At 42.9% G+C, this 72,089-nt stretch overlaps 1 protein-coding gene across 1 annotated transcript; it reads left to right on the forward strand.

Annotated features, from left to right (window-relative positions):
• Window positions 1–27,004: 27,004 nt before the first annotated feature.
• Window positions 27,005–57,379, forward strand: LOC124593928. Its single transcript, XM_047132278.1, has 4 exons — window positions 27,005–27,009; window positions 27,282–27,546; window positions 29,690–29,889; window positions 57,175–57,379. Exons 1-4 carry the CDS (start codon window positions 27,005–27,007, stop codon window positions 57,377–57,379), a joined length of 675 nt encoding a protein of 224 aa, XP_046988234.1.
• The last annotated feature ends 14,710 nt before the right edge of the window (window positions 57,380–72,089 follow it).

Consider the following 72,089-nt stretch of genomic DNA (forward strand, 5'->3'; position numbering starts at 1 on the left):
TTTACTTGCAGCCTGTCAGATAAGCAGTCACTGTGAGAAAATATTTTCAGCTCGTGAGCAAACGAGCTCTACGGTCCTCCCCAGTCGTTAACGTCACTTTTTATAAAAGATGGGGAATTCATCCTTCGTGCTAAGAGTTGGTTACTTGTCACATTACGAAAGGCGTGATAAATTAAATAAGCAGTTTATGAAAATTATTCTGAGCTCTGTAATGATTTCTCTGCGACAGATTTATGACGTCCCTGAAATTATGTACACGTTTACAGGCAACTCTGCCGTACAGCCAGTTGCGTGGTGGCAACTCAAGCGTATTAGTGTATTAATACACGAACGATTTGTACCCGCTTTGACTTCAAAGCTGGTTGCAAATCACCCCGAATACTGCAGAAATATCCAGTTACCAATCCCTGTGATTGAACCTCGAGTAATTGTGATTCTGTCGATACCATACGGCGGCAAATCGGTTTTGATCCTGGCGACACAGTGGAACCGAAATTCATTGTGCTGCAGCACGGCCTTCATTACAGATTACTACATTCCATATAAACACAGCAACACCGCCGGCGAAACAGTTTACATTTTGATTGAACTGACACAGTATCTGATACAGAGCTTAATATCTAGAAAACCAACACGATAATATTAATAAACAAACTGAATACTAAAATTAGTGAAAAAAATAACAGTCAAGATAGCGATGGTCATTTTATTTGAAATGGTCGGCTTCAGCGTAGTCTTAGGCCATCTTCGGAATGTCACTGTGAAAGATGTAAAAACTAATAGTTACAACAGTGACTTAAAATAAAGTAATTCATGCATATTAAAATGGAATTGTCATTAACCATCAACATTCGATGTCCAGAACACTCTGGCTCAGCCGCTGAAACAACTGCTGTTGACTAGCCAGCATTGCATTATATACATCTCGTGAGGGCGTGTTTGTGCTGTATGACTCAAAGTAAGCCAATGAGGAACGAATTACAAAAATTACGTATCACCTGAAAGAACGATTTCTCTAAAAGTGAATAATTATAAAAAAGAACAGAACAGATCATTAAAAATAGTGAATAACTGCAATGAGATTAGTTTAAAATTATTTCTCTTCTTTCTTGTAGTATCATCTGTCGGAAATACACTGAGGCGCCAAAGGAACTGGTATAGGAATGCGTATTGAAATACAGGGGTATGTAAACAAGCAGAATACGGCGCTGCTATTGGCAACGCCTATAGAAGACAGCAAATGTTTGGCACAGTTGTTAGAATGATTACTGCTGCTACAATGACAGATTATCAAGATTTAAGTGAGTTTGAACGTAGTGTTATAGCCGGCGCACGAAAGATGGGACACAGCATCTCCGAGGTAGCTATGAAGCGGGGTTTTCCCAATCGACCATTTCACGAGTGTACCGTGAATATCAGGAATCCGATAAAACATCAAATCTCCGACATCACTGCTACCGGTAAAAGATCCTGCAAGAACTGGACCAACGACGACTGAAGAGAATCGTTCAACATGATAGAATTGCAGCCCTTCCGCAGATTGCCACAGATTTCAATGCTGGGCCATCAACAAGTGTCAGCGTTGGAACCATTCAGCGAGACTTTATAGATATGGGCTGGGCTTTCGGAGCCGAAGGCCCACTCGTATATCCTTTGCACGACACAAAGCTTTACGTCTGTCCTGGGCCCGTCAACACCGACATTGGGGCCGGCCGCGGTGGCCGAGCGTTTCTAGACGCTTCAGTCTGGAACCGCGCGACTGCTACGGCCGCAGGTTCGAATCCTGCCTCGAGCATGGATGTGTGTGATGTCCTTAGGTTTGTTAGGTTTAAGTAGTTCTAAGTACTAGGGGACAGATGACCTCAGATGTTAAGTCCCATAGCGCTCAGAGCCATTTGAACCATTTTTGAGCCGACATTGGACTGTTGATGACTGGAAACATGTTGCCTGGTCGGAAGAGTCTCGTTTCGAATTGTATCGACCGGACGGACGTGTACGAGTATAGAGACAACTTCATGACTCCATGGACATTGCATGTTACCAGGGGACTGTTGAAGCTGGTGTAGGTTCTGTAATGGTGTGAGGCGTGAGTACTTGGAGTGAGACGTGACCCCTGAGGCGTCTAGATACGACTCTGACACGTGACATGTTCATAAGCATCCTATCTGATCATACATCCGTTCGTGTCCATTGTGCATTCCAACGGACTTGGGAAATTCCAGAACGACAATTCGGCACCCGACACGTCCAGAATCGCTACAGAGTGGCTACACAACACTCTTCTGAGTTTAAACACTTCCTCTGGTCACTAAACTCCCCAGATGTGAACATTATTGAGCATATCGGGTATGCCGTGCAACGTGCTGTTCAGAAGAGATCCCCACCCCCTCGTACTCTTACGGATTTATGGACAGCTCTTTATGATTCATGGTGTCAGTTCCTTCCAGCACTACTTCAGACATTAGTCGTGTCCATGCCACGTCGTGCTGCAGCACATCTGCGTGCTCTCGCAGGGGCCCTACTCCATATTACGCAGGGTTGCCAGTTTCTCTGGCTCTTAGCAGGAGTTTATTTAACTAGCATAAAATATCTATAGCATCGGCTATTTAATCAATAGAATGTGTGTATAGAATAAACAAATTGATTTATGTAAAGTTATTATCATCTATGATAATTATGCAGTAATTACAACCAGATCTGTACAACGCAATGTTGCCTAGCCAACAACAGCAGATTCAGCGACTTAGTTCTACTACCTGTTCTGGACATTGTCAACTTTAGCTGATGGGTAACGACCTTTTAATTTTAATTTGTATAAATTATTTTAAGTCACTGACTTCTTTATGTAACTAGCTCGTTTTCTTACACAGTGCTATTCTGAAGATGGCCTAAGACTAGGCCGAAACGTGTCATTTTAAATAAAATAACCATCGCGATATAGACTGTTTTTTCAGTAATTTTATATAGTTTACAAGATCGCCGTTTCCAGAAATGCTGAAACTGAATATTTCCGAAATGTAATCAAACTGTAGCGAAGCAACCAACCAATAATGTGCAATTTCAATGCACCACATGGTGTTTTTCTTTTACGTCTGTGATAAATATAGTAGTACTCAACGAAATCTCGACGAAATGTCGTATAAAACTTCCTCATATACAAAGGAAACATCTTCCGAAGTCTGATGTCACTACTAATACTACCCATTATATCGGCAATATACACAGTGTTAATGCTAGGGAAGGAACATCGGAGTTTTACGTCTCGTCGAAATCCAGGTCATCCGAGACGGAAACAACTCCGAATGATTCAGTGATGGGGTAAGAAATCGGCCGTCCCCTTTTAAAGGATACTGGCATTTTCCTGGAGTGATTTGGGGAAATGATGGTAAACCTAGATCTGGGTGGTCGGGCGCAGATTTGAACCGTCGCCCAGGCATACCAGTCCACTGCGCTGGGTTAACCAATAATTGTGCTAATTATACTTCCTTGGGCCATACTCAATAGAATTACTTATCTCTCTCTCTCTCTCTCTCTCTCTTTCTCTCTCTCTCTCTGTGTGTGTGTGTGTGTGTGTGTGTGTGTGGGTGTGTGTTTTAGAAACACTTAACGTTAACAGTAATTTCTATTCGTAACTCTTAGGATAACCTGTGCGAAGAGTGCTTGCTGGATTTCGCTAGGTCTGTCGTTGATTCATAGCACGTTCTGTCATAGGACAATGTAAAAACGATACAACAGGGCCACATTATGAACAAGTAAGGTAACCAAAACCCCTATCATGATTCCCAGTAATCAGCCTAGTCCTTCTCATTTCGTTCCCGGAAATAAAGTATGTAGACATAAATAAACAGCACAGAACTTGTGCGCATGTTAGTTGTAAATAAGCTGGAAAACAGTAATGCTAGACATAGCGGTAGACAAGGTTACTTGGATATCTCCTTAAGCTGGCTTCTCCGACTCAAGGTTCCCTACCTCAAATTGTTCAGTGGAGCCTTTTGTATGGCCGGTTACATTTTTGCACATTCTTACAGAAACATCCTGTATTTCTAGCTCGCAATATAACTATTAAGTTCAGACGTCCTATATTTAAATACATACTATGCATGCCACAGGGTAGCGCACGGCGGGCAGTACCATCTAGCAGCGCTAGTCATTTCTTTTCCTCTTCCACTCACAGAGAAAAACGACAGTCTATATGTCACTGTAAGAGCACTAATTTCTCTTAACTTAGTGGTCCTTACGTGAAATGTTTGTTGGTGGCAGCAGAATCGTTCTGCAGTCGGCCGGTTCTCTAAGTCTTTTCAACAGTGGTTCATGAAAAGAACGCCATCCTCCCTCCACGGATTCCCATTTGAGTTGCGAAGCACCTCCGTAATACTTGCGTGTTGATCGGAGATACTGTTAACAAATGTAGCAGCACACATGTGAATTGCTTCTACGTCTTTCTTTAATCCGACCTGGTGGGGATTCCGACCATTCGAGCCGCACTCAAAAAAGGACCGCACTAGTGTATTATAAGCGGTCTCTTTCATAGATGGACTATACTTTCCCAAAATTCTTCCAGTAAACCGAAGTCGACCATTTGTCTTCCTCATTACCGTCCTTACGAGCTAGTTCCATTTCTTATCGCTTTGCAACGGTACGCCCATATCTTTAATCGACATGGTTGTGGCCAGCAGCATATTACTTAAGCTGGATTTGAACATTAGGAAATTGTCATTCCTACCCACCTACATTAACTGATGTTTCTCTCAATTTAGAGCAACCTGCCATTCGTCACACCAACTAGAAATTGTATCCTCACTCAAAGATGGTACCTCCCCATACACCTCAGTGTCATCAGCAAACAGCAGCAAACTGCTGCCCTCTACGTCACAGCATTTTTGTACATAGAGAATAACAGTTTCTTGTCACACTTCCCCGGGGCTCTCCTGACGATACCCTTTTCGCAGATTGCGTAATTACCCGTAATGAAATAGTATGCAATTAAAGTTGCCATATAGCCGGCCGTGGTGGCCGTGCGGTTCTAGGCGCTTTAGTCTGGAACCACGTGACCGCTACGGTCCCAGGTTCGAATCCTGCCTTGGGCATGGTTGTGTGTGATGTCCTTAGGTTAGTTGGGTTTAACTAGTTCGAGGTTCTAGGGGACTGATGACCACAGATGTTAAGTCCCATAGTGCTCAGAGCCAATTGGACCAAAGTTGCCATAATATTCTGTCAGATATTGGCAAGATTTGCAAGGGGTTCAAAGATTTCCCAACATTTTTAAGGGGGGTAGGAAGTCAAACGGGCCGACTTGGAGCAGGAGAGGCACCACAGGACATTTTAATTTCCACTATCTATACTTTTTGTCAGCAATCCTATACTTTGTCAGCATGACCAGGAAAGATTCAGGATTTACACTGATGGCAATGGAAGTTCGAAAACATAGCATTTTTTTCTTTTACATGTGAAATTTCAGGTACACGTTTCTTCATAAGTAAGAGAGATACTTCTATGAATTTTGCACAGCATACAAACCATGCTTGCAGGTATATGAAACTCTAGAATTTATTTAATTTGTGGAGAAATGAATGAACTGTTACATTTTAAACTTCATGTTTAGAAAAAACTCAAATTTTATAGTTAATTATCTCAATTTTTACCATAGTTTTGAATAGATTTGGAAAATTCTAGAGTTTTGCGTTAAGGAGTTTGCGTTTAATAAGCATTCCAAGTTTGAAAGTAATAGGATATTTATTTTCGATATTACATGTACCTAAGTACAGAAACTTATGTTTTGCGAAAATGGTCGTTGAAGTTTCTACTTGTATTTGGCATTCTTTTAGAACTGTCCAACACCATCAGCAAGTTCTTTTCCATTTTATACATCATTTTTTTCCATTACACTTTCATATGATGCACTCTTCTTGATTTTATCACTTCCAAAAATGATTTATCTGCGTGCACTACTACTGCCTATCGCATCGAAAGCTTTGATGCAGTTCACTCCGGGCTTAATTCTCATTTTCTCTAAACATATTTCCTGCTTTGCACCCATCATTGAAACACGAAACTTCATTATAAAAACCAATGGCAAGTGCATTTCTTCCCACAAAAATGGTTTTTGGGAATCTTTCCCACACACATTGGTTAAAACTTGGGCACCGTCATGAAGACATTTCTACAATATGTTTTCATTTGCGAGGTCCCTGGATAGGTTTGATGACTTCCATTATAGCAGTTGGTACAGAATTCCTGTGATGACATTCTTCACTTACGTATGACAGAAGAATGCTGTATAAAGAGGTGTGGCGCTGCATATTAGTACACTTAAGGCCAAATAATGTAATAATAATCTCTCAAATATATACGTCTTATACATCAAACTATTCAGGAAAATGTGAGCTACAAAACAGGCATATTTTACAAAGATTGAATTTTTTTTATATTTTTTACGTTCTACCCCCCTTGAAAGTTCAGAAATGTAAAATCGTGCTCTTTACAAAATGCAATTAAGTCATAACTTGATATCGCAGTTGATCGGATTATGAAATGGAACGATCACATTGGCTCAATCGTAAGTCGAAGCAGATGTGAGACTTCATAGGAGACTGAATCAATGCAGTCAGTGAACAAAACGTGCTACCTTCCTAGAATGCCACAACACCGCACAAGTGTGTCCAACCCAAACTAAACAAGATATTAAATGTAAGCAAAAAGGCAACAGAGAGATCACAGGATTATTTCACCCACGAAACAGCATCTGGAAATTGATGAAAGTCAATTATCAGATACCGGCACAATCTGCATAGCAAAATTAAAAGGATCATTTTCCCGAAACAGCGTAACTATCTCTCCCTGCGACGCCGAAGATTGAAAGTTTGTTCACAGGTACCTGCAACCATCCTCTGAAGTAGTGCACAAGTGTGGTGCTCTGTGACTTCACCCTCCGGCTCGGCGACGTTTTAAACAGCAAGGTGTCGACACATGCGAAAAAATGTGGATTAATGATCTCATGTTGGCATCAAATTTCCCCAGAATTCTGGTCTACGCCACCAGGGTGTTGTCTGATTGGGTGGTCTTAGAGGGGCTGCCATTTCATTCACGCCTGTGTCTATGTCGAACTCTCCCGTGACCACCGCACAGGAGGTTGCGAAAAAAAGGGGATGAAAGAGCACAATAACACGTTACTACTTTTGATCATGTTCATATTTCATCGAATAGTTTTGAACGGTCCCTAGTGGTTTCACCCTGTATGGCACACTAAAAATTGCTGTCACCCTGCACTCCAAAAGAGTCAGATCACGTCCAGTGATGTTGCAGTCCTGCCATGTCTTTAGAGTAGGGTTTAAACGCCCAGGGGGTAGCAGCAGCGGCCAAATTCGTCAAGAACGTCGAACTGTTGCTCATGGCACTGTCAACCATCGTTTTAGACAGCGAAATATTCGGGAATCACCTTTATGCTATCTCCTAAGCGTCGTAATGGGAGACAGCTAGTACGGAGTTTCGAAAATGTGATCCACCAGTTACGTTGCACAGTGTTGTCCAATGGTGAATAGCCGGATGTCAGTGTCCAAAATGCCTGGTGGTTCATCCGTGCGTCGTCAAGAAGTTCGCCGAAAGAAGCTGAAAAATCACAGTTGGCAGACACCTCAAGATCGACCTCAACTATTTCATCTAAATCAATTTACAAGGTTTCAGAAAATACTATGAAGTGAAGAATTTAGAAATACATTAAAACCACCTTATTATCTATTCGGTAGATATTGTGTACACAAGATCATCCATACCGACCGCACCAAGGTTTTAAGCACATTTCCATCACTACATAAGTGAACGGGACAGGAAGAGACGCTAATACGTGGTGCATTGAGAAGTACCCTCTGTTATGCACCTGTCAACTGTGTCTAGTACCTACACCGAGGAGCCAAAGAAACAGGTACACCTGCCTAATATCGTGTAGGGCTACCACGAGCACGCGGAAGTGCCGCAAGACGACGTGGCATCGACTCGACTAATGTCTGAAGTAGTGCTGGAGGGAACTGACCTCATGTATCCTGCAGAGCTGTCCATAAATCCACAAGAGTACTAGGGGGTGGAGAGCTCTTCTGAACAGGACGTTGCAAGGCATCCCAGATATGCTCATAATGTTCATGTCTGGGGAGTCTGGTGGCCAACAGAAGTGTTTAAACTCAGAACAGTATTCCTGGAGCCACTATGTATCAATTATGACGTGTGGGGTGTCGCATTGTCCTGCTGGAATTGCCCTGGTCCGTCGGAATGCACAATGGACATGAATTGGTGCAGATGATCAGACGGGATGCTTACGTACGTGTCACCTGTCAGAGTCGTATCTAGACGTATCATGGGTCCCGTATCAATCCAACTACACACGCCCCACACCATTACAGAGCCTCCACCAGCTTGAACAGTCCGTTGCTGACATGCAGGGTTCATGGATTCATGAAGTTCTCTACATACCAGTATACATCGACGCAATTTGAAACGAAACTCATCCGACCAGGAAGGCTCTCAAAGGCCATATCTATGACGTTTAGTTGAATGGCTCGCACGCCGACACTTACTGATGGCCCAGCATTGAAATCTGCAGTAATTTGCGGAAGGGTTGCACTTCAGTCACGTTGAACGATTCTCTTCAGTTATGGTCGGTCCCGTTCTTGCAGTTTTTTTTTAATTGCTGCCGCAGCGATTTCATAGATTTGTTATTTTATCTGATTCCTGACATTTATGGCACACTAGTGAAATGGTCGTACGCGAAAATCCCCTTTCCATCGCTACCTCGAAATGCTGTGTCCCATCGCTCGTGTGCCGGCTATAACCCCACGTTCAAACTCACTTAAATCTTGATAACCTGCCATTGTAGCAGGAGTAACCCATCTAACAACTTTGTGATTTTTTTTCTTTATTTTTATTTTAACGCCTTATACAAAAGGTGGGCCGGCAGCTGCAATATTACGCCGCGCTTCCGCCACAGATAGCACAAACAAAAACAAGGAAGACATAGAAAAACAAAACATAATGGTGGACAAAAAACAGTAGACACATGAGTAAAAAACATGGAGCCGTTCACAGGTGCAGTAAAATAAAAACGTTCAGCACTTTTACACGAACACTTGTAATCCCTGACACAGTACTCGTTAAAGCCTGTGCTATGGTAAGTGAGCGGGATTCACCTTATGAGAAAGGATTTTCGTGTAGTTATCGACCGCGTGTACCTGAATGGTGGCAAATCAGACTTACATCCACTCTGTAATAACAATGATCCGTCAAGTAAGTTCGAAATGTAATTACACGTCAGGATGGATCAAAAGCAACCCAGAAGATGCTACCAATTTGATAATAATACGGTCGCCAGCCTCATTAGGCATTAACTGAGTTTCTTCCCTACACAAGTTGGTATATATTCATGCAAAACAACAAGTTGTAACACTGCAAAATATCGTCGAATTTTAGAACCAGAAAATCTATTGAACTGATAGTTTCACGATCTGTACTGATATGGATGAAGCATAACACTACACTATAATGTATACTACAACACTTTATACTGTCTATTAATCTAATTTAAATCGGGCATAGGCTACCCTAGAAATTGCACTTTCGTGCTACACACAAAATGTCAATTTTGATAAAGATAAAACACTGATAAATTTTGACTTTTATATTGACTAACTTTTGTTGGTCAAAGCAACACTTCAGAATTCAAATGAATGAAGGGGGACCCTGAAACTGTTATGATCGCTGTATTTAAAAAATTGATTACTGAATTTATTATGCATTCAAGATTTCCAGTATATAAGTTACTACTCTTTTCATCTTATTTACTGCTCATTTAAATGTCTTTAAATCTGTCTCGAAATAATAAACTTCATTACTATATCAATACTAAAGTTATCTTTCAACTTCGTTAGACCTTCGTTATTCACTTAGTGGTTCATTAACAAAACACTTCTTTAAACACCATTATAACATAGCTAGATTTGCAAATAATTATTATTAACACAAATTTTAATTTTCATTTCGGGACACTCGGATTGCACAACATTTGGAAAGGACCCTGTCTAGGTTAATTGTGAGGATAATTAAATGATGGGATAGTTCTGGTAAAATTTAGGTTATTATTGCACCAAACAAACATAGTTCACTCTCTGATCCACACGAATACAGTACTAAAAGTTTCAACCCGCTAGTATCGATGCGGCGGTTGGCGGGCGGCGACATGACGAGGCACGGAGCACACACACAACCACAGCTATGGCTCTTGATGCATCGGCACTTTAATTCATCATAGCGTCTCAATACTTTTCCATTTAGTGCCTATGGAATTTTGCCATGCTATGTGGGCGTTGGAACAGCATACCCGAGGCTCAGTGAAGCTATGTCTTCCAGGAGAGCCTCCTCGCTCCAGAAGGTGTTGCTCAAACCAGTGCTAAACTCCAACTACTACTGAGCCCGTTGTGCCGTGCAGTGCCCGCGTGCATTTTCCCGCGCTCGTCTGCTATCCACCTTTCACCGCTCCCTTACAGACAGGGTATTGACCCGATGTTTTGCATTCTACATATCCCAACACATTGTCTACGTATGGACCAGACGAACAGTTATAATTTTAAACATCTTACAACAGTTTCAACATTTGTTACATTTCAATTCTATTACAATATTACTTGACATTTGACATAAACATTAACATTCACATTGAAACTTGTTTACAGTTTTCTTAACACAATGTCATGAAACAAAAAAAAAATTGAAATCAGAACATCAATTACACAAGTTTATCGAAAAATCAGATGGGAAAAATTACTCATATGTATAATACTACAGAGTCGTTGTTGTTACACACTGATGACTGAAATGACACACGTGAACGATGAAGGATGGGCGGTGAAACACTGAAGCACTAACACGATTGCACACACAAAGAACCGATGGCGATGATCTCCGGCGCGCAAATGTTCACTTGACGTGTATGAGTCCGGGGATCTGCCAAAAAGGGAAAAGGTGGGGGAGGAGGGAGAGGGGAGGGTGTAGATGGCAGTGGCAGAGGAGAAGGTACAGAATGTATGGGGAGTAGGGGAAGCCCAGGGGAGGAGGGGGGGGGGAAGGGAAGAGGGAGAAAAGGGAGAGAGGGTGCCCTATGGAAAAAACAGAGGGTGTGGAAGGGGAGGATCAAAGTTAGTGAGAGGGGTAGATAGAGGGGATGAGGGCATCATCAGGGAGGGGAAGTTGGTGGAAGCCACCTTGGGTGAGGGTATGGATAATGGAGAGATGGAGAGAAGGTGGGATGTGGGAATACAGGTGCAGATGCGGACAAGGGTGGGAGAGGATAGGAGTGACAAGTGGGTGAGGAGGATCAAGTATACAGGAGGTCTAGAGGATCCGCCACGTGAGGGTATGGATAGTGGAGAGATGGAGAGAAGGTGGGACGTGGGAATACAGGCGCGGATGTGGACAAGGGTAGGAGTGACAAGCAGGTGAGGGGGATCAAGTTTATAGGAGGTGTAGAGGATCCGTATCTGTTTGAGGAAATGGAGGAGGTGTGGGAACGGAATAAGGTCATATAGGATCCGCATGGGGGAGGGGAGACACATGCGATAGGCGAGGCACAGCGCATGGCGATCTGGGGTTTGAAGGGATTTCTAAAAGGTAGGAGGGGTGTAGCAGAGGATAGGATGGATGAGGGATTTATAGGTGTGGAGGATGGTGGAGGGGTCCTGACCCTGTGTACGGCCATAAAGGAGCTTGATAAGACGGAGGCGGGAGTGTGCCTTGGCTTGGATTGTCCGGAGATGGGGGTCCAGGAGACGCGACGGTCAAGGGTGACCCCAAGGTACTTGAGGGTGAGGGTGAGGGTGATAGGACGGCCATAAATGGTGATATAGAAGTCGAGGAGACGGAAGGAAGGGGAGGTTTTGCCTACAATGATCGCCTGGGTCTTGGAAGGATTGACCTTGAGCAACCACTGGTTGCACCAAGTGGTGAAACGGTCAAGATGGGTTTGGAGAAGGTGTTGGGAGCGTTGCAGAGGGCAAGGAAGGCGATGTCATCGGCATACTGGAGAAGGTGGACGGGGGTTGGAGGTGGCGGCATATCCGCCGTATACAGAAGTTAGAGAAGAGGGAAGAGGACGGAACCTTGGGGCACACCGGCGGAGGGGTAGAAGGTGTAGGAATGCGTGTTATGGATGGTGACATAGGAAGGACGTTGGGAAACTGTGCGATACACCCGTTGTCTTACATAGACGTTGCCGACCGCAACGCGGGGTTCTGCCTGTTTACGTATCTCTATATTTGAATACGCATGTCTGTACCAGTTTCTTTGGCACTTCAGTGTAAAAGTGCGGTATTATGAACTAGCGACTCAATAAAATTAGGTGTAAATCACGTGGTGTTAACTTCAGAACGAATAATAACCAGAAGTGCCGTTTGTGTCTATCCACAGGACGTGTGCGGTGAGTTGCCCAGTGTGTGTACGCGAGATGACATGTATTTCTGTCCTACGCTGTTGCTGATAAGTTGCTGATATCACGAAATCGATGCGTGAGTCATGTAGTATCAGATTGGCATAGGTATCAGAGTAACTCTATCTTGGAATTATTGGCTTCTACGAACGATACAGCCAAAGGATGGCTCATGAACAATCTTACACATCGAAATATTATTTTGACAGATGCGGTGCACCTGTATCGGTCGTAAAAATGGTATCTGATGAGACGCTCAACCAAAACTGGACTTTTTTTTATGAAAAGTGTACAACAGAATCCTAGCTTATAGAAAAGAATTATACAGCCATAAAGTGCCTAGAGTGAAATTTTCCGCATAGAATACTGGTAAAACGATAGGCAAGCCTGGCGATTTTCCAAGATTTCCCAGAATCATATAAGAAGAACGAACATTCCACTGAAAAGTGGAATTCAAGTTCCATTTTTGTCCCGTCCTGCATCTCTTCTGAACTGGTCGTCAACATGCCATCAATTCCTATTCTTTCGTAACAGATATCTAACTTGTAGACGCCAAAAACGTTGAAAACTTGATTGCCATTTTCAGGTGATGCCCACTGTCGTATGATTAGCTAAAAGGTATCTGTCGTACATTAATGATCATAGTCCGCACTTAACACCCAGCCTTTTCTTGGAAATGAACAGTCCTAAGTTATTCAACAAGGACAACGTAAAAAGAAGAAAACTTAGGGACTCACGACCCCTCCAAGAACAAGGATTTAATGACGGGATGTCCTCTTCATCGGTCCAATGCCAGAATTTGCGTAAGCCATTTAGAGAGAACACGGTAAATTTGAATCTTGATGGTTCGGTGGCGATTTGAACTACCATTGGACCGACTCGTTCAGTAGTAGTAATGGCGCAACCCGTAGGAAAAGTGAACAGGGCGTTCCAGATTCTCTGTCCTACACTTCTAGAGTCTGTACAGAGCAGTTAGTAGATAAACATTTATGCAGAAAAATATATACAGAAACGTGTTACAAGGGGAACAAAACCAGATATTTCTAGCAGATCTGATTGGATTTTTGGAAGGTGGACCACTGAACAATCGATGCGGTTGTGTGGATTTAGCGCGATATCACGGCAACGTATTTGCCTCTATCGTCTATCTGAGAATGGCTTTCAGAGCGAAGGTGAACAGAAAGTATCAAGTTTACAAATAGCTGAATGAAAGCCTAGTAACAGGTGTTATGGAAGCTCCAAAAGTGATTCACAGCACACTCACATATTTTTTGCTAAGTATAGCGTAACATACTGTGCAAATACAGGTTGTGAAACCAATTTAGTTGTTGCCATATACAGCAAAAAATGGCTCTGAGTACTATGGGACTTAACTACTGTGGTCATCAGTCCCCTAGAACTTAGAACTACTTAAACCTAACTAACCTAAGGACATCACACACATCCATGCCCGAGGCAGGATTCGAACCTGCGACCGTAGCGGTCACGCGGTTCCAGACTGTGGCGCCTATAACCGCATGGCCACTTCGGCCGGCCCATATACAGCAGTTTCTGTAGTTAACTACGGAAGAATCATCAATATTAACGCTTGAGTTAAAGACGAGAATAGATTTTCAAACAGTGGGCTTCTCACATGGTTCGATCTTTGGCACAGAACTGCTCTTGCTATATACTGATGATCAACCACTCTATTTTAGCCAGGAGACACAATGTGTCCTGTTGGTAAATGTTACAAGTATTGCTGTGAAGCCGAGGAAAGAAGTATCAACAGAAAAAATAGTAAATTTTTTTTTTGTGAAATTTGTTGACTGGTTTTCCACAAATAAACTAGCTTTAAACAGTGAAAAAAACACAGGTTATCCATTTTTGTACTGTCAAAATTAACCTAGTATTCCAACAAGAAATAATAAGTAGGGTAATTCTAATTTATTAGTTGTGCATATTGATGAAAACGGGAGAAACCAATCACAAGACCGGCTACAATGATTAATTTCGACTATTTCTAGAAGAATAATTGCATTTTATTGATATATTAGTCAACAAGTCATAGTACGCCGCACATTTTTATTCACTGGTGTCTTACGGGATGATATTGTGGAGCAATTTCTCACTTAGGTAAAAAGTAATAGTTGCAAAAAAAAAAAAAAAAAAAAAAAAACTGATTAGAATTTTTCGTGGGGTTCACACACACATATTTCGCAGGCGTCTCTTTAAGCAGCTAGGAATATTAACCACAGCCTCTAAATATATTTATTCGCTTATGAACTTTGTTAGTAATACTCCATCTGCTAGAGAGAAACACATTTATCCATAAGTACAAGACTAGAAAAAAAAGTGATTCGCATTACCCTAAATGAAATATGCAAGAATAAGACATGCCAAGCTACCCACTTAAATAAAATGTCTGACAAACAGAAGAAGTGTTTTTAAAATGTAGATTAAAGATATTTTTCCTCAACAACTTCTATAAGGTAGAGGAATTCTTGAATAAAGGCAATTAGTCATCTACACAGAAAATAAGTAAAGGCCAGCGTGTTGCCACATAAAAATTTCTTTTATTTTTTTTAACGTGTTTTCTATACTTGTTTAATAGACACATTCCACTTCATAACGTTTATCGTTAATATAATCTACAGAACACGTAATTAACTAACGAAGCAATTTGCAACACGGAAGCAGATAATTGTTGGATCTTTGTTCCTATCTGTTCAACTAATTATCTCTAGAAATGTGTCACAGGAAGTGTGTAGTATGCACATTCCAGTCGACTGTGAACGTAGAGTAAAGAAATCTGCAAATTTAAACTGCTTTGACAAAAAGGAAGTTTCTGATGGGCTCGTGGGATTTTGATGTAGTTCCATTACGATTATACGACAATAGTGAACGAATTATGGTGAAAGATCTAAAAGAAGCCAAGGCGGTGTACGTCTGTTCATTAAGCAGATGAGATGGACCTCGAAATGCCGCAGAATCTGGGAAACATACTTTACGACGATAAGCGGCATAGTTCACAGAATAATGCAGTTCTGCAGATTTCACTCTAAACCAGGTGGTCATAATTAAGAGTACCTATTCACGGCTGTCCAGTGCGGGCGGTAATTATCGTATAGCTGCGAAACTTGATAGATAAGCTGAGCGCTAATGCGGATCCGATTTACGCTGGAAAAGCAACTTGCTCCAACTGTTGCCATCAGGTGCAAATCTGGCTCTGTTCACCGTTTGTGTGACGGTATGAGACCCACGCTGTCATTTGACAAGTCATAACGTGAGTGAACAGTATGGCTACCGAGAAGAGAGACCGTGCACTGTTGGCGAAACTGTTTTATGTGAACTGTAGCAATTATAGTGCTCCATTGAGAGAATATCACTGACTGCAAAGCCTGAGAAGACGTCTGATGACATTAAATGGTTTAAAGAAGATGATAATCAAATTCGAAAACACTGATGAGCTTGATGTGGCTCCCGGAAGAAGAAGGCGTCCCATCCCTGTGGAAGTTATTGACAAACTTGCTGCTGCTATAACGAACCACGCAGCACGTTCCCCGGGTGCAGTGTCACGAGAATTTTCCATCCCACGGTCACCAGTACAAAAGGTTTTGCGGTCCTTTTTTACACCGGTACCCTTAATAGATCCAGATGGTGCAGCAACTGAAACCTCATGACTGTTCAGAATTTGCTCATCGGTTTCAGGGACATGTGGCCGGGCAATATTCTATGGAGTGGCGGGGCACATTTTACAGTACAGAGTGCATTGAACACACAGAATGGCCGAATTTCGGATAACGTTAAGCCACGTGCTGTTCACCAAAAGGCATTTTGCTCGCCATATGTGACTGTGTTGTGGATTCACAAACACCTTTTTTCTCAGTCCGTTCTCCTTTGAAGTGAATACCTTTAAGGACTTGTCAGGAGTACGGTGAGTCTGAACGTTATTGAGATCTCCTTGAGCAGCATGTGATTGGTGCTACGGAAAAGCGCGACTATTGTATGTTGAAATCATTGTTTTCGTGCAAGATGGGGCAACAGCTCACGTCGCTCGTCCAGTGAAAGATCTGCTTGTACATCTACATCTACATCTACGTGATTACTCTGCTATTCACAATAAAGTGCCTGGCAGAGGGGTCAATGAAGCACCTTCAAGCCGTCTCTTTACTGTTCCTCTCTCGAACGGCGCGCCGGAAAAACGAGCACTTAATTTTTTCTGTCCGAGCCCTGGTTTCTCTTATTTTATCGTGATGATCATTTCTCTCTTTGTAGGTGGTTGACAACAGAAAACTGGCGATTGAAATTTCATGAGAAGATCCCGTTGCAACGAAGAACGCCTTTGTTTTGATGATTGCCACCTCAATTCACGTATCATGTCTGTGGCACTATCTCCCCTATATCGCTATAATACAAAACGAGCTGCCCTTCTTTGTACTTTTTCGATGTCATCTGTCAACCCCACCTCATGCGTATCCCCCACCGCCAAGCAGTACTCTAGAATAGGGCCGACAAGTGTGTTGTAAGCAGTCTCTTTAGTAGACCTGTTGCACCTTTTAAGTGTTCTGCCAATGAATCGCAGTCTACCCACAACACTATCTATGTAATCGTTCCACTTTAGGTTATTTGTAACGGTAATCCCTAAATATTTAGTTGAATTTACAGCCTTCGGGTTTGTGTGACTTATCGCGTAATCGAAATTAAACGGATTTCTTTTAGTACTCATGTGAATAATTTCACACCTTCAATTGCCACTTTTCGCACCATACAGATATCTTATGTAAATCATTTTGAAATACATTTTGGTCATCTGATGACTTTACAAGACGGTAAATGACAGCATCATCTGCAAACGATCTAAGAGTTACTCAGATTGCCTCCTATGTCGTTAATATAGATCAGAAATAATAGAGCGCCTATAACCCTTCCTCGGGGAACGCAGGATATTACTTCCGTTTTACTCTATGACTTTCCGTCTGTTACTACGAACTGTGACCTTACTGACAGGAAATCAAGAATCCAGTCGCACAGCTGAGGCGGTATTCCATAGGCACTCAGTTTGGTTAGACGACGTTTGTGAGGAATGGTGTCGAAATCCTTCAGGAAATCTAAAAAAACGGATTCAATTTGACATCCCCTGTCGATAGCACTCATTTCTTCATGTGTATCAAGAGCTAGTTCTGTTTCGCAAGAACGGTTTTTTTCTGAATCCGTGCTGACTATGTGTCAATAAATCGTTTTCTTCGCGATAGCTCATAACTTTCGAACACAGTTTCCAATTTTTTCATCGGTCTTCTGATTGTTTTGATGCAGCCCGCCACCAATTCCTCTCCTGTGCTAACCTCTTCATCTCAGAGTGGCACTTGCAATCTACGTCCTCTATTATTTGCTGGATGTATTCCAACCTGTCTTCCTCTACAGTTTTTGCCCTCTACAGCTCCCCCTACTACCAAGGAAGTCATTCTCTCATGTCTTAACAGTTGTCCTATCATCCTGTCCCTTCTCCTTATCAGTGTTTCCCACATACTCCTTTCCTCTTCGATTCTGTTCAGAACCTCCTCATTCCTTATCTTATCAGTCCACCTAATTTACAGCATTCTTCTGTAGTATCACATCTCAAATGTTAAGATTCTCTACTGTTCCGGTTTTCCCATCCATGTTTCACTACCATACAATGCTGTTCTCTAGACGCACATTCTCAGAAATTTCTTCCTCTAACTATGGCCGATATTTAATATTAGTAGACTTCTCTTGGCCAGGAATGCCCTTTTTGCCATTGCTAGTCTGCATTTAATGTCCTCCTTTCTCCGTCCGTCATCGGTTATTTTACTGTCTAGGTAGCAGAATTCCTTAACTTCATCTACTTCGTGACCATCAATCCTGATGTTAAGTTTCTCGCTGTTCTCATTTCTACGACTTCTCATTACCTTCGTCTTTTTTCAATTTTCTGTAAATCACCATACTCTGTACTCATTAGACTGTACATTCGGTTCAGCAGATCATATAATTCTTCCTCACTTTCACTCAGGACAGCAATGTCATCAGCGAATCGTGTCACTGATATACTTTCACTTGAATTTTAATTCCGCTCCTCAACCTTTCTTTTATTTCCATCATTGCTTCCTCAATGTACAGATTGAACAGTAAGGGCGGGACACTACATCCTTGTCTTACACCCTTTTTAATACGAGCATTTCGTTCTTGGTCGTCCACTCCTTTTATTCCATCTTGGCTGTTGCACATACTATAGATTACTCCTACTTTTCTCAGAATTTCGAACATTTTGCACCATTTTACGTTGTCTAACGCTTTTTCCAGGTCGACAAATGCTATGACCGTGTCTTGATTTTTCTTTAGTCTTGCTTTCATTATTAACCGCAACGTCAGAGTTGCCTACCTTTCCTAAAGCCGAACTGATCGTCATCTAGCGCATTCTCATTCTTCTGTATATTATTCTTGTAAGCAACTTTGAAGCATGAGCTGTTAAGCTGATTGTGCGGCGGTAATCCTCGCACTTAGCAGCTCTTGCCGTCTTCGGAATTGTGTGAATGATGCTTTTCCGAAAGTTAGATGGTATGTCGCCAGACTCTTACATTCAGCACACCAACGTGAATAGTCGTTTTGTTGCCACTTCCCCCAATGATTTTAAAAATTCTGATGGAATGTTATCTATCCCTTCTGTCTTTGATCTTAATTTCTCCAAAGCTCTTTTAAATTCTGATTCTAATACTGGATCCCTATCTCTTCTAAATCGACTCCTGTTTCTTCTGTTACATCAGACAAATCTTCCCCCTCATAGAGGCATTCAATGTATTCTTTCTACCAATCCGATCTCTTCTCTGCATTTATCACTGGAATTCCCGTTGCACTCTTAATGTTATCATCCTTGCTTTTAATGTCACCGAAGGTTGTTTTCACTTTGCTGTACGCTGAGTCTGTCCTTCCGACAGTCATTTCTTTTTCCATGTCTTCACATCTTTCCTGCAGCCACTTCGTCTTAGCTGCCCTACACTTCCTATTTATATCATTCCTCAGTGACCTGTATTTCTTGATTCCTTAGTTTCCCCGAGCATTTTTGTACTTCCTTCTTTCATCGATCAATTGAAGTATTGTACATACTTTTTCTTCGCAGTTACCTTCTTTGTACCTCTGTTTTCCTTCCCAACCTCTCTGATGGCCCTTTTTAGAGATGTCCATTCCTCTTTAACTGTACTGCCTACTGAGCGTATTCCGTATAGCTGAAACGATAAACTTAGAGAACTTCCATCGTATCTCGCCGTTCCTTAGTATCCCGCTTCTTTGCGTGTTGATTCTTCCTGACTAATGTCTTGAACTTCAGCCTACTCTTCATCACTAGTATATTGTGATCTATGTCTGTTCCTGGGTACGCCTTAAAATCCAGTATCTGATTTCGGAATCTCTGTCTGACCATGATCTAATCTAACTGAAATCTTCCCGTATTACCCGGCATTTTCCAAGTAGATCTCCTTCTCTTGTGATTCTTGAACAGAGTATTAGCTAATAGTAGCTGAAGTTTATTACAGAACTAAATTAATCTTTCTCCTCTCTCATTCCTTATCTCAATCCCATATTCTCCTGTAACATTTCTTCTACTCCTTCCCCTACAGCTGCATTCCAGTCTCCCATGACAATTAGATTTTCATATCCCTTTACATACTGTATTACAATTTCAATATCCTCATACACTATCTCTGTCTCTTCATCTTCAGCTTGTGACTTCCCCATGTATACCTCAACTATCGTTTTCGGTTTTGGTTTGCTGTCGATTCTGATAAGAATAACCCTATCACTGAACTGTTCACAGTAACACACTCTCTGCCCTACCTTCCTATTCATAACGAATCCTACTCCCGTTGCTGCTGCTGCTATTACCCTATACTCATCTGACCAGAAATCCTTGTCTCCTTTCTACTTCACTTCACTGACCCCTACTATATCTAGATTGAGCCTCTGCATTTTCCTTTTTACGTTTTCTGGTTTCCCTATCACGTTCAACTTTCTGACATTCCACGCCCCGACTCGCAAAACGTTATCCTTTCGTTGATTGTTCAGTCTTTTTCTCATGGTAACCTCCCCCTTAGCGGTCCCCTCCCGGAGATCCGTATGGGGGACTATTCCGGAACCTTTTGCCAATGGTGAGATCATCATGACACTTGTTCAATTACAGGCCACATTTCCTGTGGATCCACGTACGTGTCTTTAATGCAATGGTTTCCATTGTCTTCTGCATCCTCATGCCTTTGATCATTGCTGATTCTTCCGCCTTCAGGGCTAGTTTCCTACCCCTGGGACAAGAGAGTGCCCTGAACCTCTATCCGCTCCTGCGCCCTCTTTGACAAGGCCGTTGGCAGAGTGAGGGGTGACTTCTTATGCCGGGAGTCTTCGGTCGCCAATGCTGATTATTAATCAAAATAAAGCAGCGGCAGGATTCGAACCCGGGACCGAAGATGTTTTGATTACGAATTTTTTTTTTTTCTTTTTTCGTCGAATTTGTCTACGGCGGACGTCCGATGATACCCGTTCTGGTTGTTTGTTGATCCGTTCACTCAGTTTTTTATTACAGAGGGTAGACCACGGGTCCACAGCGCTACTGCAAAGCGACTTTAATTGCCTAATGCAACCTTCCACGTATATTTCCAAGTTTTCCAGACTACTGGCTTGCCTTGTCATGTCATCTGAATCCGTGTAACTTTCGGTTCTGGGGACATCTGAAAGAACAGGTTTACCAAGGACACGTTTAAACTCTACCTGATCTCATGGCCAGAATACTAGAACACGTTGCTCGGAATCCACTAGGACTGCTGCGAACAGCTGTTGATCACGTCGTTTTACGGATGCAGCATCTGATCGACGTCTTCGGAGCTCATACTGAACAAATTTTGTAAGGCGCAGTAATAATAAAATCAACATGACGTCTTTTTCATTTGTTTCACCTAGTCTGCGCACGTCCCGTCCCTAGTCATTTATATACGGAAACGTTTCCAAACATCTTTACAGCGGCAGATTTGCACCCAGGGGCCAATTTTTCAGCGTAAATTTACGGCATACAATGGACCTCTGTAACTGCACTTTTAATTATGACCACCCGCTATCTAATGACAACGTTTATAGATTTTTTGTAATCATGACTGAAAAATAGACGACCCCCATAACCGCAACTTTTATATTTACTGACTCGACATTTTCGTTCATGAATTTAGTTCGCATAGGAGCATTGTAACTGGTTCCACGAACAATACTAACGGTTTTCCCGATCAAATGATTCATCTTGCTGTTAAATCTTTGCAGCTATTATCCTTTGCCAGCTGGTGCTATGAAACCTCATCACTTAAAATGTGAACTTTGTTTGAATTCTCCATTGGGGTATCTCTCTTACTGAGAGGACAATATGCATTACGAATTCCGAATGTGATAGCATTGGTCTAGAACCGATAAAAATCAACCCCGCTGTTGTAAGCGAAAGGAAGTTAGATCATAGTTTAACGTCCCGTCGACGGCGAGGACGTTAGAGACCGAGTACAGGATCGGATTGGGTAAGAATAGGATGGAAATCGGCAGAGTCATTCTTAAAGGAACCGTCCTTCGAAAGCTCATAGTGGTGATGTTTCGTTGAATGGTTCGCACGCTGATACTTGTTGATGGCCCAGCACTGAAATCTGCAGTAATTTGTGGAAGGGTCGCACTTCTTTCACGTTGAACGATAATCTTCATTTGTCGTTGGTCCCGTTCTTGCAGGTTCTTTTTCCGGTCGCAGCGATGTCAGATGTTTGATGTTTTATCGGATTCCTGGTATTTATGGTACACTCGTGAAATGGACGTACGGGAAAATTTCCTTGGAGATGCTGTGTCCCATCGGTCGTGCGACTACTGTAACACCACATTCAATCTCACTTAAATCTTGATGACCTGGCATTGTAGCAGCTGTAACTGATCTAACAGATGCGTGATACACTTGATGCATTATATAGGCGTTGCCCTCCGCAGAGCTGTATTCTGCCTGTTTACACATCTCTGCATTTGAATACGCATGCCTATACCAGTTTCTCTACGGCTTCAGTGTATATTTCTCACCCATTTCCCCCTCCGAAATGAAGGAAGTTATATATATGGGCTATTTTTTCTTCGTGCTCTGATCGGCCGCAAAATTAAAACCACAGCAAATTCCGACGAAGCTTTGAACAGATGTGTTGCTCATTGTTTCTAGAGTGCTCGTCGGCTGCGTCATGACACACGTGTCAGTTCTATGCACACAATGAGCACGTAAAGATACTTGGAACGCTAGATCTCCCGCCAAGTGTGAAGAGCCTGCTATGGGGTTTTGCCTTATTTCATGCACCCCAAATAATGTAACTGGCACGTGTTTCTTTCACCATCACAATGCTCGGCTGCACACTGTAACTGCAAAGAAAACTCTCCTGCAGCGTTTCCAATGGGACGTGTTCTGTCAGTCACTGTACCGCCCGGACTTGGTTCTCTCTGATTTTCACCTCTTTGCTCACAGGAAGCGCTAAGAGGACAGCATTTTGCGACAGACAACGAGTTGCAGACCAATGTACGGAATTGGCGGAAAATACAGTTGGATGTCTTGTCTGAGAGGATATTGGGACGTTGATACCGCGCTACGACAAGTGTCTCAGTCGGAGTGCCGACTATGTACAAAAGTAGTTGAAAGCAATAGCTAAGTATTACAAATAACACATTTTTTTTTATTTACGATGTGGTTTGTATTTCGCGGCCAACCGGAGTTTGAAAACAAAACAGAAACTTCGTATTCTCTCAAACATAAATGCTGAGCTGTATTTGATGATTATGGCAACAGAGTACTAAAGACTTGTTTCCATATAACAGGCGCTGTCCTTTTTGCAGTATGTAATGCATCACTAACTCAGGGCATTTCCCCAGAGAGATCGAAATATGCCATTGTCGTTAAATAACGTGATAGAAGAAATCTCAATTACCTACCCATTTCAGTACTGAAATCATTTTCTACAATTTTTTACCAGAGTAGTACCTTACCTGATCAACAATAATTGTTGTTGTGGTCTTCAGTCCAGAGACTGGTTTGATGAAGCTCTCCATGTTATTATATCCTGGGCAAGCTTCTTCATGTCCAAGAACCTACTGCAACCTACATACTTCTGGATCTGCATAGTGTACTCGTCTCTTGGTCTCCGCCTACTATTTTTACCCTCCACTTTGACCTCCAGTACTAACTTGGTGATCCCTTGATGCCTCCGAACATGTCCTACCAACCGATCCATTCTTCTAGTCGAGTTGTGCCACAAATTCCTCTTCTCCCCAGTTCTGTTCAGTACCTCCTTATTAGTTGCGTGATCCATCCGTCCAATCTTCATTATTTTTTTGTAGCACCACATTTCGATAGCTTCTATTCTCTTCTTGTCTTAGCCATTTATCGTCCATGTTTCACATCCATACATGGCACGCTCCATACAAATACTTTTAGAAAAGACTTCCTGACACTTAAATCTATACTCGATGTTAATTAACTTATCTTCTTCAGAAACGCTTCGCTTGCCATCGTCAGTCTACATTTTATATCCTCTCTACTTCAACCATCGTCAGTTGTTTTGCTCCCTAAATATCAAAACTCATCTACTACTTTGAGTGTCGCATTTCCTAATCTAATTCTCTCAAGATCACCTGATTTGATTAGACTGCATTCAATTATCCTCGTTTTGCTTTTGTTGATGTTCATCTTATATCCTCCTTTCAAGACACTTTCCATTCTGTTCAACTGCTCTTCGAGGTCCTTTGTTGTCTGACAGAATTACAATGTCAACAGCATCACCTCAAAGTGTTTATTTCTTCTCCATGGGTGTTAATTCCTACTCCAATTTTTTTCTTTTGTTTCCTTTACCGCTTGCTCAATATATAGATTGAATAACATCGGGGATAGGCTACAACCCTGTCTTACTTCCTTCCCAACCACTGAATCCCTTTCATGCCCCTCGACCCATAAGTGCCATCTGGTTTCTCTACAAACTGTAAATAGCCTTTGGCTCCCTGTACCTGAGCCCTGCCACCTTCAGAATTTGAAAGAGAGTATTCCAGTCAACATTGTCAAAAGCTTTCTCTGTATCTACAATGCTAGAAACGTATGTTTGCCTTTCTTTAATCTATCTTCTAAGATAAGTTGTAGTGTCAGTACTGCCTCACGTGTTCCAACATTTCTACGGAATCCAAACCGATCTTTCCCAAGGTCGGCTTCTACGAGTTTTCTTCGTTTAATGTATTTCTTTCCCCTGTTCTTTTCAATAGTTCCCTAATGCACTCTCTGAAACTCTCTACGACCTCTGGTTCTTTCAGTTTATCCAGATCCTATCTTCTTAAATTCCCACCTTTTTGCAGTTTCTTCAGTTTTAATCTACAGTTCATAACCAATAGATTGTTGTCATAGTCCACATCTGCCCCTGGAAACGTCTTCCAATCAAAAACCTGGTTTCTAAATCTCTGTCTTATCATTAGATAACCTATCTATAACATTCTAGTGTCTCCAGGCCTCTTCCACGTATACAACCTTGTTCCATTATGCTTAAACCAAGTATGATTAAGTTATGCTCTGTGCAAAATTCTGCCAGGTATCTTCCTCTTTCATTCCTTACCCCCATTCCATATTCAGCTACTACTTTTCCTTTTCTTCCTTTTCCTACTGCAGACTTCCAGTCCCCCATGACTATTAAATTTTCGTCTTTCTTCACTGTCTGAATAATTTCTTTTATCTCATCATACATTTCTTCAATCTCTTCGTTACCTGTGGAGCTAGTTGGCAAATAAACTTGTACTACTGTGGTAGGCGTGCGCTTCGTGTCTATCTTGGCTACAATAATGCGTTCACTATGCTATTCGTAGTAGCTTATCCGTGTTCCTATTATTTTGTTCATTATTAAACCCACTCCTGTATTACCCTTACTTGATTTTGTATTTATAACCCGGTATTCACCTAACCAGAAGTCTTGTTCCTCCTGCCACCGAACTTCTCTAATCCCCACTATATCTAACTTTAACTTATCCATTTCCTTTTTTATATTTTCTAACCTACCTACCCGATTAAGGGACCTGACATCCCACGCTCCAGTCCGTAGAACGCCAGTTTTGTTTCTCCTGATAACGACGTCCTCCTGAGTAGTCCCCGTCCAGAGATCTGAATGGGGGATTATTTTACCTCCGGAATATTTTACCCAAGAGGACGCAATCATCATTTAACTATACAGTAAAGATGCATGCCCTCGGGAAGAATTACGGCTGTAGCAACAATAATATTCTTAGTAAATCATGGATTTCAGAAATGTTCCTCAACTAAGAATGTGATTTACAAGCCCAAAATTTTACAAGAATTAAATAACGAAGCTGCTCCTGTTGGTATAGTGTGTGTCCTATGTAAGACATTTGGTTGTGTGAATAACAAAATCCTCCCAGCTAAAATGAGGTTATATGGAGCTAATGATCTAGCCCACCAAAAAATGATGTCATGCATAGCACAAAAAATGTAGAAAGTGTAGATGGGGAAGATACTCCTGACTGGAGAGAAATCTAATATGCGGATCCACAAGTCTGTGTCTTAGGTGGATATTGTTTCCCATGAATCTAAAGACCTTCCGTCTAATATACAAGCAGGCATACTTATTTCTTGGAGACGACACTAGTAGTGTAATCAGTCCCAAAATACAGCAACAGAAGGAATGGTACAAATGTTCGTAAGGCTATTATTGAGAGGTTTCCTGCTAATGATTTCAAAACGGCGCAACATATTCAACTCTGCACATCCACAGCTAGTATGGCAATGATAAGTATAACACGTGCTGAGATAATAACAACTAGAGTGGATAATCCAGAAATTTATGGTATTCATATTGACAGATTTTCGAACTTAAGAAACAGTTCCCTTAAGCCACATTTGCACTCAGAATCATAGCAAATCTTACAGAGAAAAAAAATCAATAAGTTATATATTTTGCAAATTTTCATTTAGTAATGTCGTGTGGAATTAATAATGTTCTGGGGTAACTCACCTTTAAGAAAGTTTTCGTGTCTCAGAAACGCTTTGTAGAAATAATATGTGTTGCTCACACACGACCATCTTGTAGAGACCTATTTTCGGGGTTAGACAGTTTGTCCTCTGCTTCACATTTTTCTTATTCCCTCATTAATTTTCTTGTAAATAATCCACTATAGTTCATAAGAAAAAGTGAGGCAAAGGATTGCAATGCCAAAAGATTAAATGTCATTCATTATTCCACATTATTGTGGTGCTTAGCACAAAAAAAGTGCACAATGCTGGCACCAAAATGTTTGGTCACTTTCTCAATGACATAAAGTGACTAACAGACCGTATAATTACATTTGAAAACAAACTATACAAGTTTCTCCTTCAAAGGTCCTTCTGTTCCGAGAAGAATTTGTAATCGTGTAATATGTGAAAGGTTGTGGGTATAATTATCAATTAACATCTGAATTTTTTTGAATTTTTATATGTTCAACACTTAGCCATATTTACAGATCATTGTGTAATATGAATGCAGAATGAGGTAATACCAATTACTGTGCTACGATTTACTTAGGTTAGTTTCCTCGAGTATTTAATTTTTAGAAAAGGAGAAGAACCAGGCTCTGGTAGGCCATGCCATAGTTAGCTACTCTGTCAACAGATATGAGTACACTTTCTAGTGTTTTAACTGCTTACTTCATGTAGATCGTAAAAATGGAAAATTGGTTTACAACACTAAAGTGGTTCAAAAAATAAAGGGAATTTTTATTTTTGAGAGAGAATTTTATTTATTTGTGTAAATCAAATTTTCAGGTGCAGATCACTTTTTGCGAAGGATCCAAAGGTGTTCAAGATCAGAGTGGGAACTCTAAACGTGGGAACGATGATGGGAAAGGGAAGAGAGATAGCAGACATGATGCAGAGGAGGAAGATAAAGGCTTTGTGTGTGCAAGAGAGAAGGTGGAAGGGCAATGAGGCAAAGATCTTAGCTGAAGGCTATAAGCTACTTTATAGTAGTGCAAGCCCGGAACCAAGAAATGGAATTGGAGTTATTCTGCACAGAGAGCTTCAAGAAGAGGTATGTGAAGTTAGCAGGGTAAATGATAGGATCCTGTATGTTAAGATGATGTTTGGCGGAGAAATGGTAACAGTGCTGACAGCCTATGCACCTCAAGCGGGATGTTCGGAGGACGAGAAGGAAAAATTTTGGAGAGATTTGGATGGAGTAATGGTCGAAATACCAGAGAATGAAAGATTGATAGTCGGAGGGGTTCTAAATGGTCATGTTGGCGGAAGGAAAGGTGGGGAAGAGAGGTGGCATGAAGGATGGAGGTATGGCGAGAGAAATTAGGAAGGAAAAAAGATAGTGGAGTTTGCAGTGGCTTTTGATCTAGTGATTACGAATACATACGTCCAAAGAAAAAGAGAAAAGCTAATAACATACAGGAGTGGCGAAAATAAAAGCCAAATTGATTACATATTATGTTGACGGAAAAATAGTGCGGAGGTGCGAAATACTAAGGTCATCTACGGTGAAGGAATAGCAAAACAAGTTGATTGTAGCGGATTGTGAGATGAAAGTATGTAAAAGACAAAGGCATATAAATCAATGCGAAAGGAAAATTGAGCGGTGGAGATTAAAGGATAAAAATTTGAGAGAGGAGTTTAGTGAAAAAGTACTGGGAAAGGTAAAATTGGCAGAGAGTGTGCAGGAGTGGTGGAAAATAAATAGTGCTGCTGTAAGGAAGACCGGGGAGGAAGTGTGTGGGTTAACATCTGGGAGAGGGGTGCCAAAAGATAAGGAAGCATGGTGGTGGATTGAAGAGGTGCAGAAGGTTGTGAAGGAAAAGAAAGACGCTAAGATGAAGTGGGATGTGTCCGAAGTGCTGAGGATGGGCAAGCATACAAAAGTGCAAAGAAGGAGGCAAAACGAGCCGTGGCTAAAGTTAAAGCTGAATCAGTAAGGGAGGCATACGAACAACTACAGAAAAATCAGGATATGAGACAACTGATACGGATAGGCAAATCAAGAGATAAAGCTTCTAAGGGTCTAACAGCAATAAAACAAATGAAAGATGAAACAGGAATAATTCTGCATGACCATGGAAAAATAATCCAAAGATGCAAAAACAGACATAATGTCTTATGGGATAACAGCAATCAGTGATTTTATAATGTTACTTAAAATCCGTCTTGGTGGCAATTTTTTTTTGAATTCATATGACCGGTTTCGGTTCATTCAGAACCATCTTCAGATCTGATATTTCAGTTACAGGAGTAACCCATCCAAATCCAGCAACAAGTTACTGGATTTGGACGGGTTACTCCTGTAACTGAAATATCAGATCTGAAGATGGTTCTGAATGAACCGAAACCGGTCATATGAAAAAAAAAAAAAATGCAATCAAGACGGATTTTAAGTAACATTAATCCAAAGATGGTTGAATTATTTTGAGAAATTGCTGAATGAAGAAAATGTAAGAGTGAAAAACTGAGGAAGGAGGGGCAAATGAAGGACTAACGATGGATATAAGTAGAAGTCGAACGGGCAGTTGAAAAGATGAAAAATGGGAAGGCAGCTGAGGTATGGAAGTGTCTCGGTAAAAAGGGAATTGAGCTCCTTTGGGATTTAATGATGAAGATTTGGCGACAGGAGGAGATGCCAGACGAGTGCACTGATCCCAATATTTAAGGGGAAAGGTGTTGTGCAGGACTGCAGTAACTATAGAGGTATGAAACTGATGGTACACACAATGATAATTTGGGAAAGAGTTATAGAAGCAAGATTACGCAAGGAGACTGTGTTGTGTGAAGGACAGATTGGGTTCATGCCTGGAAGAGGAACGACTGATGCAATACATGCTTTAAGGCGGATAGTGGAGAGACACGGGGAGGTACAAGCCGATCTACATATGGCTTTCATTGATTTGGAGAAAGCATATGACAGAGTCCCAAGGGACGAAATATGGAGAAGCATGAGAGAGCAGTGCGTGCCAGAGAAGTATGTGAGGTAAGTGAAGGAAATGTACAGAGGAGCAATGACACAGGTGAGAAGTAGTATGGGCATGACAAAGGAGTTTCCAGTAAAAGTAGGGTTACATCAAGGGTCTGCGCTTAGTCCCTAGCTCTTTGGCCTGATTATGGATGTGCTGGTGAAAGATGTGAAGAAGGAAGCACCGTGGAATATGATGTTTGGGGATGATGTGGTTCTTTGTGAGCAGAGCATAGACAGACTTGAGGAAAAGATGGAGGATTGGAGGAAGGCACTAGAAGAAAGAGGGATGAAAATTAGCAGGACAAAGTCAGAATATTTAGCAATGCAGAATGTGCAGATGAGGTCTTGCGAGATCCAGGATGATGAGCTGAAATCGGTCTGCAAATTTAAATACCTGGGGTCGTACATACAGAGGGATGGAGGACTGTAAAGCGAGATACAACACCGAATAGATTGCAGTTGTAACAACTGGAGGAAAATGAGTGGAGTGTTGTGTGACAAGAAGGTGAGCATTGGGTTGAAATGGAAAGTGTACAAGTCGGTGGTAAGGCCAGCTATGCTATACAGGGCAGAGACATGGCCAATCACAGTATCCAGGAAAGGAAGATGGAAGTGGCGGAAATGAGGATGCTGAGGTGGATGTGTGGGGTAACAAGGAAGGACAGGATTAGAAATGAATTTGTTAGAGGAGCTGTGAAAGTGGGACCCATGGGGAAAAAGTTACAAGAGAGCAGACTAAGGTGGTACGGATACTTACAGAAAAAAGGGGAGGAGTATATCGGAAACAGAGTTGAAGATATAAAGATTGAAGGAGTGAGAAGGAGAGGAAGACCGAAGATGAGGTGGAAGGATAAGATATCCGGGGACCTAAGGGAGAAAGGATGGAAGAAGGAAGAGGCAATGGATAGAGAACTATGGAGGAGAAGGATCCAGAAGAGCAACGCCGACCCTACGTAACGTGGGACAAGGCGACTATAAAGAAGAAGAAGAAGAACAAGAAGAAAGAAGATTACTTGGCGAAATATCTCGCAAGAACTGTAATCTCCTTCAGCCCTCCTTGCCAATCATTTCACATGTACATCCCATTTGTTATCGATCTGTGGCGTTTCAAGTGGGTATTTGTAAGACAGGCAGCTTCCAGATTTTACAACCGATCTCAAAATCCGGGACTATCGAATACTTTCTTTTTGTCATAGACGTTATCCTCAACCTACCCACTTTTATATATTCAAAAGGCCAAATGGGAATACGTTCTAAGACCATTCTGCTGTCTTTAGCAATGCAGAGGATGGACCAGTAGTCACCGCTGACTCACAAGACTCAAATGTGGGGAAATTTAAGCCTCTGCCCCACCTCCTTGTTTCCAGTTTACACTTGTATATATACTTATGGACATATTTATCTTGTTTTGTAGATCCATGAAAGCATTGCTTTTTGTCTAGGGTGTTTTTAAACTTCACAAGTAACAAAGAAACACCTGTTATAAACAACAGAACAAATGAGATGCACTGATCTTTTTCGCTGTAACAGTGTTGCCACCTTCACAATAGGCGAAAACAATAAAACACCATCTCGAAAAATATGCACATCTGTAGCTGTCTAGGCGCCTGCTTGCTACACCCTCCGATATTGTGCCAAAACTACAGACTGCATCTGTGGCTGCTCCTTTTATTCTGCTGCCTTGTGCCATCATGCTCAAGGTGTCAAACAATACCTACGTCTTACGAATCGAATTAAGTTTCACATACTTTTAAGTCATGTCTATGGCTATACAATATTTATTATATTATGCATTTTTTTATATTATATATTATAAAAAACTGCTTGAACTCTGTTGAAAGGTGACTGGGAGGGCTTCACTACGAAAATTCTAATACGGAAATCAAACAGAATGCTAAACTAAACTCCATCAAAACAGGCCTCGGAAGGTACAGCGGTCCCGATCTAGTGCCGTGTCAGCCTCAGCGCAAAGGCGCCACTGGATGCAGATATGGAGAGGCATGTAGTCAGTACACTGCTCTCCCAGTCGTTGTCAGCTTTCATGACCACAGCTGCTATTTCTCAACCAAACCGCTTCTCAATTCGCTTCACAAGAGATGAGTGTACTCTGCCAACAGCACTTGGCAGACCCATTACAGTCACCCATCCAAGTGCTAGTCAAGCCCGACACTTCATAACTTCGGTGATCTGACGCGAACCGGAGTTACCACTGCAGCAAGACCGTTGGCCAAACAGAACGTTACTGTCATTTATATCAAAGATTTCGTCTTGTCAGAGGATTATGTAACAGAAGTCGGATTTTATTTGCCAAAGTTTTTTGGGGGTTATCGATGTTTTAATTCATTAATAGTACTTACAACGTGTTTTAAGTAGGACTAGTCATAGGAATCGAGCTATTTTGACCTCGTGCTTCGATTCAAAATACCTCAACTGCTTCAGCAGATTTTTCTATAAAAGAATCAGAATTAATATGTGATCCTGCAGATGGCGATTTGGAACTAAATAAGGAAACTTCAACCACACAAGGAAAGAATGGTAGTTGCAAGTAAAAATATCATATGGGAAGTGATGGATAATTTCCAGAAATTGGTGTTCGCAACAACAGTGTAAGCAGTGAGCAGTCCATATTTGAAAAATATGGATTTAATACACAACCTGAGGAACTCCCTGCTTGTGTAATGTTACCCTTGTGGTGTCACCGCCAGACACCACACTTGCTAGGTGGTAGTTTTAAATCGGCCGCGGTCCATTAGTACATGTCGGACCCGCGTGTCGCCACTGTGTGATCGCAGACCGAGCGCCACCACAAGGCAGGTCTCGAGATACGGACTAGCACTCGCCCCAGTTGTACGGACGACGTAGCTAGCGATGCACACTGACGAAGCCTCGCTCATTTGCAGAGCAGATAGGTAGAATAGCCTTCAGCTAAGTCAATGGCTACGACCTAGCAAGGCGCCATTAGTAACATTGCATGTATCTAAGGAGTCTCACTTGTATCGCCACAATCTCCAGATGTACCAAAAGGATGGATTAAAGTTAAGTATTCCAGCAGCTACGTACTTTTCTTTATAGCGTTCATTACGTATCCTGTTTCAGACCTCACGCCATCCTGCTTTAGCTTAGCGCGTGCCTTTCGGCTTCCTCTCATTGTGTCTAGGCTGTCTTATCTAGACACAACAACCCTGACCCAGAAAACAAATTCTGAGCCAGATGCACTTTTAAAAGTTAAGCTATAAATGAGTGTGCACAGCTTTAATGGATAATGCAAACTATTAAAGATCCTAGCTATAGATTCTAAAGCGGAGGTGTGCACAGATCAATTATTTAATATGAGTGGTAGGTGTTTATCAGAAACCATCTCCCTATTAATAAGAAAAAATTATTCTATAAAAGAATAATTATTAACAAAGATTACATATGGACTGTGAAATGCTTTACAAAATCTTCATGCAAACTCCGAAAGATATGTTGATTTGTAGCGTTATTCGAACCAACGAGAAAATGCCCTACTGATGCTAATGGTGGACTCAAATTTACCCTCGAATCTTGTCAGCTCCAATGAATATCATTGACTGTCGGCCAGACATTCACCACAGCATCCCTGAATCTGAAACAGTTGATCGTATTGATTTTCGCAAACGCAGAGGAATAAAATCTCTTGTCATGCCAGTGCTGCTAATTATTCTCACAGTAATTATTCTGTGATAGCCGCACAGGGCCCCACTGTCGTGCAAATGGTTCTGCAGTAGAGGTCAAGTGCCACACGTCGTACAAATATGGACCCCGCTGGCCTGCTAAGATGCGTATCCTGCCTGTTCCAACTGTACATGGCTGATATCTCACAATTCACACAGTTCCACATCTCCAAATGACCGCAAAAGATGCACTCACTAACGGGTCTGGCCATGTACCCTTATCCGCTCCTTTTGCATCCAGCCACTGACTCCCATCCACTCTCCTTCGCATCCGACCACTGACTTTTTATTATATTTACAGAATCTTAACCTGACTATTTCTTTCCGCCAAACGTTACATGCCTGACAATAATGGAAAAATGCATACACGGCCGCCTTCAAGTACACAAAATGCTGCCAAGACAGTACGCTGGAAAATCCCAGTCACATTACACAATGGACTTCTACACCTACATTTCTGTTACGTCACTGACAAATTTACGAATAGCGTGTTTTCAGATCCAGCAACCGTATCCTTGGATCACAGGTCTTCTGAACTTATAGAGCTGCTCACAAGGCTGGGCCAGCATTTTCGAGAAATCGAGTTTCATTTGAAAACCGAAAAATGCTTATCTTCAGAAGGCTCTTTTGCAAAACACGAGAAAGCACTACTCTCTTGCTGCTAGAGTCACCTCCCGTCCTCAGTTCGGTCGCTGGTCAGGCCCCAGTTGTAAAGAGCACAACGGTCTGCTACACCTCTCAGTGTCCCCGGCTTCCCGACTTCCGTCGAAACAAGCACCTGAGTTTCTGGCTTGGGCTGAAAGTAAAATGCCGCTTTTTACGCTGTTTTCAATGCCCTGCCTGTCCCAAGTCCAACGTGCGCTGTGCCTTCGCACGTAAACAGAAAGCACTCAGACAACATGAGACTCCAGCACCGTATTAAACGAAAGGAAATGAAGCTAGGAACAGCTCAGTATGTAAATTCACTGTGATCCGATAGATGTTAAACAGAACACTACTGTTGGATTCTACTCCCTTATCAGCCTCCAAATATTGAATCTTCCTCAAATTAAATCAAAAAAAGACTTGCGAAAGCCCCTACCACATTTCAAACTAATCCTTGCGAATTGTTAGTGAGTCAATACGATCTTCTCCCACACACTGGCTACCTATGTTGAGTCACAGTCCACCTTCTAGCATCACACAAAAGAGTGTGCTACTACGTGAATATCGAGAGATTGTTGATAAACATGGCCTTCCAGTACTGTATGCTATATTCTCTGTGTATCAGAAAGATTACCATCATGACATCCCATTGCTGCCACAGCCAGGACACTTGATGAAGGTAAAGTCAATTTCAGTGATTAATGGCTACGCTGCTGACAGCAAAATTGTCCTCCACACGGCTTAAAACTGCCCTTCTTCCAGGAGAAAGCCTCCGTATTTGATGAGCCTCAGGAACTTTGGACAACTATGAATCGAGCGCGAACTGGCCACTGGAGACGTGCAGACACTTTCCGCAAGTCGGGCAAATCTTCATCACCGTCTTATACCTGACCAACAGACAATTGCGTATGTTGTATCAACAAGTCCTTCACATGGCCATAAGAACCCTTATGAAGATGTTCAGGCAGTGATGAGTGGAGTTACACTGAAGAACCAAAAAATTTGGTACACTTGCCTAATATCGTGTAGGGCCTCTGCGAGCACGCAGAAGTACCGCAACATGACTAGGCATGGACTTGACTAATATATGAAGTAGTGTTGGAGGGAATTAACACCATGAATCCTGCACGGCTGTTCATAAGTCCGTAAGAGTACGAGGTGGTGGAGATCTCTTCTGAACAGCACGTTGCAAGACATCCCAGATTTGCTCAATAATGTTTATGTCTGGGGAGATTGGTGGCCAGAGGAAGTGTTTGAACTCAGAAGCGTGTTCCTGGAGCCACTCAGTAGCAATTCTGAACGTGTGGGGTATCACGTTATCCTGCTGTAATTGCCCTGTTGCGTCGGAATGCACAACAGACAGGAATGGATGCAGGTGATCTGAAAGCATGCTTACGTACGTGTCACCTCTCAGAGTCGTGTCTAGACGTATCAGGGGTCCCATATCACACCAACTGCACACACCCCACGCCATTACAGAGCCTCCACCAGCTTGAACAGTCCCCTGCTGACATGCAGGGTCCATGGTTTTATGAGATTGTCTCCAAACCCATACACGTCCATCCGCTCGATACAATTTGGAACGTGACTCGTTCCACCAGGCAACTTGTTTCCAGTCTACAATAGTATATGTCGGTGTTGACAGGCGCGTCGTGCAGTCATCACGGCTACGCGAGTGAGCTTTCGGCTCCGAAAGCCCATATCGATAATGTTTCGTTGAATGGTTCGCACGCTGACAGTTGTTGATGGCCCAGCACTGACATCTGCAGCAATTTGCGGAAGGACTGCACTTCAGTCACGATGAAGGATTCTCTTGAGTCGTCGTTGGTCCCGTTCAAGCAGGATATTTTTCTGGCCCCAGTGATGTTGGAGATTTGATGTTTTACGGGTTTCCTGATATTCACGGTACACTCGTGAAATGGTCGTACGGGAAAATCCCCACTTCATCGCTATCTCTGAAATGCTGTGTCCCATCGCTCATGCGCCGACTATAACACCACGTTCAGACTCACCTAAATCTTGACAACCTGCGATTGTATCAGCGGTAACCGATCTAACAACTGCGCCAGACACTTGTCTGATAAAGGTGTTGAAGTCTACAGCGTCGTGTTCTGCCTGTTAACATATCTCCGCATTTGAATACGCATACCTTTACCAGTTTCTTTGTCGCTTCAGTGTAGTATCATTGTAGATGAATAATAAACGTGAAATGATCCAGAAAATAATGCACTCGGTCACTCGAAATATACTGACGTTCCAAAACCATTCGACTTTCATAATATTGTAAAGGAACTAGGCCCAAATATAGTTCAGAATTGAATACAGTGCCTATGGCGCTTTTCTACCAGTCACAACAAATGATCTTTAAGGTAGGTACGTTCACATGCCATATAATTTAGCTTCGTAAAACTTCGCACTTGATAATTTAATTATTTATTACCCGTGAAATTGGAGTCTCTGGTACATGGCAAAACTATTGAGTGCAGAGGAGGATCTGTAACTAACGTTTTACATATTAACACAAAAATTGAAGGGACGGATGTGAAGCAAACACTGTGTTTACATGTTAGTACCGCTGCGGCAGTTCTTGAAAATAATGCCGATGAGTGGAAGAATCATCGCAGTATCAGCTTAACATCCCATGCATCCACGTATCGGACAAGAATAACATACAGAAGAATGAAAAGAAATCTGAAGGTCTGTTAGATGACGATCAGTTTGGTTTTGGGAAAGATAAAGGCAGCAGAGTAGACTTTCGCCCCTGCTGTTCAATCAACACATCGAAGCGGCGATGTCAGAAATAAAACAAAGAGTCAAGAGATGGATCAGAATTCAAGGTGAAAGTACATCAATGTTAAGATTCGCTAAACGACATTGCTACCCTCAGTGATAGTGAAGAAAAATTACGGGATCTCTTACGTGGAATGAACAGTTTAATGAGTACAGAATATTGATTGAGAATAAATCGAGAAGATGAAAGTAACGAGAAGTAGCAGAAATGAGAACTGTGACAAACTAAACATGATCACCGGTGATCAAGAAGTAGATGATGTTAAGGAATTCTGCTGTCTAGGCAGCAAAATAACCCATGACGGACGGAGCAAGGAGGACATAAAAAGCAGACTAGCTCTGACAAAAAGGGCATTCCTCTTCACAGGAAGACTGCTAGCCGTACGGGAAAATCCCTACTTCATTGCTACCTCGCAGACGATGTGTCCCATCACTCGTGCGCCCACTGTAACACTGTGTTGAACTCAGTTAAATCTTGATAACCTGCCATTGTAGCAGCTGTAATCGATCTAACAACTGCGCCAGACACTTGATGTTTTATACAGGCGTTGCTGACAGCAAAGCCGTGTTCTCCCTCTTTACATATCTCTGTATTTTAATACGCATACCTATACCAGTTTCTTTGGGGCTTCAGTGTGTATATTACATAAAAAGCTTTGATATTCGCCTAAAGACTGTTATAATTTGTATTGTATTATGTTGGAAATCTGTGCTGAACTGTTGGTATATGGCAGTTTGTATATTCTTGTGATTCGAAAGTAAATAATGTAGTGGCCGAATATGTGTGTTTTGTTTCATCAGAACTAATTTCTACTACATAAAATTTTAGGATATATTTTACAAAGGACCTATGAACTGAAACAATAGACTCGTGGATGTCAACAGAAATCTATCCAATAGGGGGCAAAATTCTAAAATTGCAGTTTTTCAGTTGTGTGATTTGCGCTGCACCGCGACAACTAAATTTGCCAAGAAGTACAAGAAACTAATCTCAAACGCTCGTTATCCAATTTTTTTTTAAGTTATAGAAATTTAATACCTAAAAAGGTAACTTCACGTCAGTAGTATTATCTGCAAAAATAACTCAAAATATTGTCACTTCTTAAAATGGAAAACAGAAAACCTTAAGAAACTTTGCGTAATATTTAGACCTTTCTTTCTTCTTTGAAAACTTTACATTTCATCACGCAAATTAACCGATACATTATTTTCATGTCTTCTATTTCTTAATGCTAACTGGTAAAATAAACGCTGAACCAAATGTGCTTTGGAGGCTAATTTATTTTTGGTGGCCGGCCGCGTTGGTCTCGCGGTTCTAGGCGCGCAGTCCGGAACCGTGCGACTGATACGCTCGCAGGTTCGAATCCTGCCTCGGGCATGGATGTGTGTAATGTCCTTAGGTTAGTTACGTTTAAGTAGTTCTAAGTTCTAGGGGACTGAAAACCACAGCAGTTGAGTCCCATAGTGCTCAGAGCCATTTGAACCATTTTTATTTTTGGTGTGGGGTAGGGGGGGGGGGATGGTAAGTTTAACCCACGGGCAATATTTGGCGATGTGAATGTAAAAAACCTTCACAAACCACCATCAGATTGCAAACTAGTTCGTAGAACGGACTTAATAGCCGTGGACTGAACTAAGACGTTGGGAAACAAAACCGCTTCAGCTGTAAAATCCTTTTATTCTTAGACACTGGAAAATCCTGTTACTATTAGGGACTACCGGTTTCACAGTACTCTTAACTGCATCTTCAGGTGCAAATTCGAGTCAAGTCATGACACACCTAACAAATTATGGCAAGATCCAACATTAAGCATTGCCAAACGGGTGCATATTTCGAAACTACAGTACTGCATGTTGCATTGTATTGCACGCCATAGGGTTTAGGAATGTGCCATCTATTCGACGTTGAAGTTACACACTCTTTTCTTCTCTTATAGTGCAGAAACTGGCATTTCTTCTTTCCCACTGATTCATTTGCGTCCCTATGTGAACTATACGTGAACGCGCCCAGGGTATAGCACGGGGGTGTCCTTCAGAGTCTACGACATTCGCCTGCCGTGGACTTAGTCTAGACAGGTCCTGATCGTCAGAAAAATGGTAAACTGTGGCTGTGATTAAGTTGTGCAGCAAGGAAAGGGTAACTGCCGCCATGTTTCTTTTGTGAAGGATGTTGAACTGTCATTTTCTACAGCTTGATACGGGATGTACGAGAAATCGACAGGTATAACATTGAGGACCTCATTTTGGTAAATTTCTGTAAAGGTTCACATCTCCGACGCTAAAAACCGAAGAAGTTATATAATGCATCCTAAGGCCACATTGTTTCCCAGAGCATTTGGTGAAGCTGAAACTTCTACTCCAATCACTCACAATCGTTTCTAGAAATGCGTGAAAGATTTATGTGGGAGAACGCTAAACAGCAAAGTCATCACCGTTATGGATAACTAGTCTGAGTGGTTGCAGTCGATCTCAGAGCTACAAAAACAGAAGTGACATCAATATAATTTTAGCACAACACGTGTCCTGCTACTTTTTGAGAGCCACTTTAGATTTTGACGAAGCTAGTGAAGTATAAGTAATCTGGTTAATGAAAATGTGAAAATGAAGCTGTAGTACTTGGGCACTTTGATTCCCTGGAATTGTGAAATAATTAGCCTGTCAGTCGTGGAAAGGCGTTTCTCGGAACAACAAAACGGAGAGAATGGTAAAGAATGGCCGATTTACTTGGCAGCTGCGGCTTTCATCTAGAGCGCTGGCGTCATTACTCGCTGCAGGGAGCCCATCGAGACTTTTTATTACTTCACTAAAAGGCGCGCGCCACGAGAGGCCGCATCATCCCCCACGACCAGACGCAGAACGCAGACAGACAGCTGTGACGTCACGCTGTCTCGGTTCGAGGGTGACGAGAAAAACTGGCCCCACAACGAACTTATGATATCACACTAGATAGCTTGTCTGCCAGACTTCGCGAACGCTCGTCTCCGTACAGGGTCCACAGGAAATCGATATGTAATTGAAAAGGTACGCACTAAATTCCTTAACTTTTTGTGTGCTATCGAGAGCTTGCATGCATTTAAACATGCAGTCAGGAATTATCAAACGCATCTGAAATAGCTACTCCCTCCCCAGATGTTATTGTTGTTGTTGTTGTGGTTATTGATTTCATTCCGAAGTCTGGTATGAAGCAGCTCGTTACGTTAGCTTATAATGTACAAGCCTCTTCATCTCTGCATAAAACTAAACCTGCTTAATGTAGTAAGACCCCTGTCCCCGTCCACAGTTTTTCCCTCACACACTGTCCTTCATTACAAAGCTAAATATTCTTTGATGCCTCATGATGTGTCCAGTCAAATTAGTTTCGGTCTCTCTTTATTATTTACGTACTGCACCCACCTAATCTTCATCCTTCTTCTGCAGCTTGATGTTTCAAAGCCTTCTGTCTTTGTCTGTGTTATTCATCACTTACATTGACTTTCATGGAAGTCTATGCATCATATAACACTACCAGAAGAAAAGTTCCCAATTTTTGCATTAGTATTCGATGTTATTATTTCGTTCTCGGATAAGTTTTTATTGCTATTCCTAGTCTCCATTTACATACTCGTTACATAGGCGGCTGATAAAATTCGTCTACTACTTCCAGTGCCTCATTTCCTAACCTAACACCCTCCCCCCCATGCCCCCCAGGTTTATATGATTTATTTCAACTACATTCCATTACCCTGGTTTTACTTTCATTGATGTTCATCTTACAACGTCGTTTCACGATACTATCAGTTTCGTTCAACTGATGTAAGTCCTTTTCCGTCTCTAACAACACAACGTCAATGGCAAAATATTAAAGGTCTTTTTTTTCTCTCAAAACTTTTAATCTCAACTTTAACTCTCATCTTTTCGTCCCACTATGTTTAATTAATATGCTGTTTTTGTAATATAACGCATTTGATATCCGTTTGACCTATGGCAGCGCCATCTAGCGGGACAACCTTAGCGCCATCTGGTTTCCCCCTTCAAGCTAGATAAGTTTCGTTCTTTGTAGTTTTTTGGTTGACGCTTATTTCGTGAGATATTTGGCCCGGTCACTATCAATGGACCATCCTGTATATGTACGGGCTTTGGATCTACAAGGCGTAGATAAAATAATGTGAACACCTGTACTTACTTGAGAAATGTTTATTAATAAGGGGTTGCACCACCATTTGCCTGTAATGCAGCAGCGATTCTTTTTGGAAGACTGGCATATAATGATAGTATAATCTCCAGTGGAATGTTATGCCACTCTTTAATCAGAACCTCTTCTAACTCCTGTAGTGGCGAGGGAGGCGGAAACCTGCTCCGGAGTCTGCGCTCCAATACCACCCAGAAGGGTTCGATAATGTTCAAGTCTGTGCTGGCCAGGGAAGACGCTGCAGTTCAGCTGCATGCTTCTCATACCACGATTGTACTGTCCTGGCTGTGTGAATAGGTGCATTATCGTGCTGAAATATGGCATCAGTGTTAGGGAACAACATCACCTAAAATGTTCACATAATCTTTGCCTATAACACGGCCTTGAGAGTAATGATGGGACCAGCAGAATACCATGATATGGCTGCCGACACCATCACACTTCCACCTCCAAGCTTAACAATTGGGATCAAGTAATCAGGATTGTAGGCTTATTTTAACATTCTCCAGGCGTAAACCCGGCCCGTCGTTGGAAATAACGAAACCGTTGACTCGTCTGACCATATGAGATGTTTCCAGTCATCAGCGTCTAGGATTTATGCTCCTGACACCATGTTTCGGCTTCTTTGCGTTGGATGTCGTCACTAATGGTTTCGGTATAGCAGCTCGTCTTCGAATATTCGCTTTATTGAGTTCTCGGTGGACAGTTTCGATAGATATTGGGTCTCGAAGATGCCTATTGAGCTCTGCAGTCACTTTAGCAGCCGTATTTTGTGTTGTTTTGACACAATTCGTGTTAGCGTACGACGATCTCTGTCATTTAGTTTAGATTTGCGCCCACTATTTCGTTTACACGATGATGTCTTTCCATGTTTTGTGTAGGCTATCACGGCTGTTGAAACAGTTGCTCTTGAACATTCAGTATATTGGCTGTCTTGGTTACTGATCCTCCAGCTAATCGGGCCCCCAAAATCTCCCCTCTTTGGAACTATATTAGGTCTTTCATTGCTCGTCGACGACGAAAGCTTGACTGCGAAATGACATCACTTAAATAGGTAAATCAGCTGGGACCATTGGACTTGAGAGGATAGTAGCTTCATTGACAGTATATTTCGCAAATTTTTAATCTGCGAATAGGTAGAACCACAAAGTTTCGAACGATTCAGATTCCATAATAGTGTTATAATTACACTACTGGCCATTAAAATTGTAACACCACAAAGATGACGTGCTACAGACGCGAAATTTAACCGACAGGAAGAAGGTCCTGTGATACGCAAATGATTAGCTTTTCAGAGCATTCACACAAGGTTGGCGCCGGTGGCGACACCTACAACGTGCTGGCATGAGGAAAGTTTCCAACCGATTTCTCATACACAAACAGCAGTTGACCGGCGTTGCCTGGTGAAACGTTGTTGTGATGCCTCGTGTAAGGAGGGGAAATGCGTACCATCAGGTTTCCGACTTTGATAAAGGTCGGATTGTAGCCTATCGAGATTGCGGTTTATTGTATCGCGACATTGCTGCTCGCGTAGGTCGAGGTCCAATGACTGTTAGCATAATATGGAATCGGTGGGTTCAGGATGGTAATACGGATCGCTGTGCTGGATCCCAACGGCCTCGTATCACTAGCAGTCGAAATGACAGGCATCTTATCCGCATGGCTGTAACGGATCGTGCAGCCACGTCTCGATCCCTGAGTCAACAGATGGGGACGTTTGCAAGATAACAACCATCTGCACGAACAGTTCGACGACGTTTGCAGCAGTGTGGACTATCAGCTCGGAGAACATGGCTGCGGTTACCCTTGACGCTGCATCACAGACAGGAGCGCCTGTGATGGTGTACTCAACGACGAACCTGGGTGCACGAATGGCAAAACGTAATTTTTTCGGATGAATCCAGGTTCTGCTTATAGCATCATGATGGTCGCATCCGTGTTTGGCGACATCGCGGTGAACGCACATTGAAAGCGTGTATTCGTCATCGCCATACTGGCGTATCACCCGGCGTGATAGTATGAGGTGCCATTGGTTACACGTCTCGGTCACCTCTTGTTCGCATTGACGGCACTTTGAACAGTGGACGTTACATTTCAGATGTGTTACCACCCGTGGCTCTACCCTTCATTCGATCCCTGCGAAACCCTACATTTCAGCAGGATAATGCACGAACGCATGTTGCAGGTCATGTATGGGCCTTTCTGGATACAGAAAATGTTCGACTGCCGCCCTAGCCAGCACATTCTCCAGATCTCTCACCAAATGAAAACGTCTGGTCAATGGTGGCCAAGCAAGTCTCGTCACAATACGCTAGTCAGTACTCTTGATGAACTGTGGTATCGTGTTGAAGCTGCATGGGCAGCTGTACCTGTACACGACATCCAAGCTCTGTTTGACTCAATGCCCAGGCGTATCAAGGCCCAGTCGTATCAAGGCCGTTATTACGGCTAGAGGTGGTTGTTCTGGGTACTGATTTCTCAGGATCTATGCACCTAAATTGCGTGAAAGTGTAATCACATGTCAGTTCTAGTATATTTGTTCAATGACTACCCGTTTATTATCTGCATTTCTTCTTGGTGTAGCAATTTTAATGTCCAGTTGTGTATAAGCCGATAAGCCACGAATAAAACTTTCCTATTTTCTGTAGAACCGACAGCGGGGAATAAATGAAACAAATACCATTTTTGTTTAAAATTACATGTAATGAGAAAGATTATGTATATGGGAGAAACAATTTGTGTAGTTACTTACATCTCCTGCTATCGTAGTTAAAACTGATTAAGAGAAAGGAAACGAAACCGCACATTATCACAGTACGTCATTTTCTTCCTGTACATCGGCGCTGAAAAAAAATAGCCTATAATCATCTGGATGTTTATTAGCGTATTGTTTAAAAATCTTAAATAAATCGGACAAGAACTTTTCGAGATTTTTGTTTACAATGTACCCTCTTTATATATTAGACTATATTTATATATGTCAAAAATATGTAGCCTGTTGCAATCACACTGTGTACTAGGATATCGTGTAAAAATTTGAGGTAAATTGGTCAAGAACTTTTCGAAATTCTTGCAAACAACGTTTCCCTTTTATCTGTTACATACGTATATTTATATACCATACAAATTATACAAAATGTGGCCTGTGTCTGTACGAATTTTCGTTAGAGTACCGTATAAAAATCTGAAGTACATCAATCAACAACTTTTCGAGATTTTTGCCAACAACTATCCTCTTTATACATCAGACATATATTTAAGTATGTTAAAAATATGTATCTATTTCCTTCCAAATGTTTATCAGAATATCGTAAAAATATATATTACAAATACACTCCTGGAAATTGAAATAAGAACACCGTGAATTCATTGTCCCAGGAAGGGGAAACTTTATTGACACATTCCTGGGGTCAGATACATCACATGATCACACTGACAGAACCACAGGCACATAGACACAGGCAACAGAGCATGCACAATGTCGGCACTAGTACAGTGTATATCCACCTTTCGCAGCAAAGCAGGCTGCTATTCTCCCATGGAGACGATCGTAGAGATGCTGGATGTAGTCCTGTGGAACGGCTTGCCATGCCATTTCCACCTGGCGCCTCAGTTGGACCAGCGTTCGTGCTGGACGTGCAGACCGCGTGAGACGACGCTTCATCCAGTCCCAAACATGCTCAATGGGGGACAGATCCGGAGATCTTGCTGGCCAGGGTAGTTGACTTACACCTTCTAGAGCACGTTGGGTGGCACGGGATACATGCGGACGTGCATTGTCCTGTTGGAACAGCAAGTTCCCTTGCCGGTCTAGGAATGGTAGAACGATGGGTTCGATGACGGTTTGGATGTACCGTGCACTATTCAGTGTCCCCTCGACGATCACCAGTGGTGTACGGCCAGTGTAGGAGATCGCTCCCCACACCATGATGCCGGGTGTTGGCCCTGTGTGCCTCGGTCGTATGCAGTCCTGATTGTGGCGCTCACCTGCACGGCGCCAAACACGCATACGACCATCATTGGCACCAAGGCAGAAGCGAATCTCATCACTGAAGACGACACGTCTCCATTCGTCCCTCCATTCACGCCTGTCGCGACACCGCTGGAGGCGGGCTGCACGATGTTGGGGCGTGAGCGGAAGACGGCCTAACGGTGTGCGGGACCGTAGCCCAGCTTCATGGAGACGGTTGCGAATGGTCCTCGCCGATACCCCAGGAGCAACAGTGTCCCTAATTTGCTGGGAAGTGGCGGTGCGGTCCCCTACGGCACTGCGTAGGATCCTACGGTCTTGGCGTGCATCCGTGCGTCGCTGCAGTCCGGTCCCAGGTCGACGGGCACGTGCACCTTCCGCCGGCCACTGGCGACAACATCGATGTACTGCGGAGACCTCACGCCCCACATGTTGAGCAATTCGGCGGTACGTCCACCCGGCCTCCCGCATGCCCACTATACGCCCTCGCTCAAAGTCCGTCAACTGCACATACGGTTCACGTCCACGCTGTCGCGGCATGCTACCAGTGTTAAAGACTGCGATGGAGCTCCGTATGCCACGGCAAACTGGCTGACACTGACGGCGGCGGGGCACAAATGCTGCGCAGCTAGCGCCATTCGACGGCCAACACCGCGGTTCCTGGTGTGTCCGCTGTGCCCTGCGTGTGATCATTGCTTGTACAGCCCTCTCGCAGTGTCCAGAGCAAGTATGGTGGGTCTGACACACCGGTGTCAATGTGTTCTTTTTTCCATTTCCAGGAGTGTATTTTGCCTATGTATTTTCGAACGTCCATATGAGTATCATGTGAAAATCTGAAGTAAATTGTTCGAAAGGGTATTGGTAACAACGTTAAGCAACGACTTGTCTTTATAGCGTACTTAAGAAAGGAGTATACACCAGGTGAAAAGTACTCATTGTCTAGGCATTAAGCAATTCGTAAATTGTGATAAATATTTGTTAGATTACCTGAAGCGAATCCCCATTTCGAACATCACAGCTAGGAATGGGGAAATCCATCTGACGCAAAAATATTCTCATAAAATTATGTAACCTTCATTATCCGTGTTGCATTCACCAAATCCATCCTCCATAATGGATCAACAGAAATTCCTTTGGCGTCCGACATAAATGTGTCAACAAGACAATCTCCTACCTATTGTTACTGAGGTGGCTTGCTGGCACACAATTACACAGCCTCATCGTACGACCAAGTGGATTTGGGCAGAGCCTGAAGGTCAAACAAATTAGCAACACTGAGCAATAGTTTATGAACAGAATTTTTTAAATTCCATGGATATTACAAAAATGTATGTATGTATGTGTGTGTGTGTGTGTGTGTGTGTGTGTGTGTGTGTTTGTGTGTGTATTCCACATCTCCCAATCCACTGGACCGATCTACCAAACTTTGTACAATCGCCGTGGTGTTAGAACTAGTGTGAGTGGGGGTTGGGGTGGGGTGAAAAAGAAGCATGGCCCGTAAGACGTGACTTATCAGACTTTATTAATCTATATTTGAGAATGAGAAAACTTATCGACTTGCAACAAACTTTACACATAATTGTTAACCTTTTCTCGCTGACAAACCCTACTAAATGATGGAAGGAAAACTATTTATGGCTTACGACTGTTTTAACACCAAACTAGGTAAATTATAAAGAATTTATATAGGAAACTCAGAAGAGAGGACATTTTAAAGCAGTAGGATTCCTACCCTTTCGACATGCTGCGGACAGGTACAACGAATTTTAACACCATTCTCGCCTAATCCGATTTCTTTAACTGTACTTGGTGTATACCACGGTTTTAATAAAATTTTAATAACTTAGGAATTTTAACAAGATGTTTTGTATTTTTTAAATTACGTTGAATTGCAAAATATGCAGCAGTAACTGACGCCACTGACTGGTCCACGCAGTTACCACCACGTACAATTACAGAACACCAGTCCCAGCTTTTAGTGACAACCACTTTTTTTGTTTTACGTACATAAGTTTTTTAAATGTCTTTAATAACAAAAAATGTGACAAAAATACGAATTTTTAGGATGAAATAAAGTTAATGAATGTTGTCAATGCATCATACATGCAAGGACTCTTTAGATTGGTATAGCGTACATTGAAACCAGGTGTTTGGGGATTTATAAACAGTGGTCTCATCTGACATGAATAGTCCATTTCGGAATATGTGCATATGCAAGTGTTTTAATGCTTTAACTTGCGTTTACATGTATTTATTTTATGACTGACTTTAAGCAACTGTACATTCAATAAAACATACATTTCACTTATTGTAACTTGTTCATCACATATTTTTTAGTACTGAAAATGGCATCACAGTGACCGAAATCTGGATAAGCAACAAACATCACTACTCAATACTGTACGCTTTGCTACTTGATATTTTAATGTACTACGAATATCGCAATGGAGGGGAGAGTTAAAGCCTAGGTGACACAGTTACAGCACGAGTGAGCAGAAGCAGACACAGACCTTGCCCCTGCGTCGCTGCAGACAGTCCACCTGTTGGGATCGATGAGGCAAAAGGTCCGTGAGTCGTCACCGACCTTGGTGAATACACGGCGGACAGGAATTCTCCATTAGCCACGCTATGCCGCCTCCGACGCTGTCTCCTGGGACCGCGACAGTCACACGGTGGCCGAGCGATTGACTGTTTCGCTGCACGAGAAGGGCAAAGTCACGACATTCTGTCAACCATTAGACGTCGTTAATGTCAGTCTATTCGTCCCTGTACCGTTCAGCGACAGCAAGAATAGTTCTATACAGTGAGATCGGCGCAGGAAAAATTAATTCGCCATTGAAACCATTATTCGCCCTTTTGGTAGACCACATAGGTGGCTCTCAGGGTGATCTCGAAGCAGTACCAGACCATCGCGTCACTCTCTAATGCGAACTGTCAAACGTGTCAATTGTGAAACTAAAGGAAGGGGTGCACCAAATGTATCAGGTGGCCAATAGTTTAAATAACTAATGTAAAGAGAAGAATAACCCCAAGGAATTCAAGGCGGGAGACAAGATACTGTTGCATGAGGAAAGTGTGAGAAGAGGACAGTCCGCCTGTGGAGAGGACTTCCTAGTGTCGTAAGGACTCCAGGATCAAATGCAGTACTGTAGTTAACGAATAAGAAGTTCGTAGCAGTACATGCGAACAGATTAACGGCGTTCGTTTAACTTCAGATTTGTGAGGTTGTGACAAACTCTAATTAGTGTATTCTGTAATATAAAGGGAAAAAAGTCAAAATTCCAAGCTGATTAGGAGTGTCTTACGTATATAAAAGGATTATGTCAGGGAAACATTGCGATCGGTCCTCAGAGACAGACACACCGCCGGGCACTTTGCCTCTATTATACTAAACGTGGCAGCAGCAGCAAGCAGGAGGGACAGGGCAGCATATGAATGGGTTAGAAAATAAGATTAAATAATAGCAGAGGCTGAGACTTCGCTTGGAAAATCTGTATTTCCGTCTATGCGTTAGTAACCACCACCACCATTCTCGTAACCATAATGGGCTGATTAGACACCTCAGACGCAGCATCTGGAGTGGGAAGTAGAAATAAGAGAAGTGTAACCACCACGTTCTTGCGAATTGTGATCCAGCTCGTGGGAAAATGTTATGACATGTGCACACCATAAGTGAAACTACTCCTAACACCAGTGTTTCGTCACTAGATACGCAGTATCACAGATGAAGGGTGGAGAAGAGGTGATTACTTATTTTACACATTGGTGTGACACTGACATATTAATTGTATCAATCTAAAAATATTTGTAAGTAGGGTCATATGTTAAAAGAAAAAAGAAACCCAAGTGCCTGTATTTGCATGTATGTATGTATACTGATCAGCCAGAATATTATGACCACCGACCTACTATCGATATCATCTTGTCCAGGCGACAACAGCGTCACCTGGCGAGGAATGAGTGCTCGTCATGTGAACGCACGGTGCGTTTAGGATTAGTGAGCGTGCTGTCCGTGTGTAGAATGGCCAGGGCGAGCTATCTGAGTTTGACCGAGGACAGACTGTGAACCTGCACGACTCGTCGGTTTTAAGGAACCATTTGCACCCGAGCACAGACAATATTTAATTTAGTTAACTTAGATTATATGTATCGATTTTTTAAGACAAGAGAATGCAAGATAAAGCAGTTAACACCGCTCTCTTGTCACAGCCAGTAGGCATTACACTCATGTCATTCGTTGTCCTAGAAGGACATAATATTTTGTGCGGCTCCACGGTTAGCCATATTGATATTTATTAGCAGAAAAGAGGCGCAGAATTAATAAGTCGCTCTCATTTGTGAATTATCTGCAATTATTTACTTAGAATTTTACGTAAGTGTCACTTATATCGTAATGTATAGGTTAAAATGAATATATGTTTTATTTAATCGTATGCTTTTCTTTGTTTTAGTAGTTTTAGTCACTCCATTTTCGTGATTGAAGCTGAGGTCAGATATCAGACTTTGTCTACAAAAAAGATATAATGAGCCCTGGCTACGTTCCGTACATCTTCGGACGTGAGAACTCGATAAATTCACGGCGTAAATTTTAATCTCAAATACTTATCCAAACAAATCAAACAAACAATTATTATTGTTATTACAATTTATTATTATCATTACAAATTATTATTATTATTATTTTATTTTTTATTTGTTAAATAGTGTTGTGGTAAGAGCCTTCAACACGTGGCAAAACCAAGGTGGATCCACGTCCAGACATCGTGGTATTGGGCGGCCGCCCGTCATTGCAGATATGGACGTTGTAGTCTGGGAGAACTGGTCAAACAGGACTGGCGGCGAACCGTGGCGAAACTAACACCAGACTTTATTGCTGGGTAGAGTGCAAGTGTGTCTGAACACACAGAGGACCGAACACTCCTAACAAATCGCCCAGCGGAAGATCCATGCATGTACCAAAGTTAATACCACGACATCGGCAACAACAACTGAAATGGGTGTGACCATCGGTGCTCGACGTTGGTGCAGTGGCAGAGCGTTGCATGGTCTGATGAACTCAGGTATCTTCTTCGTCATGCCGATGAATGGACGCGAATGCGTCGGCTTCCATTGGGAACAGCTCCTTTACACCTGTACTGCGGAACGGAGACAAGTTGGTGGCAGCTCCATTGTGCTCCGGGGAACATTCACGTGGACATCCATGGGTGCAGTGCAAGGCACCATGACGGTCAAGAAGTATCGTACACTGGTTGCAAAGTACATACACCCCTTCGTGACGATCGTGTTTCCCGAGGGCGGTGGCATGTTTTATCAAGAAAGCGCGCCACTCCACAAGGCCTGGAGTGTAATGGAGTGGTTCGAGAAACGCAATGTTGAGTTCCAATTGATGTGCTGGTCCCCCAACTAGCCAGATCTGAACCCAGTCGGACACATCTGGGATGTGATTCAACGTGGCGTCAGAGATCGCCGTCCTCCCCGGAATTAGGTGATTTCTGTGAGCAGATGTCGTGCAAACTCCCTCCAGTGACCTATCAAGACCTCATTACTTTCGACGTGTCGGCGCTGTCATCATTGCCAAAGGTGGACATACCGACTATTAAGCAAATGGTCCTAATGTTCTGTCCGATCAGTGTATATGTGCACACAAATGTAACTTGTATAAAAAAGAACTGTAAAATTAGTGTCTAAGATTTGAGGACAAATCTTCTCGCGATGTGGGAGGTGTAATGACCGAAATCGTGAAAGACTGAACATAAAAAAAGAAAAATCATCTGAGTATGAATATTAAATGCAAGACTTGTAACTTAGGTAGAGGCGTGACAGTGCAAGCCTCTTCCGTGAGTCCATTAAGAGCTCATACGCATTAAGAAACCGCTGATTGCGAACTGTAGGTAAAAAAACGGGGCAGTCACTTCCCATCTGTAAGCAAATAGTCCCAGATGCCTACGCAGAGGCCCTTGGTTTCCACTGCACATTTGTCTACATATACCTATGTCTGTATGTCTCATCCATTCTGTCAAGTACATGAACTTAACGGTTCGATTATAGTAACAGAATCTGGTGCTTCCATGGTTCGTGGTTTGCAGTACCGTACACTCCTGTGTAAACCCCAATCTTAATAACGGTATAGTTTTTTGTTCTGGTAATTTATTGGAGACTCTAGTAAGCCTCTATGTTTTATACTTAGTACAGCTATAAACTTGTGTCTATGCTCTTCTGCGTGTTCATTGCAAACACGTGAAGAAGCAAAAAAAATGCTTACTAGTTGGTCAACACAAAGTCTCATTTTCCTATCATCGCCATATCTACCTTATTAGCCTAGCATCCGAGTCTTTCTATGCTGTCTCCAGCCATAGAGACGTAAACGACCTCAGCTTGACCCTGCCGCCGTTTCACTCCTTTACTCAGCCGCTCGTGTACCAAGAAACAGATGACCTTAAATCCCATGACTCGTCCGACATGAGCGTGAGTTTCTAAGTATGTTGCAACCCACGTCGGGTTACGACACACTGAACAATGACGTACTAGTCGCAGCCATGTAATACGGCGTAAGAATACTGGTAAGAAGATACTAACTTGCAAGGTGCAGAGACGACCTGTCAATGATAACTGGTTGCAAACTCGAAAGGAAGTAATGCTGCTGGCAATAAATGCAGGACCATTACATCTGGCGTCCGCGCGAACTTAGCGAAGGTAAGTGAAGTCAATGGACGTTCGGATAGACAAGGGAATGGTTCAGTTCGACATGTTGAAACTTAACGCGAAATTTTTCACACAGGAACACTTTTTTTCGAGTCATCGGTCTTCTGGCTGGTTTGATGCAACCCTCCACGAGTTCCTTTCCTGTGCCAACCTCTTCATCGCAGAACAGCACTTGCAAACTACGTCCTCAGTTGTTTGCTGGATGTATTCCGCTCTCTGCCTTCCTCTAAAGTTTTTAGACTCTGCAGCTCCTTCTAGTATCATGGAAGATACTTCGTGATGTCTTAACAGACGTCCTGCCAAAAAAGTGGCTCTGAGCACTGTGGGACTTTTAACACCTGAGGTCATCAGTCCCCTAGAACTTAGAACTACTTAAACCTAACTAACCTAAGGACATCACACACATCCATGCCCGAGGCAGGATTCGAACCTGCGACTGTAGTGGTCGCGCAGTTCCAGATTGAAGCGCCTAGAAGCACTCGGCCACCGCGGCTGGCGGAAGTGAGGTAGTATGTCGCCCGACTCATACATTCTACACATCAACTTCAGTAATGGTTTTCCTGCCACTTACCTTAATGATTCTTGAAACTCTAATGGAATGTTATCCATCGCTTCTGCCTTATTCGTTCTTACTGTAAGTCTTCCAAAACTGTTTTAAATTCTGGTTCTAACGTTGTATACCTTATCTCTTCTATATCGACTCCTGTTTCTTGTTAGATCATGCCATCATACAAGTCTTCCCCCTCATAGAGGCCTTCAATTAACTCTTTTCACGTATCCGCTCTCTCCTCTGTATAGATTGTTGTGACATTTCTAGGCCGGCCGTTGTGGCCGTGCGGTTCTAGGCGCTTCAGTCCTTCCGTTTACTCTCAGTCCACAGTGTGTGCTCAAATAACTGTTCATCCATTCACCTGGTCCTGCAACTCTTCCTCACTTTCACTGGCGACAGCAATGTAGTCAGTAAATTAAGGATAAGGAAATCACTACGTTCAGAACCCTGAGTAATGGAGGAAAATGTAAACTAGCAATCTAGTAGTTCAGTAGAGTGGAATCTGTCTCCGGTTGTGAACGAAACATCGCGACTTGCGTACGTTGTCCAGTTTGTCAGCATGCATCGAAGGATCATTCCTAACTTTCAACAAGGATTGCCAGTACTGTCACTTCTCCACCGAATTAAGTGCAGCCCACAGACTTCATTTGAATATTCAGTCGCTATCGTGAGTCATAAATCATTGAAGAACTGACTCTCACGGTTACAACGCCGGTTGAAGAGCGCTAGCTATGAATTGTGGGTGATTGGTACCCCGAGGAGAATGCAATACAACTCCACACAGCACTTTTGGAGGTATGAGCGGATTTCAAAAAATTACACTTTATTGTGGCTGGCCAAGTAACCTTTGCTGACTGTCACACTAGACTTCAAACTGACACTATTTTTCAACATAGACACCAAATCTCTGTTAAAAAAAAAAAAAAAAAACGATCAGTTCTACCAACCGTTCAGTTCCTCGATGACAGAATTACTATATATACATATATATATATATATATATATATATATATATATATATATATATATAATGTCATTTCCTTCGGAAATGTCCGGAAGAATAGACACATTTTGATTCTGCAGCGATCATGAATCAAGACACAAATACATGACTGACGTTAGCTTCTAATGGGCATTGATTTAAATCAATGGGGAAAGCTGTTGTACCGGACCAGGATTCGAACCCGGGTCTCCTGCTTACTAGACAGATGTGCTGACCACCGTCGCATCCGGATACAGCGGTCTTCACAACTGCACAATCTACACTAACATGCCTCACTGTCCAGCAAAAATTTTCAAATTTCCCCATTGATCTAAAACGATGCATAATTAAGGTGAGGACAGCCAATGATGTGTAGATGCAGAGCACACTCAAACTCTTACGGGAATCGGAGAACTGCAACGAGTAATGAAGATAATGGACAAGGGACACTACATCTGTGGCGTGTGGATAACCTTAGAATTTGGGTCTGTTGGGAGTCGTGCTAGGTAGGGTAGGCCGTGCAGTCGCGACGACCACTGTGTCCAGATGGCGCAGTGGTCAGCACATCTATCTAGTAAGCCGATTCCCAGGTTCGAATCCCAGTGTGGCACAACTTTTCAGATTTCCCATTGATTTCAGTTAATGCCCACTAGCACCTCATATCAGTGATTTCCTTGTGTCTTGATAGAAACTGCCCTTGATAAAGGACCCATTCGGGAACCGCTGTGTGAACGTCTTCATCATTGAAGTATCTCTTTCCCGCAGATATTATTTCAGCTTGCCGAAAAGTAGAAATCGCATGGTGCAAGGTGTGGACAGTATATCGGATGCTTCCAAACATCCCATCGAAAACTTTGAGGCGAGGCTTGCGTTCTACGCGCCGTTTGTAGTGTTATATTATCATGCAGGAGGACAATGGCATTGCTTAATTTTCCACTCCTGTTGTTCTCTCTGGCTATAAAGCTTGCACCTTCATGTGCATATGGCAGTGATGGCACAACCCAGGGTGAGCACAATTTCCAATACTGCAAACGACCTTAGACGATGGAATGGCCACTGTATATTAAGAAACACATGTGCTGAGCAACCCCGCGGTAGTCACTCGGTGAGTGGATATCGTCGGCTGTGGCGGTGTGAACGGCCTTGGTCAAATTGTTGGTACCACTTCACTACGGTTGGAAGGGACGTTCCATTTGGTCAATAAACCGCCAGAATTTCAAGGCGAACCTGTGTGCAATTTTTCCCACAGGAATTGTACTGTCCAGCATACCTCAACTTTTGAGTATGTTTCCAGTTGCCACGCTATTTCACTCGCAACACTGAGATTCATATGTTATCGGTACCGCAGCAGAATAGTGTTGCAAGAAACTCTATACTGACAATATTCTGCGGAATGATCTTGACGTTTGATGACTTGTATAACTTACTTCCTGTATCCCCTTCATAGCTACAAAGGCACAAACAGTAGAGAACCGTCTGCACGCAATCAATTTGCCTCTCGGCGTCCATTACGGATGAAAGCAGAATCCGCGCGAAGAAATGGCATTTTTTGGAATGGAACATGGGTCCATGATACCGACGAGAGCCGGATTTGTCTGACTCCTGACAACCGTCGCACAGAGATGCCAGGTACCAATGCACGTCTCAAGCACGGGTTCAGCAGTGATGTGGATCAGTCATGTCTTGGGCGTCGTTTTTCCTTTCTTTGTTTTTAGAGCGATCAGCCTTCTGACTGGTTTGGTGCGGTCCACAACGCATTCCTCTCCTCTGGGCATCTTATCATCGTAGCACGTGCACCCTACGTCCTTATTTGTTGGATATATTCCAATCTCTGTCTTCCACTATAGTTTTTACCCTCAAATCTCACGTATCCCTTCCTTCTATTCCTTCCCGTATAACCGCATAATAATCCATCATGATTGTTAGATTTTCATCTCCATTTACGTCATGAATTACGCTTTGAATATCCTCACATATCTTCTGTTTCTTCATATTCTGCTCGAGACGTCGCATGTATGCCCAAACTATCGTTGTCGGTGTTGGTTTTCAGTCCATTCTGAAGAGTACAACACTATCACTGAACTGTTCACAGTACACCCTCTCTATCTTACCTTCTTATTCAAACGAAGCCTACTCCGTTGCACTATTTTCAGTGGATGTTGATATTACCCTATACTCACCTGACCAGGAACCCTAGTCTTCTTTCCGTTTCACATCATCGACCCCCACTATACCTAGACTGAGCCTTAGCATTTCCCTTTTCAAATTTTCTAAGTTCAAGCTTCAGACATACCACGCCCAATTCGTAGAACTTTATCCTTTCGTTGGTCACTCAGTGTTTTTTTAATGGTCACCAACTCCTTGGCAGTCCCCTCCCGGAGATCCGAATGAGAGATTAGTCCGGAAACTTTTTGCCATTTGAGGGACTATCTCGACACTTCCTCCATTACAGGCCACATGTCCTGTGGATATACACTGTCTTTGATGTAGTGGTTTCCATTACCTTCTGCATTCTCATACTGATGGTCATTCCCAATATTTTCGAATTTTAGGGACAGATTCCCACCCTATGGGCAAGAGAGTCCCCTGAAGCTCTGTCCGCTCCTCCGTCCTCAGAACAAGGCCGTTGGTGGAATGAGAGTGACTTTCCTTTTTTTACGATACAGTGTGTTTCTATTCTTCTGAGGATATTTATTCATGTATTTATCATACGTTTCTGTCAGTTCTTGTTGCTAGAGATTAACAGTTTTCTTTTCAGCTGCTGCAAGGTTATATTGTTGTTGACATCTTATCAGAAGATGGCCGATGAGCTACACATGTGGAACGACGCGGCAGCTGGAAACGAACGCCAAAGTTGAAGTACGCAGGACAGTACGATTCTTGCGGACGAAACATCTAAATTGCACAGAGATTCATCCTGAAATTGCTCCAGTATGTGGACAAAATGCATTGTCACTTCCAGTTGCGCCAATAACGCGACCAAGGCCGCACAGACGTGCGCGGTGCTGATCGGGAAGGAAGGCCATTTGCATCGACCATGGATATGGTGTCTGCTCTTTCGGACATATCTGAAAGAAAAGACACCATATCCATATAAAGATATAGTTCTGGTAATACCGGCTATGACTTTCTTCTTCTGTGCGGGTGCACACATATGACCTGGACTCTTAAGGGACTTGGTAAGAATGTCTTCCACGAGTAATGAGTGTGTTGGGTAGGGACACTTCGAACGTAGTGTGTGGACATATAAGGTGAGAACATGGGTCTCGCAGAAATCGTGAGCGAGATAGTCCCTGCAGTCGCACTATCCTCTGTGCCCTCGGTGGCTCAGATGGATAGAGCGTCTGTCATATAAGCAGGAGATCCCAGGTTCGGGTCCGGGTCGGGGGACACATTTTTACCTATCCACGTTGATATATATCAACGCCCGTCAACAGCTGAAGGTATTAATATATAATTCTAATAGATGACAATGTCCAGGCCGTAGAGGAACTGATTCGCAGCAGTCGCAGATATTCCGACGGTAAGGACGTATACACAGCGGTTCTCGATGACTTCGTGACCACGAAGCAGATTTCTAACGTCGAGGAATTGAACTGCCGGTATAACGCTGCGATCGTCTTTTACAGGGACTTGACGACTAGATTGAAAAGCACTTTCAAATGATGTCCAGCATACAACGAAAATTACTTAACCCGCCAGGATAGCCGAGAGCGCTAATGCACGCTTCCTGGACTCGGGAAGGCGCGCTGGCCCCCGAGTCGAATCCGCCCGGCGGATTGATGACGAGGACCGGTGTGCCGGCCAGCCTTAATGTGGTTCTTAGGCGGTTTTCCACATCCCACTAGGTGAATACCGGGCTGGTCCCCACGTCCCACCTCAGTTACACGCCTCGCAGTCATTTGAAACACGTCCGCACTATTTCATGGTTTACACTAGACACAGACAGTTGGGGTACACTAATTCTGTCCTGGGGGATATGGGGTGGCGGCGGAAAGTGCATCCGGCCACCCCTTAAAAATTAACCATGCCAAATACGATTTAACTGTGTCGACCCTGCGCAAAGATGCGGGACAATGGCGCCAGCGAAAGAAGATACAACGAAAATTACTTGACCTGCCGCAATAACGTGGAAATTACTTTTTGAGATACCCTCGTGCATAGTCTACCGTAGACCCAAGTAGAATATAATAATAAATATGTGCACAGCTACATCAGAAGTCGTTGTGTGTGCCGGCTGAGTGGAAGCCACGGTCAGCGGCCTGCTGAATGTCTGGCCACGTGTGACGCACCTGTTGACACACGGCTAGCAGACCCGCCCATCTCGGGTGACAATTTGCACGCCGCGGCGCCGCCGGAAACCAATACATCTGCTGTCTGCCGCCTGCTGCTGTCTGCTGCAGCAGCGTGGTAACCAGCGGCGAAAGCCAGCCAGCAGCTGCAGTTAGCTGCTATTCATCCTGTATGGACACCCGCTACTCCCAGTTGCAGCCCATGATGCAGAACCATCCCACGAATAATATTTAACTATATTTATCGAGAAAGTTTTTTTGTGTCTGTCATCAGTCTTGTGACTTGTTTGATACGGCCCGACACGAAGTCCTCTACTGTGCCAACCATTCAAACTCAGAATAGCACTTACAACCTAGCATATAATTCTGTGCTCCCAATGTAAATGCTCAGAAACTTCTTCCGCAAGTTATGACCTGTGTTTGATACTAGCTGACTTCCTGTCGCCAGTAAGGCCCTGTTTGTCAGTGCTAGTCTGCTTTTTATGTCTTCCTTGCTCCCTCCGTAATGGGTTATTTTGCTGACTAGGAAGCGGAATTCCTTAACATCATTTACTTCGTGATCACCGGTGATGATGTTTAGTTTGTCGCTGTTCTCATTTCTGCTACTTCTCATTACTTTCGTCTTCCCGATTTATTCTCAATCCATATTCTGTACTCATTGGACTGTTAATTCCATTCAACAGATCCCGTAATTTTTCTTCGCTATGACGAAGGGTAGTAATCTCGTCAGCAAATCTTAACATTAATGCGCTTTCACCTTGAATTTTAACTCAACTCTTGATTCTTTCTTTTATTTCTGTCATAGCCTCTTCGATGTTTTGGTTGAACAACAGGGACGAAAGAATACCCTGGTGCCTTTACCTTTCCTAAAACCAAACTGATTCGTCATCTAACAGATCCTCAGTTTTCATTCCATTCTTCTGCCTGTTATTCTTGTCAGCTACTTGGATGCATGAGATGTTAAGCTGATTCTGCGATAATTCTCGCTCTTGTTGGCACTATTTTCAAGAAGTGCCATAGCAATACTAAGATATAATGCATTATTTCCTTCACGTCCTTCCCTTCAATTTTTCTGCTAATCTGTAAAATAGCAGTCACAGATTCTCTTCTTCACTCAGTATATTTGAATGTAGGAGAGAGACTCTAATTTCACGGGCAATAAATAATTAAATTATCAAGTGGACAGATTTGCAAATCGAAATTATATGGCGCTTCTCGACCAGTCACAACAAAGGATCTTATGGTAGATAAGATCCTTTGTTGTGACTGGTCGAGAGGCGCGATAGACATTGCATTCAATTCTGAAATATGTTTAGGCCTAGTTGGTTCTGAGCACTATGGGACTCAACTGCTGAGGCCATTAGTCCCCTAGAACTTAGAACTAATTAAACCTAACTAACCTAAGGACATCACAAACATCCATGCCCGAGGCAGGATTCGAACCTGCGGTCTTGCGGTTCCAGACTGCAGCGCCTTTAACCGCACGGCCACTTCGGCCGGCTTAGGCCTAGTTCCTTTACCATATTATGGTAGTCGTATGGTTTTGGAACGTCAGTATATTTCGAATGAACGAGTGCATTATTTTTTGGATGCTTCCACATTTATTATTCAACTACTTTGTTACTACACTGAAGCGCCTAAAAACTGGTATAGGCATGCGTATTCAAATAAAGAGATATGTAAATAGGCACAATACGGCGCTGCGGCCGACAGCTTCTATATAACACAACAAGTGTCTCGCGCAGTTGTTAGATCGGTTGCCGCTCCTACCTCACAGGATATCGAGATTTAAATGAGTCTGAACGTGGTGTTACAGTCGGTGCACGAGCGACGGGATACAGCATCTCCGAGGTAGCGATGAAGTGACGATTTTCCCGTACGACAATTTCACCAGCGTCCAGTGAATATCAGGAATCCGTTAAAACATCAAATCTCCGACACCGCGGCGGCCGGAGAAAGATCCTGCAAGAACGACGGCTGAACAGAATTGTTCAACGTGACAGAAGTGCAACCCTTCCGCAAACGGCTGCAGATTTCAATGCTGGGCCCTTAACAAGTGTCAGCGTTGGAACCATTCAACGAAACATCATCGATATGAGGACCCGAAGGCAGCTCGTGTAACCTTGATGACAGCATAACACAAAGCTTTACGCTTCGTCTGGGGCCGTCAACACTGACATTCGACTGTTGGAGACTGGAAACATGTTGCCTGGATGGGCGAGTCTCATTTCAAATTGTATCGAGCTGATGGACGTGTATGGGTATGGGACAACCTCGTGAATCCTTGAACCCTGCATGTCAGCAGGGGACTGTTCAAGCTGGCGGAGGCTACGTAATGGTGTGGGGCATGTGCAGTTCGAGTGATATGGGACCCCTGTCAGATCTCGATACACCCTGACAAGTGACACGTTCATAAGCATCCTTTCTGATCACCTGCATCAATTCATGTCCATTGTGCATTCCGGCGGACTTGGACGATTCCAGAAGAACAATGCGACCCCCCACACCTCCAGAATTGCTACAGAGTAACTCCGAGAACACTCTTCTGAGTTTAAACACTTCCGCTGGCCACCAAACTCCCCAGACATGAACATTATTGAGCATATCTGGGATGTCTTGCAACGTGCTATTCAGAAGAGATCTCCACCCCTTAGTACTCTTGCGGATTTATGGACAGCCTTGCAGTATTCGTGGTGTCAGTTCCCTCCAGCACTACTTCAGACATTAGTCGAGTTCATGCCATGTCGTGTTGCGGCACTTCTGCGTGTTCGCGGGTTCCCACACGATATTAGACAAGGGTACCAGTTTCTTTGTCTTTTCAGTGTATATGGCTGTGGAAACTACACTCCTGGAAATTGAAATAAGAACACCGTGAATTCATTGTCCCAGGAAGGGGAAACTTTATTGACACATTCCTGGGGTCAGATACATCACATTATCACACTGACAGAACCACAGGCACATAGACACAGGCAACAGAGCATGCTCAATGTCGGCACTAGTACAGTGTATATCCACCTTTCGCAGCAATGCAGGCTGCTATTCTCCCATGGAGACGATCGTAGAGATGCTGGATGTAGTCCTGTGGAACGGCTTGCCATGCCATTTCCACCTGGCGCCTCAGTTGGACCAGCGTTCGTGCTGGACGTGCAGACCGCGTGAGACGACGCTTCATCCAGTCCCAAACATGCTCAATTGGGGACAGATCCGGAGATCTTGCTGGCCAAGGTAGTTGACTTACACCTTCTAGAGCACGTTGGGTGGCACGGGATACATGCGGACGTGCATTGTCCTGTTGGAACAGCAAGTTCCCTTGCCGGTCTACGAATGGTAGAACGATGGGTTCGATGACGGTTTGGATGTACCGTGCACTATTCAGTGTCCCCTCGACGATCACCAGTGGTGTACGGCCAGTGTAGGAGATCGCTCCCCACACCATGATGCCGGGTGTTGGCCCTGTGTGCCTCGGTCGTATGCAGTCCTGATTGTGGCGCTCACCTGCACGGTGCCAAACACGCATACGACCATCATTGGCACCAAGGCAGAAGCGACTCTCATCGCTGAAGACGACACGTCTCCATTCGTCCCTCCATTCACGCCTGTCGCGACACCAATGGAGGCGGGCTGCACGATGTTGGGGCGTGAGCGGAAGACGGCCTAACGGTGTGCGGGACCGTAGCCCAGCTTCATGGAGACGGTTGCGAATGGCCCTCGCCGATACCCCAGGAGCAACAGTGTCCCTAATTTGCTGGGAAGTGGCGGTGCGGTCCCCTACGGCACTGCGTAGGATCCTACGGTCTTGGCGTGCATCCGTGCGTCGCTGCGGTCCGGTCCCAGGTCGACGGGCACGTGCACCTTCCGCCGACCACTGGCGACAACATCGATGTACTGTGGAGATCTCACGCCCCACGTGTTGAGCAATACGGCGGTACGTCCACCTGGCCTCCCGCATGCCCACTATACGCCCTCGCTCAAAGTCCGTCAACTGCACATACGGTTCACGTCCACGCTGTCGCGGCGTGCTACCAGTGTTAAAGACTGCGATGGAGCTCCGTATGCCACGGCAAACTGGCTGACACTGACGGCGTCGGTGCACAAATGCTGCGCAGCTAGCACCATTCGACGGCCAACACCGCGGTTCCTGGTGTGTCCGCTGTGCCGTGCGTGTGATCATTGCTTGTACAGCCCTCTCGCAGTGTCCGGAGCAAGTATGGTGGGTCTGACACACCGGTGTCGGTGTGTTCTTTTTTCCATTTCCAGGAGTGTATATTTCACGTCAGATAGAGAGAGTTTTATTTAATCTTCTTGATCCTCCTTTTTGCGTGCTTGTGTAAACTGAAGCACGAGTATATCAGTACAGACAGCCTTACTGATTTTGCGTTGGGCAGTAAATTTAATTTCATTCTATTCCCCTCAGGATCCGCCACGTTGAGTTGATCACTCTCGACTTGCACAGTGAAGTTCATTGAGTGTAGTGTTGTGCACGAATATAGTGAAATCTATTCGCCATCTCACGAGTGTACGGGAATAAATCTTGCACTTCCGCCGCTCATGTGAGCCCGACACGAAGTGCGCTGTTCGAGTGGTATCGGCTCCAGATTGGCTCGCACAACAAATATTTATGCCAACCAATCAGGGGCTGGATCCTCTTTCCATAGTACTTTAGCTTTTAATGTCAATTTATAGCAACTACGCCTTCGAAAAAGTAATTAATCTCTTCAAGTGGCATCGTGAGAGGTTTACTCTTTCTGCCTATATGTCTTGAATTTAAGAATTAGTTTTATATTAAATACGACATACGCAATTTACAGGCAGGGCTTTAATTCATTGTTTCAGTTTTTTGCTGGGCTCTGAGTACTTCTTAGATGTGAAAGGCTGGCTGGACTGCTGACTTCCACCTCAGGAAGATCTGCGCTTTTGGCTGTTGCCAAACCGTCAGCGAAGTCTGTCGGGCCACAAACTGCCTACTTATTCACAAAGGCTTAGCTTGTCTTTTTAAACCTTCGACCAGCCGAGTTTCCACTCCTGCGTCCACCCTTTCATCATTTTTGACTGCAATCACAGCACGTGGCATTAAATTTGCCATGTCCCTATATATGTGGTCCGTCCCATTACACCGTTGCACTTTTCGTTAGAAATTAAGTCTATGAAATGTCTGTACTCGCTTTCTGTCCATGTTTCCTTAAAAAAAATACGTTCACGTTCATTGATAACTATTCTAACCTCACTGATTTGAGTCACATAAATTAATGTTAGTCGTTATTCCATAAATGAGTGCCAACTGCAAATAAGTTTGAGCTATAGCAATAGCTTAGACCTTTCGACAGTATTAGTAATATTTGTGTTTTGTTTTCAAGTTTCAATATTTTGCCTCTACATAAATGTTAGTCCAATATTACCTGGCCAGTGCTGAAACGATTTCATTATAAGTGAAGAGTAGAAGTAAAAACGCATCTTTTTCTTATTTCAGTCCTTAAATTTTAATTTCTGTGTAATATGCGTTGAGTCTAAACTGCTTGGCGCACCTCTCATTCTTATAATCAATAAAATGAAAAAAAGGCCTAAAGAAGTTAAACAAAACAGCACCTTTAGGGAATTATGTAATGCTAATTTAATTATTAGATTATTTTATCTTAATAATTTGATTTATCTTCTTCATTTAGAGTTTTAAATTTAGGTGGCTCATAAAGTTATTTTTTGTCTTAACACACTTTAAGCAACAATAACATAAATAAATAACTTTCTACAGTCGAGCAAATGAAAGACTCCGTACCATAAAAGAGCTTATGTGTGGTCAATAGAGAGGGCTGATGAAGAAAATGTAACAATATCAATATAATACATTGTCATTCTTCTTATTTAAACATTTTAGTTTGTTTGGTCGTTGTAAACAATATCTTATACATCACGCGAAACAAAGAACCCGACTCTTGCCGTTGACTGTGAAAGACAGAAGGTTTAGTAACAAGTAGTCTTCGCTGTGAAACATTAAGCAGTGGACGAGACTGCATGATATTCAGTAGATGATATCTGTCTCAGAGAAATAGAGTGCCTGTGGAGCATTTAATCTTAAACATCCATGAGAGAATACACATTAGAAGAAAAAGAAGATTTGTCTGTTTGATATTGTAAAGAAACATCGTTGATAGTTGTTCGGATCGTAGATTCATGACACCATTCTTTCTTTTATTACCATATTACAAAGCATAATAAGTGAGAGCCTCTGGTATTAATCTGAGCACAGTTTTTCTGCTTTCTGAGACAGCTGCCAACATCTCTGGTGTTCTAACAGGTGGATTCATTAGGAGATAACTTCGCCTCTCCTTAGAGCCGTAAAATGGGTAATATTAATTACTGTACTTTGAGACTTCCTCACCACAGCTGTTTCAAAGCAAACTATTTGAGGTACCAGTGTCTCAAGCAGCCGATGTTTGTAACCCTGGCCGTTCGTCGCTCGCGCATCTGTCTAATAGGCACAAGGAGCAGTGCTGCCAACTTACCTTTTGCAGGATCCCGCACGACGCCCTTTGGGCGCTACGGTGTCGGTTGCAGCGTTGGTGCCTACAGCGTTGGCCACCCTGGTGTCATCCACCTTCTCCCCTGCCTCGCACATGGACGGGCAGTCGTCGCCCAGCTTGATACGCATCTGCACCGTTTCTCGTAGACTTCAGAAGAAGAAGCGGCCGATGAACACCTCGCGACCGATGAAGGCTACACTTGCCTCCATGTTGCTCGAAATACTTTGCACCGTGCAGCGGGAAAGGACATTATCGAACCGATATCCTTTAATCTGCAACTACGATCTGAAACAGAAAATAATATCTATCAGAGGAATATAGCGCGAGTATTTTGAGCTGTGATGACGTAAAATATTTCATTTGTAATACCATAATTACATTGTAAAATTCACTTTCCATGTTATTTGTTATTAATTGTACGTGAGGTGTTTCAACACCCCTTTTTCTCCCACTCATATACAGTCTTTCGAAATGCATACCAACTGAAACATCACTAACTACCGTATTTCTCGAAATTTACCAAGGATATTGCTGAAGCGTTCAATAAATAGATGGACACATTTTACATTTCTCAACCAGTTTCGATTGAAATGCAGACTTTGTTGCGGGACATTGTGGAATATTCCCTCTTCAGCCCCTATAGATTCGTGGAGTTCCAATTGGTGGCGGCGCTATATGTTGCCCTCAAAATGTCGTCTGTAACGGAGATGCGTACCAAGCAGAGAACTTGTAACGCAGTAAGTTATTACGAGATAACATTCGTTGCAGTAAGGCACGCAGCCGTCTAGTACAGTGGCTGCAGGATGATTACGTTTTTTCTCGCTCTGTACGCAGCACAGCTGACGCTGCCTGCCGTGAGAACTGCATACCGTAAAATTCAGTGAATACGAAGACTCATACCCTCTACGAATCTAAATAATCCATATTAGTTATTGTCCGACTTTGTTCAGATTTGGTACACAGCCTTTTGTTATTAATGGAATGATCTCAAAATTTCAGATTTTTATTTGTTATAGACCCGGATATAAAGAGAATTACCTAAAAGTCCTAAAACCTACGCTTTTTTTTTCAAACCAAGTTAGGAACAATAACAGATTGACTTTCATTATCATTTAAAGCCATTACAAAGTTGTCAGTGCAGAAAAATCAATTAATTTGAATTTTCTTTTTAAAACTTTCGTCACTTTGCGTTATGTACTACAAAAATCGGTCAAAATTATTATTTGATTACATTTTGTTGTGTGAGTGAGTGAGAATGATTGAGAGAGTGTATGTGGGACATATGTTAAAATTTAATATTTCATTTTACGTAAAACTTTGTACAAACGAACCGTGGGAAAGTTACGTTGCAACCACGATTCAGGTGACGTATGTCTGTGTGAGCATGCTTTTGTATAAAACGAGCCAGAATGGAAGTTAGAGCCGGAATAAGTTTATTTATGAATTTGAAGAATATTTCGCACTTTGCTTATTTTGATTAAACATAGTACAAGGAATTGAAGTTTTGCTGACATTGGTTCAAACGGCTCTGAGTACTATGGGACATAAAATCTAAGGTCATCAGCCCCCAAGAACTTAGGACTACTTAAACCTAACCAACCTAAGGACATCACACACACCCATGCCCGAGGTAGGATTCGAAACTCCGACTGTAGCTGTCGCGCGGTTACAGACTGAAGCGGCTATAACCGCTCGGCCACACCGGCCGCCTTTGCTGACATTAATTACTATCAAATTAGTGATTGGATAAGCCAAGATTTGCCGCGAAAATGATCAGGAAGGAACGTTCTGATTGGTCGTTTAGATCAACAGCCAATCAGAATTAAGCAGTTCCCTTACGAATAGAGGAGTGGGCAGAGAGGAGAGTACCTCGAGGGAGTCGCTTGCTAGCCGGTGTACGGATAACACGATGTTAGATCGCTCCTTAAAAATACTCTGGAAGAGAAGGAAATAGTGAGCTAATTTCGGTTCGAACATATCGTGAATGAAGCGACTGGAGTTACGAACATTTTAATGAAAGCTTGATCTTTCTAAGTGAAGTAGTTTGAGAGATATGAGCGTGTGAACTTTCTGGTCGTGCTAACAACTCTGGTGGCGTGTTTCGTGCTCTGTACGGAGTATGTTGGTGAGCACCTCTTACGAAGAAGACCACTGAAACGACTGAATGTTTAACTCGAATAGTTGTTGGTCTTTGAGTGGTGCATCGTGAAAATTAGTCGGGTCGGACCTGCTAGAATTCTGGCAGCATTTTCGAGTGTATATTTGTTATACAGACAGTGAACTTTCAATGATAACTTTCACCATATTAAATACGGACTTGATAGCCATTTCATATGCTTCAAACGAATAAAAAACAGAGTTAATCTAATTTTAAACGCTTTTCTGCAAGCAGACTGAATATCCGACCCCCGATTTTTTAATCATGAACTTTCAGGAACTGACTTTCAGCTAGAGTTACGCGGCCTCTGTGTGGTCGGTACTAGGTATTAGTTTCATCAACGCTGCCTAGCACGTATCTGCTACCACAAAGTGACGGGACATCGGTAAGAAGCCTATCGAGGTAGGTGGACTGAACGGTAGCGTTAACAACACAGACGACCGACCCCGGCCAGCCGCATTTTGTCACTGAGTTTCTTTTGGAGGAAACCCAGAGCATCACAGATGTACATAAACGCTAACAGAATATCGACAGATACCTGGCAGCGAAGAAAAGCAATGTAATTCGCTGGGAGAGACGTCTCTCATCATCGTCGCACGAACCTATCTGATCTCTCACGTGCCGGCTGCCTGCACACATCTGTGAACCCTACAGTGTTGGAACAAGCAGACACTCTCATTCGAGCTGATAGGCGGATGCAAATGAACTTCTCCTCCTCCAACGCAAGGCCTCACATAAGTCTTCTCACCCGAGAGAAGCTCACAAAACTTCGTTGGATTGTTCTTGCTTATCCACCCTACAGCCCGAGACTCTCACCTTCTATCTGTCTGGCCCAGTTAGAATACAGTTCGGGGGAAGTAGTACGTGTGGATGAGGGGGAGGTTATTGATGCAGAAAGACGTTGGCTCTGACTTCGACCAGCAAAATGGTACCATGGAGATTTACAGACCCTCCCAGTAAGGTGACGCCAGGGCGTCGCACTGAATGACTATTATGTTCAAAAATAGGGTTTCGTAGCCAAAAGAATGGGAAATAATATGGTGTGTTGTAATCCTGCTTTAAGAAAAAATGTGTTGCATTATCCCCTTCGTTTTGAACTTTAAAACTGCGAAAAGATGAAGGAAAGTGTGGACAGATGAAACCCGGTTCCATCTCGTAGCCGACTCCTCCTGAATAGCAACAAGAGTCTACCGAGCACAACGTCCCCATCTGAGGGAATGACCACCGTCAACAGTATCACATGGTGTCATTCCATGAGATACTGTGAGAATGTTGTTCAGGCTATTGGTTCGAAGTCTAGTGATCGGGAACTGCTTGCACGACACTGAGGTGCCAGATTTCCTCCACCATTAAGATTAGAACAAACTAACTTCCGGCTGAGTACCACCGTACAGGAGAAAATACACCGATGAACCGAAACTTAGGACCATATGCCAACGGTGAGTTGGTCTACCTCTGGAACGCAGTGTAGCAGCGATTTTGCGTGGCGTAGATTTGGCAAGTCGTTGCTAGGTTTCCGGAAATACGGGGCACCAGATGTCCATGCAAAGATCGCACAACTCCCGTATATTACGGTTTGGTGGTTTGTGGACGTGGAACTAGCGCCCGATAGCGTCCCAGGCGGGTTCCATTCGTTGAGGTCAGACGAATTTCGGTTACCAATACATCAACGTGAATTGACTATCGTGCTCCTAAAACCGTTGGAGCACGATTCTCGCCTCGTGATGTGGACAGCTATTCTTCTGGAACATGTCAGCGCTTTCGGTGAAGATGTCAAGCCTGCTGAGGTGCATATGGTGTGCAATAATGTTCACGTAGGTCTTAGCTATCAAAATGCCTTCGTTTACTACCCACGGAAGCTCGGGTGAATGGCCACCATAGCATACACTGACCCATTCACCTTCGTCGAATCGGAGCTTGTTTCGAGCACACATTCACCTTGATGACGGCACTACCATCAACCTAGTGTAACAGGAAACATGATTCATCGGACGGGACGATTTGCTGTATTGGTCCAAGGTCCAGTCTCCATAATCCCGTGCCTGCTGCAGTTATACTTGACTGTGTCGTTAGGTCAACATGAAAAATACATATAGTTAACAACAGTTATCTAGGAACAACTTGGACACCTATCAAAGGAAAGTCAAAACGTCCAACACGAAAAACTGATTACACAAAACATCAATTAGCTTACCAGCATCAGTATTTGTATTGTACTCCATGTCAACATCTAAAACAGTGTTGTAGATGGTAGGGCGCCAACTGTATATCAACGACTGCGATCTTAACTGATTCATTACCTATATTGCAATGTGCAAACAAAAGTATGGGCGCACACAAAAATAAAAAAGAAACTGTTGCGTCCCTATAGTCCCCAGTTCTCGTTGTAGTGATGGATGGGTAATGGCTGACGCTATAGATCTCCTAAATAAGCAGAATTGAAAAATTTTCTAAGTTTAAACGTATTCGCATACGCGTGCCAGAGGGTGGATCTAGCTCGCAGGGCTCGATGACTAAGCGTCCGATGAATTTCTGGGAATTAGATATTCTGAATACGCTATGTTGTAGTGCTTATCAGCCTGATTACTAATATATATACACATTTTGACTGGGATGTCATTTAATATTTTTGTCGTATTTTTGAAATCTGGAGATTACGTGACCAACTTATAAGTTCTACCGTTGCTCTTATGGCGGAAACTTTGGTGACATAATCTTAGCTACAGACTTTAACTTTTCTGACATAATGTTAATATCGTTTATGGTGGTTTTTGATGGCTATAGTGTTAGGTGGTTACTGATTTGTAGCGTCAGTGATTACCCATCCATGATTATAACGAGAACTGGGCGCTACGGGTATGCAACAGGTACTTTTCTTTTATTTTTTGTGTGTGCCAGGTCTGCCACAGATCACCGTCCGTCCTCTTTTACAAAGCGCTGAATGTTCTTTTGCCTTTCTTGACAAGATTAATTTGATGGAACTGTATGCAAGGATCGATGTTGTTTCTGTCTTTTAGTGAATGTGTCCATCCCTTTTGATACATCATCCACTGAACGTCCAGCCATTTCACTTTTTGACCATAGACGGTTTTCTTCCAGTTTACAATGCTGCTTCCAACTGCTTTCTACATCTACATCTACATCCATACTCCGCAAGCCACCCAACGGTGTGTGGCGGAGGGCACTTTACGTGCCACTGTCATTACCTCCCTTTCATGTTCCAGTCGCGTATGGTTCGCGGGAAGAACGACTGCCGGAAAGCCTCCGTGCGCGCTCGAATCTCTCTAATTTTACATTCGTGATCTGCTCGGGAGGTGTAAGTAGGGAGAAGCAATGGATAAAAGGTCTGTATGCACCATTTGAAGTATTTCAAACGGAATTTTTCTTCTTGGATTCTTTCACATTGGTGATCCAGTCATCTGGCGAATAAATATGGGTTTATTTTCTACTCTTAGCTTCTATCGAGCCAAAGACGACATCATTTGGTAGGTACGAGCGCCCTGACACAAGAAATTTATGGTCTGTGATTTCCGTTTCCACACAAGGTTCTTTTATTATTTCCTTCAAAGCAAGTGCCATTTTTATGTTCCAGTTTTGTCGAATTCAGCTGTCAGAATATACAATCACATGCTTCCAGCATTTCAAAACAGATTATGTTGTTGTCAATCCATGAATACAAACGGTATAAGTGATAGAAATGTGACCTATATGTCACAGTACGTTTTGAACCACATTGATTTATCTTTATTTTCTTCTGAACAGTTGTCTCTGTCGATAGTAACGATTATATGGTATAATGTAATCACAAAACTTTGAAACACAGCATGTGGTGCGGACTTGCTTCACTTGTCGTCTCAAATAATGAACAGCTGTTTCAGTTGCCAAGTGCGCGAACACCTCAGCTATAATGATCACCAAAATAGTATAAGCAGCAATGGGTCTAACAATGAAAAATAAAGTATGATTACAGCTACGCTAGAATGAACATCATAGTTAATGTATTATCGTAATCAAAAAAGACATAAATCCAGCACTCTCCACAGTTTGAAAAACATAATGTTTTACAGCCAAGAGCTACTGATAATCGTTCTTCACTGAATAACCAGTTTCAGTCCAAGGGCGACAATCAGGTTCAGAAAACCTTTACCGTATTAGATGATATAAAATCAATGGTGTGAAGTAATAAAAATGATGAATTTGTCACTTTTGCCAAATATTATTATAAATTCCATAGTCAAACACAAAAATGCACCAAATAGTGCACTCATTCATATTATATAAACAGTCAACACTAACGTTACGAACGTAGTCGTCCTACATACTGCAGTACTTATGGATTCGTGGATATTTTTCTTTTTTTTTTTTTATTTGACCCAAGTAATCGTCAGGATGAAAATACTTCTTGAGCTTTGCATTGCTTCTAACACAAACTTGTAACAGCGAACAGATTATTGAAGAAGAACCTGGTGATGATCAGAGAAAGTCACTTGATGGTTCGGTATGAATATAATTCAACAAGTAACTGCAAACACAGCAAATTCACTTTGTTTTTTACATTCCATCACAATGTCCATTAATTATCTCTGGTAACTCTTCGCGTTAATGGTTTGGGACATCACACAATGAAGTACAGACTCATATTGGAACGTCTGTTTTGAAAATGGTTGTGAGGTAACGGGCGTGTTATGGCGCCCTGGAAATATTCTAAGTTCGGAGTTGGCGTGGCCGCGCCGGGGTCTCTCGGCGGGCCGCGGCTCGTCGGCGGCCACGTCGTGCTGAACGTCAGCCAGGGTCCAGGGAACGCGTGGCTGGGAATTCCTTGGTGACGCTGTGTCGATGAAGGAGACATGCCGGGAGTGCCAAAGATGGCGGACATTGTGAAACCATCATGGCACACATTTCACAGTTTGTATAGAAATTAATAGTAGCCAGTACCTCAAAAATAAACATGTACATTACCATTATTTGCACGACGATTCTGATGTAATCAGATTTTCAATATCTTTATTAAAGTTTAATATCTGACATTAAGTTATACAAGTAACGCCCAGCAACGAATTTCCAAAATCTATACGGTTCGTCCGATTTTGTCGATCGACGTGTCTTTAGAAAGCTATTAGTGAAAACCTAAATTGGTATGAATTACAGGCATGTAACGTGAATAGTTCATGAGTTCTTGGAGGTCAAAGTGGCCGATTACTATTAATCGCGTCAGGCCATAAGTGCTCCACAGTTACACGAAAAAAACGGTAGCAGCATGCTTATAAATATATTTGTTCATCTATGTCTTTGTTTATATCCGAAATACACTATTCATGAAAAAATTGGTTAAATATTTACTGTGTTTTAGAAAGCACAGAGACATTAGGCTACTGGCATACTTCTGTTCTATTCCTCCGATATATGTTCATTTAATTTGTTTATGTATTTAATAATGTGTGTTGGAGCGTTTTTATGGGATTTCGAATGTGTTTCAACATTTTTGTGAGTGTGCATTGACTTGGAGACATGGAGGGGCCGCTCTAGCCTACCACAGCGATCGTTCCAAAAAGGACACGTGGAGAGACTGTATGGAAGTGGAGAGGAGCATCGTTTCCGGAGAGGACACGAGGAAGTTCAGAATCCTGCGGCGCGAGGGACAGTATGGCACAGAACACGGGAAGTCCTGGACGTGACGGCGCGACGGACGCACCGTCGCAGAAGAGACTTGGAGAGTGTGGAGCGGTTTGCGCGTGGTCGCGGCAGATAGAAATGCTTTGGAGAGCCGACTTGTGCACTTGTGAGATTTCCGTGGCTTCTAAAGTGAAGACGTAGTGTGCGTTTAGAAGTGAATATCTCGCGAGCTATTTTGTTGTTCATAACTGATTACGTGAAGTAGGAATCTATTCCAGAATGAGATTTTCACTCTGTAGCGGAGTGTACGCTGATACGAAACTTCCTGGCAGATTAAAGCTGTGTACCGGACCGAGACTCGAACTCGGGACCTTTGCCTTTCGCGGGCAAGTGCTCTACCAACTGAGCCACCCAAGCACTTGCCCGCGAAAGGCAAAGGTCCCGAGTTCGAGTCTCGGTCCGGCACACAGTTTTAATCTGCCAGGAATCTATTGTTTCCCTGTTATTCAGCTTAAATTTTATTTAATTGCTGGATCATCGACA

This window comes from Schistocerca americana, chromosome 2, assembly GCF_021461395.2.
Source record: "Schistocerca americana isolate TAMUIC-IGC-003095 chromosome 2, iqSchAmer2.1, whole genome shotgun sequence".
Classification (NCBI taxonomy): domain Eukaryota; kingdom Metazoa; phylum Arthropoda; class Insecta; order Orthoptera; family Acrididae; genus Schistocerca; species Schistocerca americana.

Bases quoted from the DNA above. Each gene is read 5' to 3' on its own strand.
- LOC124593928 (XM_047132278.1), top strand. The intron at 27,547-29,689 runs GTATGTGAAGTT...CTTTGTGAGCAG, and splicing joins ACAGAGAGCTTCAAGAAGAG to AGCATAGACAGACTTGAGGA. The intron at 29,890-57,174 runs GTAAAGCGAGAT...ATATGTGCACAG, and splicing joins ATACAGAGGGATGGAGGACT to CTACATCAGAAGTCGTTGTG.